This window comes from Thermobia domestica, chromosome 1 (genome assembly GCF_964235325.1).
Source record: "Thermobia domestica chromosome 1, izTheDome1.hap1.1, whole genome shotgun sequence".
In the NCBI taxonomy this organism is placed as follows: domain Eukaryota; kingdom Metazoa; phylum Arthropoda; class Insecta; order Zygentoma; family Lepismatidae; genus Thermobia; species Thermobia domestica.
Genome location: NC_137454.1, coordinates 91,365,445 through 91,437,533, shown reverse-complemented (window position 1 = coordinate 91,437,533; position 72,089 = coordinate 91,365,445). Strand labels below are relative to the sequence as shown.

The 72,089-nt window shown below is 35.3% G+C and overlaps 1 protein-coding gene across 1 annotated transcript; it reads left to right on the top strand.

Moving 5' to 3' along the window:
• Positions 1 to 27,818: 27,818 nt before the first annotated feature.
• On the top strand, positions 27,819 to 67,745 carry LOC145687265 (glutamate receptor-like). Its single transcript, XM_081760740.1, has 2 exons — positions 27,819 to 27,886; positions 64,766 to 67,745. Exon 2 carries the CDS (start codon positions 64,924 to 64,926, stop codon positions 66,862 to 66,864), a length of 1,941 nt encoding a protein of 646 aa, XP_081616866.1. The 5' UTR covers positions 27,819 to 27,886; positions 64,766 to 64,923; the 3' UTR covers positions 66,865 to 67,745.
• The last annotated feature ends 4,344 nt before the right edge of the window (positions 67,746 to 72,089 follow it).

Genomic DNA, 72,089 nt, shown 5'->3' with positions numbered 1-72,089 from the left:
CTCAAGTCATTATAAAGTACATTTGTGCAGAGTTTCACGTCTCTGTCTCATTGGAAAGTACCTAATCAACTTGATGAGTGAGTGAGTGAAACGATTTTTTCCCTGGCTAAGGACAGTTTTTTGCACATAACAATTTTTCATAGCACATTCCTGAGGTTTCGGACTTTTCCCATACTCAAGTTATTTTAGAGTACCTTTATGCAAAGCTTCACGTCTGTATCTCATTGGGAAGTACCTAATCAATTTGACGAGTGAGTCAGTGAGTCAGTGAGCATGAAAAGTGCATATTTTAGGGGTCCAGTAAACGAATATGGTTGAAGGTAGGAATATGAGATTTAGCATATGAGTACATCTCTCGAGTAAATTCTTAATTTCATGTTTCTACCCTTAGTAGAATCGTTCTTACAAAGCTTTGAAATCGGCTATTTAACCCAAAACTCTTGTTCGTGTATAATATGCTTACGGCAGTGCAGGCCAGTTTTCATTTTCTTCGCGAAACTTGGCTGTCATGCACTGTCGTTGCATGTTGATGAAAGAATATTGCCTTTATTAATTTCGAAACCGAAGACGCTACGTTTTCACATAAACAAGAAAACATACATACAGGGTGGTAAAAGAAGTAGAGGAGAGATATATAGAGAGCAAAACTTTTTCACATTGATGTCTTTGACATTAACCTAAATCTGAGCCCATCCGAGAAAACAGAGGTTTGATTTGATTTGATTTATTGACATATAACACAACAGGCACAGGCCTAATTACAGTGTTACATAGTATATCGCTATACAGATTATATAGGTTAATAAAGCTATTGGTCATAATTACATTTGTCTTACAAAATTAATAGACTTCTTAAAACTACTTACATCCATTGCCAGTACATCCAGGTTGAAATTTTCTTTAACTAACGTGTTGTAGGTTGCACTAACTCTCCATATAGGAGATCTGCTTAAAATGTTTGTTCTCGCTGTCATACAAAAAAATGTATTTTTCGAAGCAGTGCGCAATTTAATAGATGGTACTTGGATACATATTTTTTCGTTAAGATCAGGACAGTCTATTTTGCCATGAAAGAGTTTGTGTAAAAACAATAAATCAATATTTCTTCTCCTGAGTTCTAAAGTTTCAAAATTAAAATTTTCAACAAGGTTAATGTAGCTTTCAAATTTTGGATAGAATTTTGTTTTCTTAAGGGTAAGAAGCCTTAGAAACTTATTTTGAGTACGCTCAATCAAGAATGAGTATTTCTGTATATTGGGGTTCCATATATTACTACAATATTCTAATTTTGACCTGACGTATGCATAATACAGCACAATTAAAGTTTGATTATTTTGAAAATCTTTACTTACTCGATAAATATATCCAAGATTTTTGTAGGCTTCTTTGCAAATAGTTTCAATATGTTGAATAAAGGTTAATTTTGAGTCAAAAATAACTCCCAAATCCCTTATAAAATCAAGCTTTTTTAGTTTTTCCCCTAATATTGAATAATTATATTGAATATATTTTTCTTTTCTAGTGAATGTTAAATAACTGCATTTACGAACATTTAACTTAAATTTATTGTTTTTACACCAAATTTCAAGATTTTGTAAGTCACTCTGAAGTTCTAAACAGTCCTGAATTGTTTCAATTCTGTTGAATATTTTAAGGTCATCAGCAAAGAGTAGATTTTTAGAAAACTGAAAGCACTCAGGAAGATCATTTACCGCCAAAATGAAAAGTAGAGGTCCCAGATTCGAGCCTTGAGGGACTCCAGATGTTGCATGAAAGATTTGAGATTTGTGATTACGATACAATACAGTTTGCTTACGATTTTGAAGGTAGGAAGCAAAATATTGCAGAGTTGATTTCGAGAAGTTAAAGGATGCCAGTTTGTTTAAGAGAATGTCATGGTCAATGACGTCAAATGCTTTAGAAAAATCAGTATATATGACATCTACTTGTCCTTGCTTGTCAAGTTCCTTCGAAATGTAGTCTGCTATTAGTGCTAGATTTGATACAGTAGATCTGCCCTTCAGAAATCCATGCTGACTGACAGATAATGCAGGTTTAACATGATCCATTATTCGCTTATGCAGAATATATTCATACACCTTGGCAAACGCAGATAAGATAGAAATTGGTCGGAACTGTTCGATGTTGCTAGCTGAGTTTGTTTTGGGTATTGGACACACAACTGACTCCTTCCATTTTTCAGGAAAGGTACATGTTTTTATAGATAAATTAAATATAATATTCAGAGGTTGTAAGAATATATCTGAACAGCCTTTCACAATGTACGTTGGGATCATATCTGGGCCACTTGCTGTTTTCGATTTCAACTTCCTTACTGCTTCTTCTATTTCTTTTTCAGATATGAGAGGTAGTGAAAATATATCAAGAAGAGCACTGGAACGATCATTTAGAGACATGCTCGATACGTCATAGTCCGCTCTTGAGGAGCCATAGACTGAACTAAAATGTTGCCCGAATGCTTTAGCTATGTCCCTATCATCAGTAAGGTCGTGACCATTGTACTGTATGCGATCAGAAGACAAGTGACGCGATTTATTTTTAATGAAGGACCATAATAGTTTCGGATCATTCTTCAATTTATCTTCTGTGCTGCTTAAAAACTCTTTATAAGCAGCAGTTATTTCTGCTTTAATTTCTCTACGCAGTTGACGAAATTGCTCTTCATGGTACTTAGTGTTACCTACACTGAGACGACTTTTTTTACGATGATAAGTTTTACGTTTAATTTTATTAATAATATTCGAGGTAAACCATGTAGGGTAGATTTTATTAGTTGCTCTTTTACGGGGAATGCAATCATCAAATATTTGATACAATACTTCATAAAATAGATCGACAGCGTGATTGACATCCTTAATATTCTGCAACATCCCCCAATCCACAGCTAATAGGTTTCGGTAAAGTTTTTCAAAATCTGCTTTCCTAAAATTATAACCTAATGTGTTAGGCACTGTTTTAAGTTTGGTTGAATACAATGCTGTAAACTGAATAAGAAGGGAAGGATGATGTTTATCTTCTATTACCAGTGGATCGCATTCTCTTTGAACTGTTACTTTTGAGAGATTTGTGAGAACAAGATGACGTCATTAAATCGAAATTTGAGCTAGTTATTTGTCGTAAATTCAGATCCCCTATACAAAGAATTGTGCAACCCACAGGACAATTTGATTCTACAAATTCAAAAAACTGTTCATATATATGAAGTGGTGAATCAGGCTCTATGTAAACAGTACAAATATACACGGTAATTGGGTCCAAAACCAGTTTGACAATTACACTTTCAAAGTTAGTTTCCCAGCTATTTACTTTTTGAGTATTATATTTTTTAAGCGCAGCAAACAATACTCCCCCACCCTTAGTCTTTTTTTGTAGTTCAATATTTCTGTCTTGTCTCCAGACCACATACCTATCATCAAAGAATTCTGAGTCAGAATAATTTGTCGTTAAAGAAGTTTCTACCAAGCTAATAAAGTCATAAGAGTTAGATAAAACAGCATTATGAAAACAACTGGCTTTAGTACGCAGGCCATTGACATTTTGAAAGCACAAAGAAAATGTTTGGTTTTGATGTTTTGATTTTGATGGGTCACTGATTCTACCAAAAGAATAGTTACTTACTGGAAATGTTGGTTTCTGTTGTCTCTGATGGCAATTTTCCCGGCCATTTATTTTGGCGCTTGAGCTGCACCCCTAGTGCGAGGGTCCTGTTGTTTCCCTGCCCCGCCTAACACTGCCTTCCTTTTGTCCCCGAGGGGTCATCCACCTTCCGTGTTTTCCGCCTTTGGATTTCTCTTGAAAGCTGTTTTCAGTATTGCTAACCACACGCACTTTTTCTCTATCCACACTCTCGCCTTTATCTTCATTACTGGTACACACCACAGAATTATTAGAAACACTAGCACTAGCACCAAATTCACTTCTCTTGTTATTTTCATCACTGCTACGACTTTCACGGAAAATTTTAAACACTGTGTTACTTGTTGTGTCAGCACGATAGATATCCCCTTCAATCTTCAGTTTATTAAACACTAACACTGCGTACCTTCCTTCCTTCCTTGCCTCTTGTAGTTTTTCAGACAATAATCGTCTTTCAGCAAGCACTTTTTCTGAAAACTGCTCATGAATATACACACGGGATCCCTGCAACTTGGGTTTCGCTTCCAAAATTTCTGCTTTCTTTTTGTACCGTAGAAATTTCACAACTATATCCGACTGGTTACGGCCCCTACCTAAGAGATGTGCACGTTCTATGTCATCATGTTCTATGTTAATCCCCAACTTTTTTTCTATAATATCTTTCACAGCCGCCTCACAGTCTTTCCATGATGGTCGCAAGCCTTCACTTTTGACCTGCACATTTCGGAAGATAAGATTGTTTCTCTTGCTCTGATTTTCGTTATAGTCACACTTCATTTCAAGTTCATCAATTTTCTGTCGCAAATCACTGTTCTCGTCCTGCAAGTGGGCCACTTTTGCTTCTAGATCTTTCACTTCCTTTGAAAGGTCATCAAACTTCGACTGTAATTTGTCAATTTTTGCATCAATTAATCCAATCTTGTTCACGTTCGGTTCCATGCTGTTTAACTTTTGAAGGATGTCTTCTATTTTTTGTTCAAGAGCTTTGCTCACTGGCCCTGGATTTGTTTCAATGTTACCTATCAACAGCGCTATCAGCACAATTGCTAGGCAGATCGCCTTCCCACTTCTATATTTCTCCGTTGTTACAAGTTCTTCCTTCGAAACTTTCATTCCGAATGCTGCACTGAACCTGCCTATAGCAGCACGCCACTGCTGAATTGTAATGCCCATTGGGATGGAAACACTGATCACTCAGAGCTAATCCAAGACACGTCTGTTCTCTTCGACGGTCGCTGATACAAACCGAAGGTCCTAACTTACTTTATAAATACAGGGACGCATTGCAATGTTGGCATTGGAGACATTGGCTATTTTAGAGGATGCATGCAATTACAACAAACAATAGACTACGCTTTACGTCAGATTCCCTCATTCCGGTAGGAATGGGAATGAAAGTAAATATACAGATTCGGCAAAGGTTACACAAAAAAATAATTGAACCAACAGATGATAATACATTCTTGTCTCTTCATCCCATACCATCCTAATCTTTCAAAAGTAGAACGCCTACGAGTGCGGTGTGAAACGTTCTCAGCCTGACCCAGAGATGGCACTCCAATTACCATAATTTTATTGTTCTTGCCTGGGTGCGCTTTTGCGTTGTTCGTATAACAAGTTAACTTGTTTTCTCAAATAGTTTGTGTGCAGGCATTGTTGTAGTTACACGTCTTGCGTGTTAGTTGTGAAAATGGGTAAACTTGAATACCATGCAGTAATGGAATTTTTCGTTTTGGATGAATTAAAGCCTATGGAAATTCATCCGAAGTTGACAAAAATTTACGGATACTCTGCTCCTTCTATGTTAACCGTTAAAAAGTGGGAAGCTGAATGTGAAGGTCATCGTTGATCCCTCGAAGATGATCCACGTGAAGGAAGGCCGAAAACCACAACCACACCGGAAACAATAGAAGTGCATGATATTGTGTTGGACGATAGGCGAGTGTAGGTGAGTGAGATAGCTGAGTGTGTTGGGTTATGGGAGGAATGGGCGCGAAGCATCTTGCACAAAGAACTAGGGATGCGAAATCTCTGCGCAAGATGGGTGTCGCATTTGATGACTGCCGACCAAAAGCAAATGCGAAAATGATTTTCGCAGCAATCTTTGGAGCGATTCAAAAGAGATCCGACCGACTTTGTGCTGCGATTTCTGGCAGTTGAAGAGACATGGGTTCATCACTACACGCCAGAAAAGAAACAACATTCCAATCACTAGTGCAGTCTCGATGATAGCGAAAACGATTGTATTGGCCTAAAAGGACATGGCCAGTGTGTTTTGGGATGCGAAAGGGATTCTATTATTTGATTACCTTGCAAAAAGGAAAACAATTACAGGCGAATATTACTCCAACCTTCTTGACCAGCTGGATGCCAAAATTCGCGAAGAGAGGCCGGGCTCGAAGAAGAAAATCATCTTTCACAAAGACAACGCAACTGTACATAAGGATGTGTTGGCGATTATAAAACAGACGGATTTGGGGAACTATTCGGTCGGCCATTCCCCATATTCTCGTGATTTGGCACAATTGGACTTCTGTCTGTTCCCAAATTTAAAGAAATTTCTTGCTGTGGAGCGCAGCAGATCGAATAGAGAAGGGAGATTATGGCGAAAAATTAAATCATTTTTGAACTAAAATTCGCAGTCTTTCATTGTCAGGCCGAGAACTTTTCACCCCGCCCTCGTATATAGTAACTTAACGTTTTATTTCAATTCGCAGAGGAGGATTTACAGGAACTAAATCAAGAAAAAAAACTACTTTCAATCCCGTATATTTCGCACATTTATTTTCAAATTTTGTTTCTTTCAAAAAACAGAAACTTCACCATATTTGAAGTGAAGCACAATTGCAAATCTTACTTTTTCTTACCTTCTACCATGGACTCCTCTACCATACCATATTAACTTATGACAACCTACTTGAAAGGATAACATATTTTGCAGATAATCTCGTCGATGTGTAGTTTAATTTAAAACAACAGCTCTCAGACTTCGAATTACTATTTCAGAAAATTTGCATACATGGCTTTTGAGCACCTCCAAAGAACACACATATACTTTACAAAGAATTGGTTATTACTTGAGTTCATGTTTCCAGCGAACACAGCAGTATTTAAAAAATGCAAATAAAATTAGGAACTTCAGGCGACCTATTTTTAGGATAACTAATTAAAAATAATGGCTTACACCCTTATCTTATAGTGCACATAAACATTTTACCACGAACATATGTATATTTTAGCTAACAAAGATTCTAAATTCAATTGGAAACACCAACACCACGACCAGTTCTTCAAATAACGTTTAAAGCTAACCAAGAAAGTTCTGTCGCTTTTTCATCGCTCGCCTTTGAACATCGATATGTGACGTACGGAGTACCTGGAAGATCAAAAATAGTCCTCATCGGCATCGACGACATTCTCCAACGTCCTAGAAGGTCATGAATTAAATCGCGGTAGAGCTTGGTGGGCCGTGAAGCAAAGAAGGTATCAGGTGCATTTTGCACCTTTACAAGGGATTTTAACTGGTGTCCTCTAAGGTGATTATCCAAGGAATTGACCAGGTGATAATCGAACGGTGCAATACCCAGTGTGTATAGTGGATACAGTAGTGTTTCCTATCCAACACATAGAATGGTGTCCAGGGTCATTCTAGCCAAATGGTTCTGAGCTTTGTCCTGTAATAGGTGATACTTTTACGATACAGAAGTGCTGGCTCCAGAGTTTTGAGCTTTCCTTCAACACGGTTCAACTGTGATAGTACACATTTGCAATGATGCTATGACCAGCTGCAAGCAGTACCCGGTGCGCGATATCGCTAGCAGTCCACCATAGGCACAAGAGGACTTTCTTCTGGTGCCGTGCTGCTTTCGGCTGTTTCGAAATCGGTTCACGAGATGTTAACAAATGATATCGAAGCCGTGGAGCTTCGTACAGGATCTACTTCTCTTCACATGTCAACATTCTACCCAGAAATGGCTCTTTCCGCAGACGAGACAGCAAAGAAACACAGCTGTCTGCTCGCGTTGCCTTCTGGCCCGGAGTCATGTATGAACCATCAACTCAACTTGTAGTGCTTCCGAAGTTGATGGAGGTTCTGCCGAATGGTTTCTCCACTCACACTAAATTCTAGTCTCAGTTCCTCACATGTCTGGCCACCACTGTACGCCTCGATTGGTGCGTGGTGCGTCTTCGAGTTTTTTTTTTTTGCCACTTTTCTTAAACTTGTTAAACCACCGCTGCACTGTCTGCCTAATCATGACACCCTCACCAAAATCTTGTAACCCGTTTGACCTCTGTTTGAACTCGTAGAGCATACACGCCCTTATGACGCTCTGTGGTCACTCTGTCCTTACGCAAGTTTTAGGTGTAACTGAACTGCCACAACCAGATAGTTTGTTGAATATATCCAGACCTACGGACCTTCACCTCATCTCCAATCGTATTCAACGCACTGTGGGAGAGCCAATTGAACACAGACCTCCACAAAAGCGACAGAACCTTCTTGGCAACTTTATAAAATGACACATATCAGGTGTCCATCTCTTCAATATATAAATGATAGATTGAAAAAAAGTGGGTATTCGGACGAATGCAACACAAATATTAAAGCAGAGTATTAAGGAAGAGTGAGGGATGAGCCTTTATTCGCTAGAAGAAACTATTACCCTTATTTAGCTTCTACGAAAATCACGTTACTTAATATTAAACCGGAATTTTTAATAAGTGCTCATAATGAGTCAATTTCGCTGAGTACACAGTCTAATGGAGGGAGCGTTCCTCATATGCACTGATAAAATACAATTAGACACTCATTAAAATAAAATGTTTCTTATTAGAATAGCTTACGAGAGACAAAATTAAAATTTCCAAACTTCTGTATTTTAGATTAAACAGAATGATTTTTTGTAGATATGTTTTACAGTACATACTTATATTATGAATGGTCTGACTGAAAATGAGTTTTGTTATACAGAACAAAAATTATAATTCACTATTTCTTTGTGCATATGGAATTGTCGGTACTATCCAACGTTACTTTCCTTCAGTGTTCTAATTGTAAACTTTCACTAGAGACTTGAAATTTATATAAAGAGAATGTTGCGTCTATAATTACTGAAGGAACGTTATGGATTTTAATCCACTTTGTTTCTGTTGTTGTTAAACGCTTCCCATTTGTACTTACTTTGCTATTGTTTTAAAATAAAATCTGAAGTCTCGCAGTAGAAAAAACTGTCACACTAGTTCAATTTATATTGAATCTCAGTTTTTAAGATTTCATATTAAATGAAAGCTGTAACCTGGATATTTCCACTTTATTATAAAGGACCTGACAGTCATGAATGTAGGAGCTTTAGATCATGGCTGACTGAGTAATAGTGACAAATATTCGTATAAACTCAATGTTATATTTCATATCGTTACGATCATAATACCGGTTAAAAGTTCATTGAAAATACGTTTTATTAACGATGTTATTATAGCTCAAATTGTCCAATGTAAATTCATTCTTGCTATGTTCTTTCCTTTTACCTGCATAAGTTATTTCGTAAACTGCTTGTAGTATAAACGGTAATTTTATCACACGATCAGTTCTTATAACAGTAGGCGTGACTCTTTACTTTGAACTTTGGAAAAGTAAAGTACTTATTAATAAATTGGACTGTTATGCTGGACTATCAATAGTATTGATTTTGTCCATAAATAATCGAAAATGTTGATGAAAACTGGAACTAATATAAGGAAAATATGAGGAAAACAAGATATATATATATATATATATATATATAACTCTATGGCCTATGAAACCCGGAAGTTCAGTGCCGCGTTCACAAAAGCTCTCCACTGACTTCTATCCTTAGCTAATTGGATCCAGTTTCTACTTTGTATTCCTATCTCTGCGAGATCCATCTTAATATTATCCTCCCATCTGCGCCTAGGTCTTCCTAATGGTCGTTTTCCTATAGGTCTACCAGTCAAGACTTTGAAAGCGTTTCTACTTTCTTCCATCCTAGCTACATGACCTGCCCACCTAAGCCTCCTAGACTTGACGACCCTAACAATGTTGGGTAAACCGTATAAACTATGTAGTTCCTCGTTATGAAGTTTCCGCCATTCCCCATTCCCGTTCCCCTTGGGTCCGAATATTCTTCTCAGGATCCTGTTCTCAAATACTTTCAGTCTATGTTCTTTCCTCAGAGTAAGCGACCATGTTTCGCAACCATACAGAACAACAGGCATAATTATCGTTTTATATATTTTAAGCTTCAAATTCCTCGCTTCTATATATATAAAGTATGTGTGTGTGTATGTGTGTGTGTATGTGTGTGTATGTATGAACTTTAGAGATAGACTATGCTAAGTCACTTTTTGGTCGAAATTAAGTTAACAATACTTTTTTAATATACTATGTTCTTTCTAGTGGTGTAATAATGTTAAGTCTAAAAGCATCCTATTACTTTGTAACTACTTAGTATAGTTTGGAAAACAGTACTTTAGGTCTTACTTAAGGAACAGCTTTTTCGCTTCTCCTGTAAAATTAGGAAATTATGACTTGGTTTAGTTTATCACTGAGGTCCAGATACAATAAAATCATGACCATAATTATAATCAACCATTATCAACCCACTGCTGGATGAAGATCCTTCCAAGTCGTCACTACAACTATCTACCTTGACCAATTCTTTTTCAGGTTACTCCCCAGTTGTCCTTGATTTCGTCAAACCTTCTTATACAAGGATGTTTTCTAGGCTGTTTTTATCTCGTGGTATCCTGTCTAGAATTGTTTTTGTTCATCGATCATAATTTCTTGCAATATGTCCAGCACATTTTCTAGTCCATGTTAAAAATCATTTCATTAATACCAGTCATTAGTAGCCAAATAATTCATTTCTACTGTATATATTTGGCCTACAAATAGTTCATATCCACTACTTTTGGAGCACAGACACGCTAGCATTTGATCTTCGAATTTGACAACACTGACTCAATGATTTAAATAAACACAATGTGAGGACTCCATTTAGTCTAGTGGCTAGCACACTTGACTTCGGTTCGGGTGGTCCCGAATTCGATTTCCGGTGGGAGTACAGTTGAACGACCGAAGTGCTTCTGATTCCATTATAATCATTATCTCCACATCTCCTTTAGACGCCGTAGCATAATCGTGTGACATTAAACTAAAACAAACCAAACCAAAAGTCAACACAATGTGTATTACTAACTGTAAGTCCTTGAATAACTGCATACAGGTGGTGTATGGATCGAGTTTGCGGTGGTCGGTGGTCAAACTAAAACAAGTGAAATGTAACTAGGGTGTAATTAGAACTTTTAATTAACCATGGTTTTGTGTACATCAGGATTAGGAGGTGCATTAACTTGGAACGCCACCATCCCAAAATTCATTCTTTTATATTTCATCGTTTTGCACCGATTTTGCACCGTTTTGCACCTTAATTCAAACATTTTGTACCCTCACCATTACTGAGAAATTCGAAATTCAAAATGGTGTTCCAAGTTAATGGTATTTCAGCCACTAACTCATTTCTAAGATTTAACAGTACCATCATGATCTCATAGTTTTGCACCGTTTTGCACCCTCTTTCAAAAATGTTGTACCGTTACACAAACCGCGAAAATAACAATTGAAAAATCAAAATTCAAACTTTGTCACAAAACCGAAATTTAAGTTATAACCTGCCATAAGGTAGAGTACGTTTTGCACCCTCAGAAAATACCAATATTTCATTTTGTACGCTCGCAGTTACCAAGAAATTTAAGATTCAAAATTTCGAATTACTATTAACTTGGAACGCCACCAACTCGTTTCGAAGAATTAACAATATCAGTGTCATCTACGAGTTTTGCACCCTCACAAAATGTCGATATTTCATTTTGTACCCTCACAGTTAATGAGAAATTCCGAATTCAAGATGCCGAATTACCATTAACTTGGAACGCCACTATTTCGTACTGAAGAATTAAGAACACCAGCGTCTTCGACGGTTTTTGTACCCTCCGAAGATGTCTATATTTGATTTTGAACCCTCCCAGTAAATGAGAAAATTAAAATTCAAAATGTCGAATTACCATTAACTTGGAAAGCCACGAATTTGTATTGAAGAATAAAGAACAACAATGCCTTCTACGAGTTTTTCACCCACAGAAAATGTCGATATGTAGTTTTGTACCTAACAATTAATGAGAAATTCCGAATTCAAAATGCCGAATTACCATTAACTTGGAATGGCACCAATTCGTATTAAAGAATTAAGAACAACAGCGTCCTCTACGAGTTTTTCACCCTCAGAAAATGTCGATATTTCATTTTGTACCCCGATAGTTAATGAGAAATTCCGTATTCAAAATGCCGAATTACCATTATTTTGGAACGCCACTAATTTGTACTGAAGGATTAAAAACACCAGCGTCTTCTACAAGTTTTGCACCCTTAGAAAATTCGATAATTTATTTTGTACTCTCACAGTTATTGAGAAATTCAAAATTCAAAATGCCGAATTACTATTAACTTGGAACGCCACCAACTCATTTTGAAGAATTAAGAACACCAGCTTATTCTACGAGTTTTGCACATCGAAATAACTTCCAGCAAACAATCGGGTGTAAAAATGAGGGGGAACGCAAGTGGACGCCGTTACCCCGCTTCCAAAAACTATCTATGGCGTTAAAAGTTAATGACAATATCTATGGCATTCTCTACTTCCTAAAAAAATACAATTGACAAAGATAGGCACAGGGAACAGCGAGACATCATGTGTCCTCTTCCTTTTCAGATCCACTTTTACCTATGCTAATAATAAAATAATGTACTTTATCAGTATACTTAGTCATATTTTAACGTAATTAATTGAACTATCTTGTAACATAATATCTACGTATTAGTACAGTTTAATTAATTATTCATTACTAAACTATCCTTTTGCTAAAATATGTTGTTTTACTGTAGACAAAATGTGATTTGTGACATGTTGAATTTGAGTTCCTCGTTAAGTGACAAGACACAAAACGAATTATCGGCATTTTCTGACGGAGCAGCACTCATAGGAAACGCTTATCTTATTTCTTCAAAATGAGTTCGTGCTGTTTCAAGTTAATGATAATTAGGCACTTTAAATTGAAAATTTCTCATTAACTGTAAGAATATAAAATGAAATATCGACAGTTTCAGAGAATATAAAACTCGTAGAAGACGTAGAAGTGTTCTTAGTTCTGCAATACGAATTGGTGGCATTCCAAATTAATGATTATTCGGCATTTTGAACTTTAAATTTCTCATTATCCACATTTTCTGAAAATGCTAAAACGGTAGAAGACTCTAATATTGTTATTTCTTCGAAATGTGTTGTTGGCTTTCCAGGTTACTGTTATTTCGGCATTTTGAGTTTGGAATTTCTCATTAACTGTGAGGTTACAAAATGAAATATCGACATTTTCTGTGCGTCCAAAACTTGTAGAAAACGCTGGTATTCTTGGTTCTTCAATACGAATTGGTGGCGTTCCAAGCTAATGGAAATACGGCATTTTGAATTAGGAATTTCTCATTAACAGTGAGGGTACATAATGAAATATCGACATTTTCGGAGGGTGCAAAACACGTAGAAGACGCTGGTGTCCTTAATTCTTCAGTACAAAATAGTGGCGTTCCAAGTTAATAGTAATTCGGCATTTGGAATTAGGAATTTATCATTAGCAGTGAGGGTACAAAATGAAATAGTGACATTTTCTGAGGGTGCAAAACTCGTAGAAGACGCTGGTGTTCTTAATTCTTCAGTATAAAATAGTGGCGTTCCAAGTTAATGGTAATTCGGAATTTCTCATTAACGGCGAGGGTACAAAATGAAATATCGACATTTTCGGAGGGTGCAAAACTCGTAGAAGACGCTGGTGGTGTTCCAAGTTAATGGTAATTCCGCATTTTGAATTAGGAATTTCTCATTGACGGCGAGGGTACAAAATAAAATATCTACATTTTCTGAAGGTGCAAAACTCGTAGAGGACGCTGTTGTTCTTAATTCTTTAATACGAATTGGTGGCATTCCAAGTCAATGGTAATTCGGCATTTTGAATTCGGAATTTGAAGATGGTCACACTACAGGTGATCTAATTGGCCAAATTTGAAATGACTCTTCCACGTTTATTTGAATGTTACAAAAGTTTTGTTGATATTAAAAACTCACTAAGTTCTGAGCTACATAAAATTCGAATATGATAGTGTTGTCAACGGCTCGAGCGGCTTGGCTCACGGCTAAGTCACTACCGAGCCGAACCGAGAATTAAGCCGAGCCAACAGATCCCAAAACCGAGCCGGTCCCAGCCGATGTCTCACATGAGCTGAGCCGAGCCGAGAAAAGAGAGCTGATGGCTCACCTGAGCCGAGCCGAACTGAGCCGGTGGCTCGTCGCAACTGAGCCGGTTCGAGCTGATGACTCAATTCCGCCGAATCAAACCGAGCCCATGGCTCACGTGAGCCGGACCGACCCAAGCCGTGGCTAACCTGAGTCGAGCCGATGGGTCGCCTGAGTTGAGCCGATGGCTTATCGCAACCGAGATGGCTCCAACCGAGCCGAAGAGGTTGACATGACTATGAAGATGTCACACTACAGGTGTTCGAATAGGCCAAACTTTGAAATGACCCCTTGATGTTTATCTAAATTGTAGAAAATCTTTCACTGGTGATAGAAGAAAGTACAAAATTTAGACAAAATTGTAAGCTTGTTAAAAGCTTTAATTTAAAGATGTTGTACTACAAATAATCCATGTGGCTAAAATTTTAAAATGTCCCTAATTCGTTCTTTTAAATATTATAAAATTATTTTTGTTGGACAACAACGTACACGCATCGGACAAAATTATGAGTTAATTAAAATTAGGATTTGAATTTTGTCTCACTACAGGGCATCGAATTACCCGAATCTTGAAATGACCCTCCGTCGTTTATTTGAATGGTACAAAGTTCTTCGTGGTAAAAGAAATATACTTAGTTCTCAGTTAGTCAAAATTCGAATAAAAAGATATAGCACTACAGGTGATCGAACTGGCCTTTATTTGTAATTGCCCTCCATTGTTAAATTGAATGGTACAAAATTTTTTCATTGGGTTACAAAAATGAACAAAAGCTAGACTAAATTTTGAATAATTCAAATTAGAATTTGAACTTTATCACTACAAGTGATACAAGTGGAAAAATTTTGAAACGGAACTACAGACAAAAATTGGACAAAATTCTGAGTTAGTTAAAATTCGAATTCGAAGATGTCGCACTACAGGTGATCGAAGTGCCCCAAATTTTGAAATGGCCCTCCCTCGTTTATTTTAATGGTACAAAATTTTTTCTTGGGTGGACAAAAATGGACAAAAATTGGACAAAATTCTGAGCTAGTTAAAATTGGAATTTGAAGATGTCGCACTACAGGTGATCGAAGTGCCCCAAATTTTGAAATGGCCCTCCCACGTTTATTTTAATGGTACAAAATTTTTTCTTGGGTGGACAAAAATGGACAAAAGTTGGACAAAATTCTGAGCTAGTTAAAATTGGAATTTGAAGATGTCGCACAACAGGTGATTGAAGTGCCCCAAAATTTTGAAATGTCCTTCCCTCGTTTATTTTAATAGTACAAATTTTTTTCTTGGGTATACAAAAATGGACAAACATTGGACGAAATTCTGAGCTAGTTAAAATTGGAATTTGAAGATTTCGCACTACAGGTGATCGAAGTGCCCCAAATTTTGAAATGGCCCTCCCTCGTTTATTTTAATGGTACAAAAATTTTTTCTTGTGTGGACAAAAATGCACAAAAATTGGACAAAATTCTGAGCTAGTTAATATTCGAATTTGAAGATGTCGCATTAGAACTAAATGGACCCCTCGCATGTTCTTGTTCAATAATAAATTCGTAGTGCTGTTATAAGCTGCGTTTTGAATAAATGAATGTTTATGAATGATAAAGAGTAATCCCTCATTGTTAGAGAAAAATAATTACATCATATTTTATTAGCACACCTTGTAAATCACAGTGTTCAGACTTAAGTGTCCGTTGACGTAAGTGTTCCATAAAACATTCCTGTGGCGTGTTCAGAGATGAAGTTTAAAATATAAATAATACTTAAGGTGGATCACCACCCGGAAGTCACTACATATTTAAGCTCATTCCCTTAACTACTGCGCAATGAAATGTTACATATTATAAATATTGTACTGTAAGATAAAGTTATGTTTCAGCTACAACACAAGACACTGATTAATTTGGTTGTGTTTTCTGATATTGAAAAAAGGAAAAAATAGAAGAAATTATTTGATTCGTTTTACAATGAGTACACAAGATGGCACTTGCTGATAGATCTTACTAGAAGTGCTCAATTTTAAGAGATGTTTATTTGAATGTGTAAAGTACTTTAAAAATAACGATCTTAATACGAAATAGATATATTGTTTGACCGTTTTTCGTGTTTGTCTCACATTTTATTTAAATATTAATTTATATTTAAGGAAATAGATTTTGAGGGGAAACTAGCGCAGAACGCCATAATGCGTTGTTGCCGAATTTTTACGTGTAATTCCTGGATTCTAGCGTTGCAGTTCAAGAAGCGGAACGTAGCTGTGAATTGCAGTAAGGGTCGAAAACTAATTTCTCCAGTAAGTATCCACGCAGAATTCCATGATTACTTCCTTTATTACCTGGCATCAGTAAACACTCGACACTATCTGGCAACGCCGCATTAACAACCAGTGTTTAGCATAGCACCGAGAACACCTAGTGATCCACTTTAACTGGAGTACGGAGAAAAGAATTATTATTATTATTATTATTATTATTATTATTATTATTATTGATATATGATGTGTGTTCAAGAAGTATGGATCCTTATTTTTTCCCGCGTAAACCGATGAAGTGCGGGAGACTTTCTTCAGTGTAGATGTAGAGGGGACACTCATGCGCAGTCGTGATTTTTTTCTTGCCCACAGAAAGCATCATTCGCTGACAGTCGACCGACAAGTGAAGACGCGTAGTGAGAGGTCGTCAAATTTCAGTTTTTTTGTAAAATGGTAGAAAAACTTGAGCTGCGATATTGCATCAAATTTTGCCAATAGCTTGGCAAATATACAAGAGCAATCGGATCGGTACATTCAATTTTGAACGACAATTTGGGCATTAGGAAATTATCCGCGAAATTTGATTCAGGCTTTCATCGCCGAACACATTCCTGTGTGTTGTCCGGCTCCCTACTCACCCAACATGGCTCCATGTAAATTTTTGTTATTTTCCAAGCTGAAAATGCCTCTGAAAAGGACTCAATTTGAGTCAAGAGAAGACATCATGCGAAATGCGATAGCACGGTTGCTCACCAATCCAAAAACTGCATTCTAGAAAAATTTCCAACAACGTCTGCAGCACTTGAAAAAGTGTGTCCATTACCCAAGAGATTACATTGAAGGGGATTAGTGTTCCGAATTTCCTAATCAATAAATGCATTTTTGGCAACCAAAGATTCGATACTTTTTGAACACTCCTCATATATATGATTTGTATGCGTCTTTGTGATGAGGAACAACCGATATTGACTCACTTAAAGAGGTAAATCCCTTTCTTTGCAGTTAATCCATCAGCTATTTTAGTCTCTTCTTTTGTTTTTATTTATCGATTGCGTATCGATCCGTTGTAGCTAAACGTTTGTGTTTTTGTTGTTGTTGTTGTTGATGATGATGATGATGACTAAGTCAGCGAAAAATCAAGAAGGTGACTGTCATTCACTGTAGTATAGTCCCCTGCGTGGTGACTACTAAATCCCAGCAGGGGAAGCTAAATCAGGTACTCCTTCTGGAAGACTGTTTTTTTGCCGGACTAGATAATGATTTATTCTTATATGGCATTCTATGTTATATGAGTCTCCAATTGGTGGCGAAAATGAGGGAAGGTTATTGGATAGGAATAAAGGAATAGGAGTTAGGTTATCCAAAATAATTATGTAACATGTTCACAAAGTAAGAGACATATTTTAAGAATATTGTACTAGACTTGGCACTAATTAGTTATTCAAGGTTCACCATGGGATATAATGAATTATTTATTGATTATTAAATATGATTGTACAAGTGTAGGTATTAATGTCAAGATCACACGAATCATGAAGAGATAAGGAATTTTCATTAATTTGGAATGGCATTATACACACTGTAAAAAATTCGTTATCCGGACAGCGGTATATTGTTCAAATATACGGTATCTGTAAGTTTACTATGCAAATCTCTACCGAGCATACGTTACCCATATACTACATAGGTACTGTGTTTTTTCCCGCTTAGATGTTAGACCATTTTGCTACAGGATGTCTGACATTTAACAGCCTTCAGCATATTACATACATATACGTATGTGACATACTTCAGCTACATGTTACATACGTCCATCTTCATGTGAGATTCTTACTGCCTGTATACAGTTCTTTCTTTGATACGGAAAGAGCATATAGATGGAACATTTATATGGAAAGCATTATAAAATCATACGCTCTCTGCACGATGTTAGCTATAATCATATTAAGCCCAGAAACTACAGAATTTAAGTATGTAACTTACGTTTTCAGGTACGCCACATAAGGTTTTATTGTCTCTCTGGATCTCGGTGAAACAGAATTTATATTTTCATAAACTTTATTTTGGAATGAATAAAAAAATCTGTGATTCTATGGTTCTTCGATTTGATTTCCTATGGTATAGTCTGTACAGTCCACAGCAAAAAAAAACTGCAACATAAGCATGTAAGTTTATTGTGAAACTTCGACTAACAGCGCAGAGAATCAACATAACGTCTGAGTGGCAAGAATCACGCCTGGAGAAACCTCGGCGACCTTCCATGCACACTTTTTTTGGAGCAAAATACTTCGTCGTTTCAGAATAAACTTACATGCTCATGTTGCAAGGTTTTGTCTGCGGACTGTACATCTAGTTCCGCACCATTTAAATTTTAACATCAAATATATTGCTATTACCGTATAACAATTAAAATTAAAATAGCCAATAGCATCGCTAGATATGTGTGATCTAGAATGACTTTTGGTGTTCCAGATTTGAAATATGATAAAAACAGAAAAAAAGTACACTTACAGTCCAATAGGTGATTGTCTTTACTTAAAATCATAAACTATTATATAGACTTTACAGTAGTGAAGAATGAAAGAATTTCCGGAAGCCTACTAAGGTGATCTCCATAAGGCTCTGCGTGTATTCTGCTGCATAAGAGGTTTTTATTGTCTATTTGTTGAAATATTCGTCTTCTCATATAGTACTCAATACTTTCCTCATAGTTGATAGAGGAAAGTGCCCTAAACCGGACCCCTCCCCCTAAAGTGGACCCCCCGGTCTCCTGCCTATACGTTCTTCTGAACTCTAGCAGGACAAAGTCTAAATAGTAGCTTAGACTTCTACCACTCTCTAACAGAGCGCATACGTCTCCCGCTTCACTTGTTGCTTATCAGTCCGTCATTACGTGTTTTGGCAGTGGAAAAAGTTTTTACGTTGTGCTACACTTTTTATAATTTCTCCTGGATAGTAGTAGGTAAGCCTTTCGACCTATATATATTCTTAAATGGTAATGTTTTGGGCTAATGTTTATCACTAAATCGCTTCGTTTAGATGTTTGGTTAAAAATCTATTGAATGAACAAACTGTAGGTTATAGTCGCTCAAACCGGACCCCCTTCAGTTGCCTAAACTGGACCCCTAATTTTTCATGTTTAAAGTCTGGCTGAAGTTGTACACACTCTTAGAACTATTCTCTTTGAATTACATTGTAGATTCAAAGAAGATAATGGGATGGGGAAGGTTGATCAAAGGAAGTGGAGTCCGTCTAAAATGACTAAGGCCATTGACGCAGTTAGGAAAAAGATGGGTTGGAAGAAGGCCAGTAAACAATTTAATGTTCCGAAAAGAACACTTATGCGGTTGTCTAACATGAAGTACGGGACTCCTGAGGAAGCATCAGTTACAAAACAAAGCATCAGATCCTCTGTCATTAGCTACAGTTGAGGATTCTCATGGTTCCACATCTACTAAGACAAGACCGTTTGACATCACTCCCATTCCGAGGATCAGAAAAAAGAACTTCGAATAGGGGACGAAAGGCCTGGAATTCTACGGTAATCACATCTACGCCTTATAAAGCCCAATTGATGGAAGCTAAAAGAGCTAAAGAAGCGAAGGAAGCTGAACAGCAAGAAAGGAATCGTGCTCAAGGACGCAAAACCAATCGTCGCCGGGAAAATCGTTCAGCAGTGGTGTCTAGAAAAGGGAAACAATTTCTGAGAAAGCGCCTTAATTTTGAGAAAAATGTGAAAGAGTCAAGCACATAGGATAAAAACGGCGTTTCCTCAGGAATATCTGAATTGGAGTTTTCCCCGGAAGTTTCCCCATCCAAAGATGATGCCGCCTGGTGTATGTTTTGTGACAGGAAATTTTCCGACGATTCTAGAGGAGAACTATGGGAGATGTGCGTTCTGTTTGCTGTGGGCCCATGTGGATTGTGCTGGGGCTGAAAACGACGTGTACATCTGCGATTTTTGTCGCTAAAAGATTTAATTCATTTTCATATTTTCTGTGTCTTCATATACACAGATACATGTATGCTGCATATTTTTATTAAAACTAAATCATGTGTTTGTTTTATTGCACTTATGCTTTAAAACTAGATTATGTTTGCTGAGATTTAGTACATTTTTCTAACTTTGTTTAGTATTATTTCGATAACTTTTGTAAGGGGTCCGGTTTTAGCAACTATTTTTCAAATCACCAAAGTGTAAGGTTTTCGAAAACATTTTTTAAAATAACAATTGCTAATGATTTTTTCTGAAAGTAGAATGTAAATGGTGCATAACATTCTAAAGTAAATATTTCATGCTTTTAAAATAGTTTATTTAAGTAATTTATATTTTAAAAAAATTAAAAACAAAATCGGGGTCCGGTTTTGGGTACTTTCCTCCCTATCTATTTCAATATACCTTCAACATGAGCGGGATGCTTATCAGTATATCAAAAATCATAAATACCCGTGAATATGATGTGTCACTAATTGTTTGGACTGTAAGATGTGAATGTATTTCGTAATGGCATAACGTGTCACTTAGTTCACACTAACTAAAATGTATTTGTTAAATGATTTGCTGTTACAAATTAATAGACCTGCCAGATCTAGAAAGATTGAGGCACGTGTGGATATGTCTGAGGTCTTGCTGTTACTACGTTCTTTACCAAAATATGTACCCACCCACTTTTGGATAAGAATGAAAAATTTGAAAAACGTGCTCTCTAAAAGCATTTAGAATACTCAACAAATATTTGGTAACATATGTAACTTTATGATTAATGTGTTTTTCTGTTAAACAAAACACTTTTTCTCAACATAATTTCATACTAAGACATTAGAGAAATAGGAAATAATTACAGCATTGTAATTGCCGAAATTATCGTAATAAATTAAATTAATCACAAAAAATAATCGGTCTTAATTGGTGTAAGAGGAGGGAAATGGTATTGGTTCGCATTGAAGTTTATTTATAGCTAAGTAAATCAACAAACTGAAAGAAATGATGATATGCATTCTCAATGCGTATTAAATTCACTTAATTATGGTAAAATGTTAGATGTGCAACGCGTATGACCCTGCAATAAATAAAGTATTTGGTGAAGTGGCTAATTGTGGAGAACTTGTAATATTGAATTGAAATGAGTGATTAAAGAAATCTACATACTTTGACAAATTCCAAATGATAATGACTTACAAGGTACATGCGCGAAGTATCCCCTCGGATTCATGTAAAATTGATTCAAATGCGGCCCAGTATGTATTGCGCTAATTTTAGCGGTCATAACAGTAATTTGCATATTTATGGGCCTTCATATATCCGGAATTCAATTATACACTACTATAACACTCGGAGACAAAATTCCTTTTAGTTTCTTTAGATGTAACTGGGCGTGTGTATTGGAAAATGAAAAAAATGGATCAACTACATCTTCTCTGACACATGTAACACATATCTGGCAGCCATTTTGGATCCACCATATTGAATTCAGCTCTCGGTTTTTCAAATGGGGATAGGTACAAGTGATACATCAAATTCATGTACATTTTTTCTCGGAAATTCACTGATGTAGTGAATTTTACCTTGGCTTGTACCGTTTGGAAGGTATTGCATGTTATGTCCCTCCAGACACTTGTCAATAGATATTGCAGAATAATACCAGTTACGCTTTCATTTCTGATGTTGAAAAATTAAAACAACTTCTAACTGGGAAAGTACTGGGTATAAACCAAATCTTTACAACATTGGTGTCATAATCTTATTACATTTCTGTGACTGGTTGTGTTTACTTCCATGTTACACTATAACAAAGAAGTATTGTATTATGATCAAAATGACTAATGAAAATCCAGAGACGACAGATTTGGGTAAAGACCTACTATTTCCGTATTGACGTCTGTGTGTCTGTGTGTATGTACGTTCAGAGAATATTTCGTCAAGGATAAATCAAGTAAAATATTACATATACACACACGGACACAACTACGTTCGTTATCGCTCGGGGCAAAAACTCGCCTTAGAGCTCCCCTGACCAACCAAAAATAAACGTTCGCTCAAATACTGGCCTCACTTAGCGCCTTCTCAATCCGGCGTCCAGGGCACAAGCTCCGTTTCCCCCTAGTTACGTCACTGCACACGCAGCCCTGTACAACTTTCTATTTGGTTCAATATTCGTGAAATGCCTGATATTTAGCGTGCAATACCTTGTAAACGCTACGGTAAAACTCACTACACCAATGAATTTCCCAGAACATTGTACATGAATTTGATGTAGGCCTATCACTTGCACCTATTTCCATCTAAAAAATCAAAAGTTGAAACCAATGTGGTGGTCCAAGATGGTGGCTGGGGTGAGGAACATATGTTAGAGAAGCAATACTTGATCTAATTAGTTTCGCATATACCTACATTCATATCCAGTTACATCTGAAGTAACTAAATGCAATTTTGTGTCCGAGCATTATAGTAGTGTATGGTTGAGTTCCGGATAAATGAAGGCCTATAAATATGCAAACTACCGGTATGGCTTGCTAAAATACGCATTGGGCAGTAGAAAACTTTGGACTTAAATCAATTTTACCCGAATTTCCAGGGGACATTTCTCAGATGTATCGTGTTAGAATATTCGTTTTTTGTTGTCACATTCTTAATGTTAATATCGTGAAATATTTCTTTCCTAGTGTACTATCCTATGATTGAAATACCCGAAAGACAATAAGATCAAATAGAAAACATAACAACGACCGACCTTCAATAGTGAAATATTTTGAAAAGTGTAAAAAATGCAGAACTAAATAATGACGTATAACAGCATGTGTGCCAGATTTAACGACAGTTTCCATCATTTCGGATATAAAAGAATTTGTTTCAACTAGCAGAGGTACCATTCGCTTTAACACCTGACTGGATGATGCTCTAACGTCATGATCTCAGCATAATACGAAGGTATAGTCAACAACTCTATAATCGATCATTGGTATATAGAATTAATAATTAAACAAAACCAAACATTTAACGAAAATATAGTTCTATCATATCTTTTAATGGTTGTTATATAATTGAAATATTCATCATAATCGATAACACGTATAATATGTTTTCAAATGCATCTGGCGGTCTTGTTGATTTAAACTTGTTATATGTGAAAATAAATAAAAATATAAGAAATGATACGACTGGAATAGAAACCCAAATGATCTAGTCGAAAGGTAAGTTGCATCTGCGATGGAGATGGAACTCCGAAGTTTATCGTTGAAACTATAGTCGGCTGTGTAATATCTACCGCTCGTGCTCTTCCAAGAGAAAATCTTACTCTTTCAAGGGGAAATCGGACCTTCCATGTAACAGATCACCAATCATATCACTCCATCATCTGTTAGGAAAGACCTTTCCTATACTATTGCGTATAATTACTCTCCATATTGAGTAATTCATCCACTGCGAGTGTACTTTATGATATTTCCAATCCATTCCTTGGAAAGGTTCTTTACCTTCCACTTCATAAAGATAAGGCGGTTGTTTAACAGTGGTCACTTCAAGACAATAGTTGTGCAGGTTGTTTAACTTGTCAGCAAATAAACTTGAGCCACTTAAAATTTCCTTCTAGATATTTTTTTACGTATTCATGTTTAACGGTTACTTCCTTACAAAAGGATTGTAAGACTTCACTTGTATTTTATTCCGCTTCTTATCATGTGTTCTTATTACAATGAAATTTAATACCTTTGCTCTTCCAAATTCATAGAGTACGTCATAAATAACATTTTCATTATGGGTAAAAAGTATGAACTTAGTGTTATAATTCCATGTCCTAGAAATAATTAAAGTTCTAATAACAACTCGCAGTTTATCCGTTCTACATATTGTGACAAATACATGTGATGCTGTTTTTTTTTTTTTTTTTTTTTTTTTTTTGATTATTGAAAATTGATTAGAACTATTCTTGAGGAAACGTATTAGTTTTTCACCAATTATGATCTGTAGAAGAATGCAAGCCACAAAAGTTTTCGGTAACGTGATTATATTTTTTCCTTCCAAACATGGTAGAAGTACTGTACTTTTGTGTCAGTTTGAAAATGGTCACAATGAGATGAGAATGTATCCAGCACAAAATTTGTGGATAATCGCTCTTCAGATCTGTAGAAATTATAATATGCAAAATTTAGATCAGAATTTAATAGCAGTATTAATATCAAAAGCAGTGTTTTAACAAAGAATTGTTTATTGTCTTCAAACATCTTACAACTTGTAACCAGTTAGTAAATTAGATATTCTACTTGCAACCTTCTGCTGGTGTCAATATTATGAGATCATCTTTCTCATTATAGATTGTATTTTGTCAAACTTGTATTGTGCTCTTCTTCGCTTATTTACCCTCTCGGATAGCCTATTGCGAAAATACCACCCTAAGAAGAGAGGAGAAAAGTAAACCTCTTAATTTAAATGCCTAATCATAAGTGAAATGGTCGAATTTAATACAGTAGAAAGAAACGCAATTTTGTTAATAACTCTCTACATGAAATAATACTGAAACAGAGCAGTAGTTTGATACTTATATTTATGTTGGAGGGATTGAGGCAGTAAATGCTTAAGTATGAAAAACACCATTAATTGCTTTAGAATTGAGAAGGTTGTAGTACATGAAAACAGTTTTTTTCCTACAAGAGTTAGATGGATTTTATTAATTATAGGCTATATGTTATGAATATCATGCATGTTCTCTCTTATCGATAAAATCTCTAATCACGATAAGTTGTGTTTATGTGGCTTTGTTGGATCTCCTTTGGTAATTGAATCATTCACTATAGAATATAGAAATATCGCACACAAAAGGAAGCAATACGTATCAGTGTATTTATGTGTAGAAGTTGTATGGACGCTCCAAGTGAAAACTCTGTAGGTACTTAACGTAAGTAATGGATTTACAAGCTTACTCTTACTTTTTTTTTCAGTTTAAGCAACTCTCCCTTTACTTTAATAGTAACTAATATTAGAGCAGTTTCATTTTGTGATATACTAACATTAGCGCAGTCACATTTTATGAAATACCGTGAAGAAATAGATAATTGGCTCGTCTGCGTGCTTGATAATATACAAGATCAAAAATTGTGTTTATTTGTTATATAAGCGGTTATAAACATGGAACTATTCGGCAAGCGGAGGGAATTACTTCGCGCAAGGTTACTGAATGGTTGCGTTGTGGGTGAGTAACGAAAATTTGCATTGTCCACATGACTGCTAGTATACAAAGACGTTGTGCTGGATGTCAATTAACAGTGATAGAATTTGTAAACCAATACGTTGATAATAAGGAAAATCTTTTAAAGCTTTGTAAAAATCATGGATTAAAAAATATGAAAACAAATTGAAAAAAGAATGATAAGGAAGTAACAGCGAAGAAACGTGGAGAAAGTTATAACTTTTCAATGCTACGGTAAGTCACATGGAAAAAAGAAGCAACTATACTGTAACTACTAAATACTGGGATAACTTGTGTTCTAGAATCTAACCTAACCTTTCTCCCGCCTCGCGAAGTAACGAAAGCAAACAGGAAGTCAGTAAACAAAGTAAAAATTGATACATTTTAAATTTTAATAGCATTTATTACGTTTTCGGTGGAAAACCAGACAAACCACCAACTTCGGAATAAATTCCGATTCTTTAAACGGACGGTCTTCTACCACATCACCAGTAAGTTCTATTTCCGACTGTAAGCTTTCCTGTCGGACTGCTTTAGAACCTTTTTTGTAGTGTTAGTACGAAATGAAATAAACCTTTAATAACTACGAATTCCGTGTCCCCACCGATATATAGGGCTAGAAAAATAAGGTAGACCGCGGGGGGCTGATAATGCATACTTGTGCTGTCGTATTTTTATTTTTCAAGAGCATAAGGATTAAAATGAAGTATTACAGTCAACTTCACAGAGTGAAATGATTAATCTTGTCCAATGCAGAACTTTAGTTGTGTCTCGGTATTGTTAAAATTAAATTTGGAAAGTGACATGTAATGGATATCTTGATATCGTGCCCTTTGCACTTTACAATTACATTCCCGAATGGTGCAATATTTGGCAGTTCTTTACTTTGACCATTTCATTCAATGAATCGTTCAATGAACTGATTTGTAATGAACACAGAAAACAACGTACCCTGCAAGACTCTAACCCGCCTGTATTTGCTAACGCTCGCTCGGCAATACTATATGAATTAAATATTAAACTTTGGTACAGAAAGGAACCAACCTTGCTAGTATCCTATATATATATATAATATAGTTTGTTAATAAGTAAGTTCTCAAAACCGGAACCGAAAGATCAAGTCACTCAATCTAAGAATCGGTAAAAATGAACGAAACGGCATAGTAAAGACTTATCCAATATTTAATAAGGGAGCCTGCGTAACACTCGCGATTGATAAAAAATAATGGAAAGGATGTCCATGTCGAAATAAGGTGTATAAATCACAAGATCATTTTTTCATAACATCCCAGTTGTAATGCTACTGTCGGGGACAGCGTGATATATTCTACTTTTGGATCAGAAGCACCATAAATAATGTTGGACTGATTAAATCGTGTAAGTTTTGAAACTTTGTTTAATTTTGCTAATAATTGTTCGGCGTAAGCATAATATCCAAGTTAAATTTTACTTTCCATAATTTCTTGATCTTTTAGTTTGTATAAAACAATACTTTGATCTTCATAAAATGTGGTATGTTAGACGGACTTATATGTTATTTAGTCCAACACGTCGATTCGTATTTGTTAAAGGGATTCCATTTTTGAAATTATTAATTAACCCCTTAACATAAAAGCTCGAGTATATTCGAGCTTTAAATTTTTACAAAAAAATAAAACTTCGAGTATTTTCGGGCATCATCACTGTTGAACTGAACAAAGTTTAAAAGCTCGGAACTGATTTTTTGCCCACGTTTCTGACGAGTATACTCAAGTCTTCATTAAAGTAAGGTTTTAGAGCTACGTATATCATTGTCACCTTCCTTAAAAGTAACTTCATTTTTACTATTAGATTCCTACCTCAGAGATTGTTAGAATTTAACAATAAAAAATTAGATGAAAATTGGAATGCTCTTTCAGAAATAATCGGTATACTAAGGGGTTTGAAATGAGTTGGACTATTTTTCGGACAAACTCGTATAACCTCTTAGCCACGAACGAGCTCAACATAGAAATCATGTTTAATCGTTGGACGAACATCGAAACCTGAATAGAATCCGATCTAATCCACTAATTCATACTTTTTGGGCACCCTAACCATCTTACAAAGACCCGTTCTTCCTTACGTTTAACCACTTTTTTAATTTAAAAAGTCTTCTCGGAATTTACAATTACTTTTGTTTCTGGCTCATAAAGTACTTATTTAAATTGATTACCATTCTCGTCTTTTTAAATTTATACGTTACAAGTTTTAATTTAATACACTTATCAACAAGAAGTATTTTACGGGACTAGTTCGATAAATAACCTCTTTCAAATTCATTTTTATATTCAATAATACGAACATAATCCACTGCTTAAAATTTACATGTAGATCTCTTTTCACTTAGGTTCTTCCCATACAATACTTGATTCATATTGGAATATTTAACTTTTGCAGGCGCCAATTTAATAGGGACAAGGTACGTATGATTTTAATTACTTATAATTTGATCTAAAAATCAATTTAACGACACATATTTTCTGCTATTACTTTCGATATATTGAATAAGATATATTGAATATTTTACTCTCAATTGTCGGAATCACTCTTTCTGCTAATGTACGCTTAATTTCTGAACGATCACCGTAGTGATTAATGATACACTCTTGAAATACATTTCTCACATGAATGTTACAAAATTCAGTTGTTAAATCCGTTCTAAAGTTAATCAGTGGTGGTAATGACAATTGATCTAAAGCTGTAGTAGTTATGACCTTAACCATTTTCGATTTTTTTCGTAATGGAAAACAATACAAGTAGCGCGAAAATGTGTCAATTGCACATAAAATATATCGATATCCATCATTATATTTTGGAAGATTTTTGCGTGCCTGCCAAGTCTAACTGTAGCGTTTCATTGGGAGCACTAATATTGTTTCCGTGAAAATGTTTCTCGAATGGGACCATACCATGTATACGCATCTTATAATGTCAACCATTAATTTTCTTTCAAGATAATTTTGTTCTACGTTACAATATTCTAATGTCTGACAAGAAGCATAGTCTGAATACTTAGAATATATTTTCGATATGGCAAATACATTTCGATATGGCGAATATATTTTTGTTATGGCAAATACATTTTATACTCTTTACGAAACCACAATACGTGAGCTGCCACTGCTGATGATGGATCGCTGAAACATGCCCGCTACTGGAGTATATTTTTGTATTTTAGTACTAATTTATTTCGAGATATTCGATGCTACTGCTGGTGGCCTGGGTGAACGTGTGGTAATGAACTCACGAGAAACACTAATGTCATCCAATAATAATTTAAAACTTTGAAGACTTGTTTTCAATATTTCCGTGTAAGTACCACTTGATTTAACTAACTAACTCTATGGCCTATGAAACCCGGAGGTTCAATGCCGCATTCACAAAAGCTCCCACTGACTTCTATCCTTAGCCAGCTGGATCCATTTTCTACTTTGTATTTCTATTTCCGCGAGATCCGTCTTAATGTTGTGCTCCCATCTGCCCCTAGATCTTTCTAAAGTCGTTTTCCTATTGGTCCTCCAGTTAAGACTATGAAACTGTTCCTACTTTCTTCCATCCTGGCTACATAAAATGCCCACCTAAGCCTCGTAGACTTGATGACCCTAACAATGTTTGGTAAACCGTAGGTATAAATTATGTAGTTCCTCGTTATGAAGTTTCCGCCATTCCCCATTCCCGTTCCTCTTGGGTCCGAATATTCATCTTAGGATCTTGTTCTCAAATACTTTCAGTTCACGTTCTTCCCTCAGACTAAGCGACCATGTATCGCAACCATACAAACAACAGGCATGATTATCATTTTAAATATTTTAAGCTTTAAATTTCTCGACACAATTCGCGACGACAAGAGATTTTGAAATGAATAATAATGCGAATTCCCTGCTTTTAGTCGGCTTTAAATTTCGTGAATATTGTTTTCGTCTATTAATATTTATCCTAGATACTTGAAAGTATCCACTTTATCATAAGTATTATTTGATATTTTAACGCATCCATTATTTGCCGTATTACGATCTGGACTAACGTCCATGTCTTTAGTGCACTTCATTCACCAAGTCAATAATTTTGGATCCCATAATTGGATTTCCAAGGATAGTTACTGTTTCTGTTTGATCCCAAAAGTTTTTCAGAGAATTAACGAGTTGTTTAAATAATAATTCTGTTTTCCTTCTTAGCGTTTCTGGGTACTGATTTACTACGTCCGGTACAAGTGATACAATAATATTATTACTACTACCATCCTCAATGCTAGCTGGAATCTTATGGCTTGCATCAGTTACAAAGATTGGTACAGCAATAGGTTTTCGCAAAGTTGGCGTTGATTTATATTGCAAATGTTGATGGAGTGTCTGTTGATACACGTTTCATTATTGTTCAGTACTAGTAAGATTTGTATGATTTAAAATATCATTTATACAACTCATTAGTCATTATGTAGGATTGTATTTGTAGCATTTTCGGGTTTTTATCATGTACCATTTTCAGAAACTAATATATTTTTACGTAATTCAGTCATGTTATCTCACAAGTGCTGTTAAAGTCAAAGCACCAACGAGTGGCCCAAGAATTGACGGTTATAAAGCAATACCTTATTTCAAGAAAGAGTTTATTTTACTCCAACGTGGTAAGTTTTGAAAAAGAACACTCTAGTTCTTCTCATGTGTACTAAATCTTTGTTTCTGACAAGGGACACCCACGAACTTGAACAGGAGAAACCGGATAAAATGTTCTACAGTAACTAATTTCAGTGGTGATAGTCATTTCCATGCAAAATTAAGAAGTCAAGCAGTGGCGGCGACAGCTCATGGAGTATGGGCTAATTTTCGAGAGAAGGAATGAGAAGAAACGGGAGTAGAAAATGGATCGATCTGGGCCATAATAGAACAACATAGGACAACATCAATCAATTCAGGAGCCCCTGGGAAAATGAGCATCGTACACCGTGAGCCCACGGTCTTTTACGACCTCCATTTTAGGGGTGAATTTATTCCCTTTTATGAGCACTTTTTAAGGGGTGTATTCGTTCTCTTTTACGAGCATATTTTAGGGGGTGAACTCGTTCCCTTTTATGAGCATATTTTCCAACCCCTACGAACACATAACAGAACATCAGACTACGTAACACAACGAACATACAGCAGAGCAGATTGAACACGTACCCTTTTATGAACACTTTTTCAGGGGTGAACTCGTTCTCTTTTATGAGCATATTTTTCAACCCCTATTTTAACATAGGAGATAACACATACGATTACGAACACATAGAAGAGCTGATAACACATAGCACTATTTTAACATAGCAGAACATAAGACTACGTAACATAGCAAGGGTGTACTCGTTCCCTTTTATGAGCATATTTTTTCAACACTTATTTTAACATAGCAGAAATTACACTGAGACTATGAACACACAGCAGAGCATAAGACTACGTAACACATAACAACCTCCATTTTAGGGGTGGACTCGTGTTTCAACCCCTTAGCATCAGACTACAGAGCACATCAGACAGAGACAAGGGTGAACTCGTTTTTAAGAACACACAGCAGATACATAAGACTCGTTCCACCCTTATTTAGAGTATGGTATATTATGGTCTTTTACGACCTCCATTTTAAGGGGTGAACTCGTTCCCTTTTATGAGCACTTTTTCAACCCTTATTTTAACATAGCAGAAATTACGAACACATAGAAGAGCAGATAACACATAAGACTACGTAACACACAGAAGATCAGATAACAGATAAGAATATGTAACATAGAAGGGGTGTATTCGTTCTCTTTTATGAGCATATTTTTCAACCTCTATTTTAACATAGGAGATAACACATAAGATTACGAACAGATAGAAGAGCACATAAAACTACGTAACATAGCAAGGGTGTACTCGTTTCCTTTTACGACCTTCATTTTAAGGGGTGAACTCGTTCCCTTTTATGAGCATATTTTCAACCCTTATTTTAACATAGCAGAACATAAGAATACGTAACATAGCAAGGGTGTATTCATTCCCTTTTATGAGCATATTTTCCAACCCTTACGAACACATAGCAGAAATTACACTGAGACTATGAACACACAGCAGAACAGATAATACATAGCACAGCTAATAAAAGAACATGGCTTATTTTTCAACCCCTATTTTAACATAGCAGAAATTACACTGAGACTATGAACACATAGCAGAGCAGATAATAAACACAACAACCTCCATTTTAGGGGTGTATTCATTCCCTTTTATGATTACTCTTCCAACCCTATTTTACGGCAATGAATACCTATGTAACATAGCGATTCGATACGCTCTTTGAACCGATTTGGGTGAAACTCAGTATATAGGGATTTTCGGAAATGCTGATTACAAATATCATACTTATTTTTACCTGGGTCCTATAGTTTATGTGGCATACGCCCTTTGTATGACAATTTTAACCGATTTGGATGAAACTCGGCATATGGGGGTTTTCGACCATGCTGAGTACGAATATCATACTTATTTTTACCTGGGTATTATAGTTTATGTGGGATACGCCCTTTGTATGACACTTAAAACCTAATAACTCAAAAACGAAGCCACACATTGAAGTGCTGTTTCCACATTTAGTAATTGGTCATCAACTACTACAAGTTCCAAAATAATGATCATCGAGGTCAAAGGTCAAAATACTTAAAACCTAATAACTCGAAAATGGATCCACATATTGAGATGCTGTTTCCAAATCTATTAATTGGTCATCAGGTACTACAAGTTCCAAAATAATGACCATCGAGGTCAAAGGTCAAAATACTTAAAACCTAATAACTCAAAAATGGATCCACATACTGAGGTGCTGTTTCCAGATTTAGCAAGAGGTCAACAACTACTACAAGTTCCAAAATTAGTCGCCATCGAGGTCAAAGGTCAAAATACTTAAAACCTAATATCTCGAAAACGGAGCCACATACTCAGGTGCTGTTTCCACATTGAGTAATAGGTCATCAGATACCACAAGTTCCAAAATAATGACCATCGAGGTCAAAGGTCAACATACTTAAAACCAAATAACTCTTAAATGGATCCACATACTGAGGTGCTGTTTCCAGATTTAGCAAGAGGTCATCAACTACTACAAGTTCCAAAATTAGTCGCCATCGAGGTCAAAGGTCAAAATACTTAAAACCTAATATCTCGAAAACGGAGCCACATACTCAGGTGCTGTTTCCAAATTGAGTAATAGGTCATCAGATACCACAAGTTCCAAAATAATGACCATCGAGGTCAAAGGTCAACATACTTAAAACCAAATAACTCTTAAATGGATCCACATATTGAGGTGCTGTTTCCAAATCTAGTAACTGGTCATCAACTACTACAAGTTCCAAAATAATGATCATCGAGGTCAAAGGTCAACATACTTGAAACTTAATAACACGAAAACTGAGCCACATATTGAGATGCTGTTTCCACATTTAGTAATAGTTCATCAATCACTGCAAGTTCCAAAATAATGACCATCGAGAGCTTGTAAACGGAGCAACGGATAAATTTTGTACAAAGCAGAAAAAGTGAAGGAGGAATAAATTTGAGTGGCCTATTGAATTTTGTACCAACGAGAAATGTCATTTTTTCTAGACCATGTTCTAATATTTAAACAAACGAAGGGGTGAATTTGAGTGACCTATTCAATTTTGCATCAACGAGAAATAATTGCGTATTTTAAACAAACAATCGGATAAATTTAACCGGCTCAGAAGTTCAATACTATTTTGTACTCTTGAGTGAGCTTTCCAATTTTGTAGCAAGAAGGACCATTTCTTTTTAAAACTAACTCAGAATTTCATTTCATTTTTGTAATACTCAAATTTGGATGAAGTGTTTAGTTTTGTACGAACCAGAAAAAATTGAAGAAGGCCCGTTTTGACTAGTTCAATATTTCTGTACAATTTTGTACTACCCAAATAATCACAAGAAAATCAAAGAAGGGTCATTTTAACTAGGTCAGCATTTTATACCTTTTTGTGCTATTCAAATAATAGAGGCAACAAGTTTTAGTGGTCTATTTTATTTTTGTACCAATCAGAATAAAAGCAAAGATATGCCATTCTCAGACTTTTATACCATTTTGTACTACTCCAATAAACGAAGGAATACCAACCAGAAAAAAAGAAGTGAAGATCAGGTGGATTATTTTCTTTTGTACCAACTGGAAAAGAGAAGAAGAGCTATTTTAACTAGCTCATTATGTACTGTTTAAACAAACGAAAATTGAGCATTATGTAACTTTTGAATTACTGAAATGTTCTATTTTTGTATCAATTAGAAAAAAACGAAGAAGGGTCATTTTAACAAGTTCATAATTTCTGTAACGAAAGAATAATTTCGATGTTCTACTTTTTATACCAACGAGAAAAAATGAACTAGCTGAATATACGAAATAATAAATTTAAGTGACCTATTCAATTTTGTACTACTCAAATAAACAATGGAGTATTTAGTTTTGCACCATTTTGGAGTATTCAAATAAACAAAGGAATTATAACTTGTGTCAACTCTAAAATTAATTAAACGAAGTAATGCATTTGAAAAACCGAAGTTGAGTATTTTATACCATTTTGTATTATTTCAACAAACAAAGGAATAAGCAAAAACAAAGGATCATTTTATATCATTTTAAACTAGTCTAATAAACGAAGGCATAAATATGAGTGAGCTATTTAATTTTGTAGCTGAGTATTTTAACGAAAGAACAAAATTGTACTAACCAGAAAAAACCGAAGAAGGCCCATTTTAACTAACTGAGAATTTCTGTACCTTTTTGTAAATTTGAGTGGCCTGTTTTTTTTGTACTAACCAGAAAAATCGAAGGAGGTCCAATTTAGCTAACTCAGAATTTTATACCATTTTGTACTACTCAAATAAACGAAAGAAAAAACGAAAAAAGACCAATTTAACTAGCAGCTCAGAATTTATATACGTTTTGTTTAGGTGTCCTATTTTTTGTACCAGCGTGAAATACCTTTTTAACCAGCTCAGTAGTATTCAAATAAACAAAGAAAACCGAAGAAGGATCATTTTAACTAGCTCAGAATTTCTATACTTTTGTGCCATTCAAACAAATGAAAAAACTAAATTTGAATGGAGTATTATTTTTTGTGCCAAGCAGAAAAAGGAAAGAATTTGTACTGACCAGAAAAGGCGAAGAAGGATCATTTTATACCTGTATGTGCTATTAAATAAACGAAGGAATAAATTTGAGTGATCTATTCAATTTTTATACCAATCAGAAGAAAAGCAAAGAAGAGCCATTTTAACTAGCTGAGTATTTTTGTGATACACAAATCAACAAATGAATAAATTTGAGTGACCTATTCAATTTGGTATCAATAAGAAATACCATTTTAAATAACTCAGCATCTTATACCTTTTTGTGCTATTTAAATAAACGAAGAAAGCGAAGGAGGTTCAATGTAGCTAACTCAGAATTTTATACCATTTTGTACTAATCAAATAAACGAAGGAATAAATTTTTATGACCTATTCAGTTTTGAAAAGAAGCAGGAAAAGAAAAGAATTAACATCTTGTACTAATCAAATAACCATATTAACTAACTCAAAGAAACGAAAGAATAAATTTTGAGTGGCTTAAGCAAAGAAGGTCAATTTGTACCTTTTGTGCTATTAAAACTGAGTGATCTATTCAATTTTATACCAAGTAGAAAAAATTTTGTTTGCAATTAAAAAAAACGGAGAAGGTCTATTTTATGTACATTTTGTACTACTCAAATAAACAAAGAAATACCATATTCTGGTACTCAAACAAACGACGGAATAAGCTCAGAATTTCTATACCTTTTTGTGTATTCAAATAAACGAAGGAATAAATTTGTGTGACCTATTCACTTTTATACCAACCATGAAGGTCCATTATAACAAGCTCGGTATGTTTATATCATTTTTGTAACAATCAGAAGAAAACAGCTCAGAATTTTATACCTTTGTAGTGTTACATTTTGTATATTTTTGTGTCATCCAGAGGACAATTTAAATTGACTCTCCCTGACAATTCAGTTGCCATAGTCCAATGTTAGTTATCTATTAAATTCTTAATATTACAGTACTACAAATTGATCCAGTTAACAGTTCAAGTTCTTCTATTCTTACACAATCAAATGCATATGCTACAGAGGGCTCAGTGTTCATTTACAGAATTAAATAATTGTTTATCTTTCTCTAAAAACATTTCTACTATTTTGTTGATATAATAATCACACTCTGTAATGTACTCATACACCAGGTTAATTTTTTTCTCCAAAGTATAATTGTTGTTAATATTACAACCTTTAAAATGCTTCTTTATATAAAGTTTATAGATTTTCTCTCTCATTTCACATTTAATTAAGATCGTCCACACCTTTTGCAATAATTCGTAATCATACTGCAGCAAACAGTTGTAATCTTTTTCGTTCTCATTATGTTTAGAACATGCTTCACATAATAATACTGAATTTGGTGTATACTCATTAAATAATTGTATAACACATGTATGATTAATACTTTCACTAGTACACTCGCACTCATTAGCTTCCAGTTCAAAACAGGTAATGTTTGAAACACTGTCATCATCCCTTTCCGGGAGTATTTCATCATTATATCTATTATAGCGTCTAAAATAATACACTTCTTCTATTTCTTGTGTTGGATATATGATTCTCACTTTATCACGTAATTCATCTGGCAAATCGGGGTCAGACGGGTGAATTAACAGTATAGGTTTTTCGTTTTCACGCTGAATTTCTTTTTCTCTAGGTGAAACATAAACATTCTCCATGCTCTTCAGGAAAAAAAATCAAATAAATATTTTTATATACATACAATAAAAGCATTCTATGCATTCTCCGAGTTTAATAATATGTTTCAAGCAATATAAAACATCATGATGTATGTTCTATTATTTTCCAAATATACTCTATAAACTTATATTCCATTATAATAAAATACATAAATGCAAAAATATATATTTGAAGTTTCATATAATTTACCTTAGACGAGGAAAAAAGTTTTGAAAAATAATTGAATCGTTGAGCAATACGCAGTACCTTAGGACTCTCATTATACTAGCAATACAAACGTTAGGTAACGCATTCGTAACGTTGTTTAAATATCTGCAGCACTCTTTATAGATGGTATGAAACATGGAACTTTGAAAACTTCTCTTACTTTGATATAAACTCTTCTTCTGCTGTGATTCAAAATTTTCAAGTATGCTGTTTCTTCTTTTTTCTTTAGTACGCAAATTGCTATATAGTCTGTTCTACACAATTATGACTCAACTCTGGTTTGTTAAATCTCACGTTCAATATTTTATGAGCCTTTCTTATTGACGGAAGAGTCAATTTAAATTGTTCTCTGGATGACACAAAAATATACAAAATGTAACACCACAAAGGTATAAAATTCTGAGCTGTTTTCTTCTGATTGTTACAAAAATAATATAAACATACCGAGCTTGTTATAATGGACCTTCATGGTTGGTATAAAAGTGAATAGGTCACACAAATTTATTCCTTCGTTTATTTGAATAACACAAAAAGGTATAGAAATTCTGAGCTTATTCCGTCGTTTGTTTGAGTACCAGAATATGGTATTTCTTTGTTTATTTGAGTAGTACAAAATGTACATAAAATAGACCTTCTCCGTTTTTTAATTGCAAACAAAATTTTTTCTACTTGGTATAAAATTGAATAGATCACTCAGTTTTAATAGCACAAAAGGTACAAATTGACCTTCTTTGCTTAAGCCATTCAAAATTTATTCTTTCGTTTCTTTGAGTTAGTTAATATGGTTATTTGATTAGTACAAAATGTTAATTCTTTTCTTTTCCTGCTTCTTTTCAAAACTGAATAGGTCATAAAAATTTATTCCTTCGTTTATTTAATTAGTACAAAATGGTATAAAATTCTGAGTTAGCTACATTGAACCTCCTTCGCTTTCTTCGTTTATTTAAATAGCACAAAAAGGTATAAGATGCTGAGTTATTTAAAATGGTATTTCTTATTGATACCAAATTGAATAGGTCACTCAAATTTATTCTTTTGTTGATTTGTGTATCACAAAAATACTCAGCTAGTTAAAATGGCTTTTCTTTGCTTTTCTTCTGATATAAAATTCAATAGATCACTCAAATTTATTCCTTCGTTTATTTAAATAGCACATAAAGGTATAAAATGATCCTTCTTCACCTTTTCTGGTCAGTACAAATTCTTTCCTTTTTCTGCTTGGCACAAAAAATAATACTCCATTCAAATTTAGTTTTTTCATTTGTTTGAATGGCACAAAAGTATAGAAATTCTGAGCTAGTTAAAATGATCCTTCTTCGGTTTTTTTTGTTTATTTGAATACTACTAAGATGGTTAAAAAGGTATTTCACGCTGGTACAAAAAATAGGACACCTAAACAAAACGTATATAAATTCTGAGCTGCTAGTTAAATTGGTCTTTTTTCGTTTTTTTCTTTCGTTTATTTGAGTAATACAAAATGGTATAAAATTCTGAGTTAGCTAAATTGGACCTCCTTCGATTTTTCTGGTTAGTACAAAAAAAACAGGCCACTCAAATTTACAAAAAGGTACAGAAATTCTCAGTTAGTTAAAATGGGCCTTCTTCGGTTTTTTCTGGTTAGTACAATTTTGTTCTTTCGTTAAAATACTCAGCTACAAAATTAAATAGCTCACTCATATTTATGCCTTCGTTTATTAGACTAGTTTAAAATGATATAAAATGATCCTTTGTTTTTGCTTATTCCTTTGTTTGTTGAAATAATACAAAATGGTATAAAATACTCAACTTCGGTTTTTCAAATGCATTACTTCGTTTAATTAATTTTAGAGTTGACACAAGTTATAATTCCTTTGTTTATTTGAATACTCCAAAATGGTGCAAAACTAAATACTCCATTGTTTATTTGAGTAGTACAAAATTGAATAGGTCACTTAAATTTATTATTTCGTATATTCAGCTAGTTCATTTTTTCTCGTTGGTATAAAAAGTAGAACATCGAAATTATTCTTTCGTTACAGAAATTATGAACTTGTTAAAATGACCCTTCTTCGTTTTTTTCTAATTGATACAAAAATAGAACATTTCAGTAATTCAAAAGTTACATAATGCTCAATTTTCGTTTGTTTAAACAGTACATAATGAGCTAGTTAAAATAGCTCTTCTTCTCTTTTCCAGTTGGTACAAAAGAAAATAATCCACCTGATCTTCACTTCTTTTTTTCTGGTTGGTATTCCTTCGTTTATTGGAGTAGTACAAAATGGTATAAAAGTCTGAGAATGGCATATCTTTGCTTTTATTCTGATTGGTACAAAAATAAAATAGACCACTGAAATTTGTTGCCTCTATTATTTGAATAGCACAAAAAGGTATAAAATGCTGATCTAGTTAAAATGACACTCTTTTGATTTTTTTGTGATTATTTGGGTAGTACAAAATTGTACAGAAATATTGAACTAGTCAAAACGGACCTTCTTCAATTTTTTTCTGGTTCGTACAAAACTAAACACTTCATCCAAATTTGAGTATTACAAAAATGAAATGAAATTCTGAGTTAGTTTTAAAAAGAAATGGTCCTTCTTGCTACAAAATTGGAAAGCTCACTCAAGAGTACAAAATAGTATTGAACTTCTGAGCCGGTTAAATTTATCCGATTGTTTGTTTAAAATACGCAATTATTACTCGTTGATGCAAAATTGAATAGGTCACTCAAATTCACCCCTTCGTTTGTTTAAATATTAAAACATGGTCTAGAAAAAATGGCATTTCTCGTTGGTACAAAATTCAATAGGCCACTCAAATTTATTCCTCCTTCACTTTTTCTGCTTTGTACAAAATTTATCCGTTGCTCCGTTTACAAGCTCTCGATGGTCATTATTTTGGAACTTGCAGTGATTGATGAACTATTACTAAATGTAGAAACAGCATCTCAATATGTGGCTCAGTTTTCGTGTTATTAAGTTTCAAGTATGTTGACCTTTGACCTCGATGATCATTATTTTGGAACTTGTAGTAGTTGATGACCAGTTACTAGATTTTGGAAACAGCACCTCGATATGTGGCTCAGTTTTCGTGTTATTAAGTTTCAAGTATGTTGACCTTTGACCTAGATGATCATTATTTTGGAACTTGTGGTATCTGATGACCTATTACTCAATGTGGAAACAGCACTTGAGTATGTGGCTCCGTTTTCGAGATATTAGGTTTTAAGTATTTTGACCTTTGACCTCGATGGCGATTAATTTTGGAACTTGTAGTAGTTGATGACCTCTTGCTAAATCTGGAAACAGCACCTCAGTATGTGGATCCATTTAAGAGTTATTTGGTTTTAAGTATGTTGACCTTTGACCTCGATGGTCATTATTTTGGAACTTGTGGTATCTGATGACCTATTACTCAATGTGGAAACAGCATCTGAGTATGTGGCTCCGTTTTCGAGATATTAGGTTTTAAGTATTTTGACCTTTGACCTCGATGGCGACTAATTTTGGAACTTGTAGTAGTTGATGACCTTTTGCTAAATCTGGAAACAGCACCTCAGTATGTGGATCCATTTTCGAGTTATTAGGTTTTAAGTATTTTGACCTTTGACCTCGATGGTCATTATTTTGGAACTTGTAGTACCTGATGACCAATTACTAGATTTGGAAACAGCATCACAATATGTGGATCCATTTTCGAGTTATTAGGTTTTAAGTATTTTGACCTTTGACCTCGGTGATCATTATTTTGGAACTTGTAGTAGTTGATGACCAATTTCTAAATGTGGAAACAGCACTTCAATGTGTGGCTTCGTTTTTGAGTTATTAGGTTTTAAGTGTCATACAAAGGGCGTATCCCACATAAACTACAATACCCAGGTAAAAATAAGTATGATATTCGTAATCAGCATGTCCGAAAACCTCCATATACCGAGTTTCACCCAAATCGGCTAAAATTGTCCTAGAAAGGGCGTATGCCACATAAACTATAGGACCCAGGTAAAAATAAGTATGATTTTCGTACTCAGCATGGTCGAAAACCCCCATATGCCGAGTTTCATCCAAATCGGTTAAAATTGTCATAAAAGGGCGTATGCCACATAAACTGTAGGACCCAGGTAAAAATAAGTATGATATTTGTAATCAGCATGTCCGAAAACCCCTATATACTGAGTTTCACCCAAATCGGTTCAAAGAGCGTATCGAATCGCTATGTTACATAGGTATTCATTGTCGTAAAATAGGGTTGGAAGAGTAATCATAAAAGGGAATGAATACACCCCTAAAATGGAGGTTGTTGTGTTTATTATCTGCTCTGCTATGTGTTCATAGTCTCAGTGTAATTCCTGCTATGTTAAAATAGGGGTTGAAAAATAAGCCATATTCTTTTATTAGCTTTGCTATGTATTATCTGTTCTGCTGTGTGTTCATAGTCTCAGTGTAATTTCTGCTATGTGTTCGTAAGGGTTGGAAAATATGCTCATAAAAAGGAATGAATACACCCTTGCTATGTTACGTATTCTTATGTTCTGCTATGTTAAAATAGGGGTTGAAAAATATGCTCATGAAAGGAAACGAGTTCACCCCCTAAAATGGAGGTCGTAAAAGGAAACGAGTACACCCTTGCTATGTTACGTAGTTTTATGTGCTCTTCTATCTGTTCGTAATCGTATGTGTTATCTCCTATGTTAAAATAGGGGTTGAAAAGTATGCTCATAAAAGAGAACGAATATACCCCTTCTATGTTTCATATTCTTATCTGTTATCTGATCTTCTGTGTGTTACGTAGTCTTATGTGTTATCTGCTCTTCTATGTGTTCGTAATTTCTGCTATGTTAAAATAAGGGTTGAAAAAGTGCTCATAAAAGGGAACGAGTTCACCCCTTAAAATGGAGGTCGTAGAAGGAAACGAGTACACCCTTGGTATGTTACGTAGTTTTATGTGCTCTTCTATGTGTTCGTAATTTCTGCTATGTTAAAATAAGGGTTGAAAAGGTGCTCATAAAAGGGAACGAGTTCACCCCTTAAAATGGAGGTCATAAAAGGAAACGAGTACACCCTTGCTATGTTACGTAGTTTTATGTGCTCTTCTATCTGTTCGTAATCTTATGTGTTATCTCCTATGTTAAAATAGAGGTTGAAAAATATGCTCATAAAAGAGAACGAATACACCCCTTCCATGTTACATATTCTTATCTGTTATCTGATCTTCTATGTGTTACGTAGTCTTATGTGTTATCTGCTCTTCTATGTGTTCGTAATTTCTGCTATGTTAAAATAAGGGTTGAAAAGTGCTCATAAAAGGGAAAGAGTTCACCCCTTAAAATGTAGGTCGTAAAAGACCATAATATACCATACTCTAAATAAGGGTGGAACGAGTCTTATGTATCTGCTGTGTGTTCGTAAAAACGAGTTCACCCTTGTCTCTGTCTGATGTGCTATGTAGTCTGATGCTAAGGGGTTGAAAAACGAGTCCACCCCTAAAATGGAGGTTGTTATGTGTTACGTAGTCTTATGCTCTGCTGTGTGTTCATAGTCTCAGTGTAATTTCTGCTATGTTAAAATAAGGGTTGAAAAAATATGCTCATAAAAGGGAACGAGTACACCCTTGCTATGTTACGTAGTCTTATGTTCTGCTATGTTAAAATAGTGCTATGTGTTATCAGCTCTTCTATGTGTTCGTAATCGAATGTGTTATCTCCTATGTTAAAATAGGGGTTGAAAAATATGCTCATAAAAGAGAACGAGTTCACCCCTGAAAAAGTGTTCATAAAAGGGTACGAGTTCAATCTGCTCTGCTGTATGTTCGTTATGTTACGTAGTCTGATGTTCTGTTATGTGTTCGTAGGGGTTGGAAAATATGCTCATAAAAGGGAACGAGTTCACCCCCTAAAATATGCTCGTAAAAGAGAACGAATACACCCCCTAAAAAGTGCTCATAAAAGGGAATAAATTCACCCCTAAAATGGAGGTCGTAAAAGACCGTGGGCTCACGGTGTACGATGCTCATTTTCCCAGGGGCTCCTGAATTGATTGATGTTGTCCTATGTTGTTCTATTATGGCCCAGATCGATCCATTTTCTACTACTAACTAGGGATGGCCAAAAATTTTCGGATCCGGATATCCCGGATCCAGTGAGATCCGGATCCGGATCTTGCCGGATCCGGACCTAGATCCGGATCTCGGATCCGAATCTCAGATCCGGATCTCGGATCCGGATCCGAAATTCGGATCTCGGATCTGGGTCCGGATCTCGGATCTCGGATCTGGGTCCGGATCTCGGATCTGGATCCGAAATTCGGATCTCGGATCTGGATCCGGAACTCGGATCTCGGATCTGGATCCGGATCTCGGATCTGGATCCGAAACTCGGATCTCGGATCTGGATCCGGATCTCGGATCTGGATCCGAAACTCGGATCTCGGATCTGGATCCGAAATTCGAATCTCGGATCTGGGTCCGGATCTCGGATCTGGATCCGAATCTCAGATATTGATTCGTATCCAAACCTACATCTGTAATTGTGATGATAAAATTGAATATCTAAAATTCGTCAAAACTTTTTTCGGATTCACTAATATAGTAGGATGCTGTGCTTTTAAATGTTTCCATAACACGTTTGTGCTACCTTTGTTCTTTATGTTATTTTAACCTTGCAATATTTACTTTCTTATATAAACTTTCTTATTTTCTCATATACAAATGAAATATCTTTTAGATAAGACCCTTCTAATCGCAGGATTACTGGACAAAACAAACTCTTTATTAATAGTAGTTTCTGACTCACTAGAGTCCAACCATCAACAAATCTTTCACTTCGAAGGTACAACAAAAAATATAGACTGGTTGGCGTGGAACAACTGTAGATCTTTAAACATACACACGAGAATTTCAGGAGAGCGATATGGTTGTGTAGTATTATTAGTATTAATAAAAGTGTTCGTTGTACGACTTTATTACCTGACTTATGGCTTGCCCTTCTGAGGTCAGGAGTTTGTTGAAGGAGTAAATATAAAAGAGAATTCTGTTATTTCTTCTTCACTTCAGGTTTCTTTAATCATACATTGCAGGACGTAACCAAAACATATCCATGCGTCGTATCATTGAAACGTTTTGTGTTTTGTATATTAGTGTTCAAAAATATTTAACATATTCGCATTTGTTCATGTGATCTCAGGTTCAATTCTCGGTGGAACATACATGAGATAATTGAAAGCTGAAACAATATGAAAATAGTATTTAAAAGTCAGGAAATTAATATTAAAGCTTTAGCTATCTATCGGGACTGTAAGGCTTTAGTTAAATTAACCCACACGTTTCGTGAAGATATATTAAGTCGTTATTGTTTATTTACTATAAGCTACCAGATACATCCTCAGAGGCCACTTTACACTGTAATAATCAACAGATGAAAACATTGGGAAAGGAATGGAAGGAAGGTCTCCAGAGCTTTAGATCAAGGTACTAACCTAGCATTTGCCCAATATAACTGAGGAACAACCCTGGAAAATCCTCAGTCAGGATAGCTGGTCTCCGAATTCGAACTCAGTATAATCCAATTGCGAAGCAAGAATCCTAACAAGTAGCCTGAGCTCACTCCGTATTATTATTATTATTTAATTAACGTAATGTTCTAAAATTAGTGCAAATTAAACCCTACTTTCTTTATTGCTGATGATATAGTTAATAAGCCTACATGAGATATCAGTCTCCCATTACATAGGCCTTGCTCAAGAAAGAATACCAGAACTGGAATTCAGGAAGCGGGGGTGAAGAGATTAATGAGGATGAGGAAACTATATGCGGTGCAAAAACTGAGAAATTATGACTTCATCACAGATATATTCACTTACATACGTCAATTAATATTTCTCTGATACAGGGCACTCTACTTTCTATAGTGGCAGGAAAATGGCCCGCTTTTGTAAACGAACACATTAAGCACGTGCATATAGGCACAATATCCGTGCAAAGAAACATAGGTAAAACTAGAAAAAAAATAGGGAAAGCGAGGGGAAAGTGATAAAACGCCATTCAGCTTTAAAAAAAAAATGAAAATAACTTGGAGCTACGAAAGACGCGAGGCGAATTTTATTGAAATGATTGTTTTTCCTTAGTGATTAGTTGTGCTAACTATGAACATGAATTAAAAAGAAATCAAGTAGCTAGCTCTGAGTTTCGCAAACTGGTTGAAAAGAAAATATTGGATAAAATTTAATAATAAAGAATGCATTTATGATAATTAAAACAAATTAAATTCTTGGCACGACAGTCCTTTGGTTCCTACCATCGGGCTTACGTTCATTTGAAGTGGGATTTAAATGCAAGACATTTACAGTAAAAGGATCCACAGCCTAATGCCGCAGACCACTCGACTATGGCTGTCGGGTTTTCTCGGCTAATCTGTAGCACATTTACAGTAACTGATTATTTTAAAAGTTGCTCCTAAATACTGACAATCTAAGTTTTATGTATCAAATATTTCCTGCGATAATACCATACACTCTCCGACTTCTATAGAAGTAAAGCTATAGTTACCCACATTATCTAATACAGAAATAAGTTCTGATTCTCTAATAGCTGCTGATGGTGATAGTCAAGGTTCACCGAAGCATGATCCCAAACCCAAACTGAGATATTGATGTCACTGGAACGCCTGAAAAGTCATTGTGGGTAAGTGAAATGCCCACTTGTCAGGATGAAGGGCGATGGTGATGTGAAATGCAGGGCTGTCAGAGGTACTACTTATAATAATTGGATTTGTAATATTCTATGTTGCCGTAAACCCTCTTCAAGAAGATAACTGTTAACTTTAGCTTTGAAAATGTTACATAAAGAGTTTTATTGCTATCATTAGGTTGCATATAAATCTCTTTATTCCGGAATTATCGGATTTATTTTACCGCTTAACTTTCACATCTCTCCTGATTTACGAATATTTAAATCACGATTATCCCCTTAAGGTCAATTAGTGATATTTTAACTTATTTCGAACCAACTATGTATATAGCTAGTCTTGTTATATGGGAATAATTGAGACTAGAAGCAGTCTACAGGCTACGTTCAAAAGAATCTTGTCCGACCTCCTGATAAACCACGTCTTTCAGCAAGACGAATTGTGGCAATCCGATACTAACATGAGGAAATCTTCCGGTCCAAGTAAAAGCTTCCATAAGATTCAGCACCCTAATCAGTGGTATGTGCCTTGCTAATTTTTCTCCAATGTGAAAGTACCTAACTTTATTGTTAAAAATGAAAAGGTTTTTATTTCAAACAAGTTGTCATTACAGTTTTCATATTTGAACACAACACTCATGAAAAGTCATGTTAAAGCGCGACTTACTCCTGAAAAAGAATATTTATCTGTTTTTAATTTCTCGTGTTCCTCAAACTACATGCGGAATTAGTGCAAGTGACTTCCGCTCGCATTACCTAGGTACACACGCAATGGCGTATTTAGGGGAGAGGCTTCCGGGCTTAAGCCTCCCCCCCCCCGAAATCTTACTTTCCATAGTAAACTATATGAAATATCTTGCAGAATTTTCACATTTTCAGGCAAAGCCTCCCCCCGAAATTTAGCAAAGCCTCCCCCCGAAACAAAATCGTAAATACGCCACTGTACAAACGGCTACGATCTTGGTACTAGCACATGTTTCGGTTTCCAGATCCGAAATATTTATATTTCAGCCTGATTCTATGTATGAATCCGAAATTTCAAATCTAGATAAGAGGCACCAAAATTCATAGTTTATTCTCGGTGTTCATATTGTGATTTACAAAATAATTATTAAATCTAATTGTAGGGTATACATTTGATATTTTGAGCAGACTGAGAAAGATAAATATACGTAAAAAGTAGTCAATACTTGTCTTAACTGTTTATGTTTTCTTAACTGTCAATGAAATAGGTGCATTGAGGAATTTTAAATATTCATCTCGGTCCTGCAACCGAGTGGAACTAGATTCGACATTCGAACTCTCATCCGGATCATTTTTTTTCTTAAGTAAGCCAAACATTTGATCTTTAGAGTAGAATGAAAGAAACAAATAGACTTGTCAATATTCGTCTTAATTTTCTGTTCTCTTCTTCACTGTCAGGACTTCGTGAAATTACTTTCGGCGAATTTTAGATATTCAAGTTTATCATAATTTGGATGGGATGTGGGTTTGGATAAGAATCAAGATCCGAGATCCGAATCCAGATCCGAGATTCGAGATCCGGATCCAGATTCGAGATCCGGATCCAGATTCGAGATCCGGATCCAGATCCGAAATCCGAGATCCGGATCCAGATCCGAAATCCGAGATCCGGACCCAGATCCGAGATCCGGATCCAGATCCGAAATCCGAGATCCGGATCCAGATCCGAAATCCGAGATCCGGATCCAGATCCGAAATCCGAGATCCGGACCCAGATCCGAGATCCGGATCCAAATCCGAAATCCGAGATCCGGATCCAGATCCGAGATCCGGATCCAAAAGATCCGGACCCAATCAGATCCGGATCTTCGGATCCGGCCAGATCCGGATCCGGCCATCCCTACTACTAACGGGAAAATTGAAATGCTAAATGCAGTAAATATGATTAACGATTTACTCTACAATACGTAGAAGCTCATGTAAGTGCCTTACGTTGATGAATTGTTTTCCGATCTGCATTCTCGCACCTCACGAAAGAACAGAGTGTGCTGTAGTGTTGTTTTACATTTAACATCTTCAAAGCAACTAAACCTGAATGGTAAATCATGTGTTTTTAATACAAATGTATGCTTGTATAATTTCTTATAGAAATATATTAGTTCTCAGATCATCATGCCTTTATTGTGTGATATCAAACAGTAAATAACGATGATATTCAAGTGCTACGTCTTGAAATACTTAAACCAATTGCTTATTTTGTCAAGCATAAATTGTTCTTCCAAATATTCAATTTATAATTTGTTACCTGGGTGTTTAAACAGATAAATCTAATGTGGATTTAAAACTTGTCTTTTGAATGCCTGAATTTTGGAAATACATTTTGTACAATCTCTTATGGTGGGCATATTTAATGAACAATTTTCCAACTTTCTCATTTGTTTCCCAGGTTAAGTCGTTGAATATTAACTGTGCATTTCTACTATATTAAAATAACTCATGTCTGGAATTTTTTGTACAAGCTATTTATTTTTATTTAGTTCCAAGTTTAGTAAAACTGCTGTAAAACACCATACAGTCTCTTGAAATGAGACACTAGAAATGACATTACGTACTTTTCTTAATCGCTTGACAAAAACATGTTGTACCCTACTTAAACGGCAGCGTAATGAAAACTTTTCAACGATCCTGTAACTTCAATCTCTTCCTTACAAATGATTCAATGCAAGAGAAGAATATAGAAGAAAAGTAGGAAATATCAATGTACATAGGAAAACTTTTGTCATGCTCACTTGCGAGTTTCTTCCGTTCCTTCACTTTTACCTCGGTGCGGAATGGAATAATTTGAGAAGCATTAGTCACCTTACCATCTGCATTCACGTTTTGTCTTTTAGAAGTCACCATCCTACACGCCTTTTTTCTCTTTCTTTAAGAAAAGCTACATAAGTCTGGTTTTCTATCTTTCATCGGTTTTTCAACCACACTTTCGTCTTCTTCCTCGTCACCAAAGCACAAAAACGGTAAAATTAATATTGTCAATAACTCTGTGATTAAACGTAATTCATAAATAATTAATATTTTTCTGACCAGAGTATCTACCAGAGTATTCTTTATTAAAATTCAATTAATTCATAACAATTTCCTTAACGTAATTTTGTCTTCCTCAGACGTTAATTGGCATATATATGTTCATATTAGTATAGGTAATAGAGACATCATAATATTCAATTATTGATATACATATACAATGATATTTTAATTGTTGCTTTTCATAAAACTTTAAATTTATAACATATAACAATAAGGTGTTGTTATAATTTACCGTTTCATTTTAATTTTTTAATTATAAATGTTTTTATTAATATATATATATATATATGAGTGTGTGTGTGTGTGTGTGAATAACTATTATTATCATATTTCTCTTCATTTTCTTCTTATTCCAAAATATCAATTAAATTTGTCGTTCCCACTTCATTCTATGTTTCATAATGTAGTTTTTCTTATCCGTTAATTTTAGTCTTCATTTTTTCTAACAACCTATCCCATAATTCATGAATTTGAAGTCAATTTGTCCAATTCATTAATCTTTATTTTTTCTCTTAATCCTTCTCGCTTCTTTCCATTTTTAATAATGTTTCATTCTCTTTTTCTAAAGCCTTCCTTTAAGATTTTTCCTGTTTCTCCAATATATATCATATTATTGTTATATGTTATAAATTTAAAATTATATGAAAAGTAACCATTAAAGTATCATTGTATACGTATATCAATAATTGAATAATAAAATGTTTCTATTACCTATATTAATATGAACATACGTATGCCAGTTAACGTCTGAGGAAGTTAACGTTACGTTATGGAAACTGTTACGAATTAATTCAATCTTAATAAAGAAGTACATACTCTGCTCAGAAAAAACATTAATTATTTAAGTAATAATTCCAGAGTCAACATTGAAGGAGTAAAACGTAATTCATTGAATTCTATATACATAATTGGTTTCTCCTTTATTGTTCTGTAATTCATAATCGTTATATTTATCGCTTAACAGATCACTTTCTTAATTTCCCAATGATGTGGAAATGCGTTTGTTAATTCTACAAAATCGATCCTGTTTATAAAGGAACTAGCTCATATTTCCTCTGCACATTAATAACACTATAATTTCTGTGTCACAGTATATGATTTTGTTAGGTTCATTAGGGGTCAGTAAGACGTCCAATCAAATGCGTACCCACAAAGGTATGAATGCTACAAGCACAATGTTCGAGAATACAAACGGCGTGTTATCATTTTCTGGATCTTTATTTGTATACACGACTCCAAAAGTGCGTTAGCATATGCTATTCTCCCTTTCCTGCAATAGTTGACAACCCAAAAAAGAGAGTAGTTAAGGTGGTTGAGAAAATTAGAAAGGCGTTGGTCCAAACCTGAATTTCGATACAAATTTATCAGTGTGGCAAATTGTAAATAAGAGAATAAAATAAATTTTTAAGAATGACAATTTTATATCGTGAGAGCAACGAATGACACAAAAAGTTACAAAATGATCTTACTTAAGCAGTTCAAACAAATTGAATGGGAAGATATAGATATCAGAGGAAAGAAGCTTCTCTGATTTTTCCAAATAAACCTCGTAAAACAAGAAAAATGTTATATAATGCAAATGTTTAATATAAAAGCCTAACAGTACAAAAAGAAACATCCACAATAAACGGAAAGAGGCACAAACACAGAATAAGGGATACCAGTAACGTAGCATACTTGCAGGCTTCCCATGCAAGATAGAGAGAAGGTACCTTAGTTCTAAACTCAATTGTTATAGTAATAATAATAATAATAATAATAATAATAATAATTATTATTATTATTATTATTATTATTATTATTATTATTATTATTATTATTATTATTATTATTATTATTATTATTATTATTATTATTAAAACTCGTTTCCTTCTCAAAATTCGTTGACTCTACCTACGAGCATCTCCACATATAGCGATCATAACTTTTCTTAATGAGCTGTTTCATAGGTCAGAAGGGATGGAAATCTCCCAACAACAAAAACTTTCGTATGACAAATTCTGTGTCAAAGTTCGAAGCACTCCCTTTTGACAGGTGCCTTTTTGTTTCTTATTTTTTCGGGAACAGAAAAATTCTGCCAGCTAAATTTTTACTGTGTATAATGTTCCAAATTTGCAAGTGGATTTATTTACATTACAGTTTGTGCTAATAAAGAAATTGTCGGTAGAAGATATTATGGTAGAAATAAAGAATTATTTCTTCTCCATCGAAAGTGTAAGGGGCTAACTATAACTCACGCCTTCCCCCGAATATTGATATCGAAAATTTTGGATGTTCATATATCGATGTCGATATATTTGTGATATCGAATGTTGATATATGTCAATATCGATATGGACGATTTCGATATATTGACGTATGTCACAGGCCAAGATACAAAAAATGATGCTTGAAATATACTGAAATCAACAATCAAAATTTAAATATGTTCTTCCATTTTCGCACCCAAGATTAAGAATGAAGGAAGTGAACGTGAACAAAAATTGTCAGCCAAAAATTTCTAATAAATAAATAAATAAATAATTTTACTTCCCCTTAACAGAAAGCTATTACTGTAATTTATCTTTTAGTTCCGTTTCTGATTGTCATCACAAATCAGCGACAGGACACATACTTTACATAGTATAGCAGGGGCCGCAGTGGCTCAGTGGTAGAGCGTTCACCTCTGGTGCATGGTGTCCTTGGTTCGATCCCAGCACGCTCGAACTGACCTTTATGGTGGACAAACACAGCGCGCGTGTGTTTCCTCGACGTTCTCTCGTTCCCTCACACTTTCTTCATTCCCCATCTCATTCATTTCTCATCATCGCCATCTCCTTTAGCCTTACCGGCATACACGTGGGAAATAAGACTCACAGATTTCATATAGCAATATACTATATAAATGTTCACAACTAAGTAAATCGTAAGGTTAAATTCCTGTGATATTAAAGTGGAATGCTCTGCAAAATAATCATAATTCATTACCCTTATTTCTATTAGTACCTTGCAACACACTCTGAGCTACAAGATTAATAGAACTAGAAATTAGAGATTTCATTCCATTTTTCTCTCAGACTAAGACTTCAGCATTTTGCTGAGATTGTCATTTATTTAAATATATGTTCCCATTCCAGGTCTAATTCATATCTACCGGGCTTCGAGGTAATTGTTACCGGAAAGTGTAAAGTTTATCGACTCTCTAATCGGGGCAGTTGGTTGAAAGAGATATCACATTTCATATTATTATTTCTTCGATACAGGAACACTTCTGGCTGACTCTATACATGGTAAATTACTGAACTTATACATTTACAATCATTGAAAAATAAATAATTATTTTTATAAATAACAAATCATTACAGTTTAGCAGAGTTTAGTAGTAGATGCGTAAAAATAGGAAGGAACTGAGAATATTGTTTATTTGTTGAGACGTGCAAACTGAATATGAATAATTGGTGTTTATGCACCCATACTCTTGCGTGGCAGAGTTTGAAGACATGAGGCTCGTTGATTACTGGTCCTGCTTTCTAGGAATCTGCATAGGCAAGCTGGAGTGAGTTTCATTTGAAACTTGACTCGCAAAATCTTCTCCAACTGAAGCCGAGTCCATTCAAAACGAAGCATATTCTGTGTGTAGTTTTAATTTTTTTGGAAATAAGACATAAGGACCTGAGGCATAAGAATACGAAGCATCATACAGGATTTTAATATCCACCGGAATAATAATAATAATAATAATAATAATAATAATAATAATAATAATAATAATAATAATAATAATATAGAGGACGCTTGAAATATACATTATGTTACTTTCAAAATGAATACCAGAATTAATGGTCAAATAAAATACTCGTATGCCCTCGTGACATTGGACACAGTACCTTTCGATATCCCCACAATGTTCACCACTGTTGCCAATGAAGCTCCAACCAGACGGGTACCAATGATCCTGCCTCTTTGGAAGTCTGTCAGGTCGCTCATTTCACCGCACCACTTTTACACCACGAAACTCACAGCTGAACTGGTTACTGCAGACAGAAGAGGAAGTTCCACATGTCAAATTGGAAACAATAAACGATTGGCAGCCGCAACACGTGTTGTACAGTGGAGGGCCAAACATACGTGTAATGTATGAAGTGTTTTTAGATTTTTTGTCCAACCCCTGTATATAACAATTATATAAATATGTGTATCACAATTACATGAATTACCATTGATATAGTAAAAGAAATAACAATATGCTATCTGCTAGTTACAGTGTATTTTTAAGTGTACCTCGTTTTGCTTGAAAACTACATAAGTTACTCTCAAGCATGACTTTTGGTTCAACATGATGTGATATATAGATTCTAATATGTCCGCATGTTTGGATTGTATTATATGTAAAAGAAAAATAATAATGAAAATTTACAGATATGCATAATTTTGAGACACTTTCGATTAACATCACTTTGTAGTGTAATCCTTTTAGTGTCGTAGTGAACGATGATGAATCTGTACTTCTGTATCAGTTAGTTATTAATAGGCAGTACGGTTATTGTACACTCCGCATCAAAAAAATTGCGACAGCAAACGCCCTGCAGTTAGGCCACCTAATATACCTAATATACACCTTCTTATCACATAACCCTGTCAGGTAAAGAGGCGCTCTCTCTCCTCCTTTCTTCTCTCCCATACTAAAATTAACTAACAACATGAGCGCAATTGTAATTTCAAACTACACATGTATTAGTTTCGATAAAATGAAATAACAAAACCGAGACGAAACAAGATTCATAAGTTGATGGAGGCAGAAACTGAAACACACACAATGAAAAATTGCTAATGTGTGTCCTTTACACAGAGATTAAGAAATAAGGCAGAGAGAGAGAGAGAAGAGAAGAAGAAAAAGAAAAGAGATAACGGATAAAAATGTGGAATTAAAACGTAGTCAGAAAAGAACCTAACGTTATAAAGTTTCGTTTCCAGAAATCCAAGAGCAATATAAAAATAACGTTTTTTTACATATATTTTTTGAGAACTAATCGAAAATATAGAGGATGCCTTAAACATTCATTATGTCACTTTCATAACGCATAGCATACTCAATTTCAAGTAGAACTGTAGATCTCCGAGACACATCTAGAATAATGTCGAAAGTTTAACATGCATGCTTTGTTTCCCCGTGGTTCGGTTGCAAATTCGGTAATGTTCATTTTACGTACTGATCCAAAATACATTCTCATATACCAAGTGCATTGCGTTGGTCATATCCTCCATTTCAGACTACTAATGCAAACTGAACAAGAAAACGAAACGAAAAGAAAAAAGAAAGGAAAAGAAAATTGAAGAGTGCTATTTCAGTGCTAAATTTCTATCAGAAATGCCCTATATTAAAAGTCCGAACTGTATTGTAATGAAAAGTTACAAATGTTCGAAGGGAAAAGTTTATGCTCCTCATAGATGTAGGATCTTTCAAATTTAAACGTGAATAAACCACAATGAATTATAGAATGGAAACAAATTTTGTGTCGAACTAGTATAAATAAAATTTTGTTTTCAAATAACCAAAGAGGTTAACATTTTCTAGTCTTTTCCGAAGATTTATCTCTTCCGAACATCCAGTATTGATTTCATCTTTTCCTGATATAACGTAATTTGCACAGATAGAATGAACACGCTAAGAGTGCCAAGGGTACTTCGTGTCAGTCGATGATGTTGGTTAGGTTATACACCACCACTGGGTCGAGGATTCAAATTCGTGGTGACCCGGTAATTCGACTGAGACTCGATAACCATGACGATAAAAATGAGATTTTACTTATTCCCTTGTGTTTAAACAGTATTTCTGTCAGAGATGACTAAGACCGGAAATGTTATCCCCAGAGCACGAAAAATACGACTCCGAAGTTCTGTTATTTAGATTCTCCAGACAAGGTATTTCGGGCTCTTGCTCCGTTTTAACTTTGGAACATGAAGTGCATGTGTGTGTATGAGGGAGAGAGGGGGGGAGTAAAAGATGCAAGGACGTAATAGGTGACACGTCAAGAAAGAGAAAGAGGGGGACGAATATAAATATGACACCCACTTATTATTGCAGTGTATGATGTAGCACGCACACACTGTTTACTCAAAGTATTATCAGTAATACCTTGTAAGTTCTCCATCAGAAGATGTATTTCTATTTGCAGCCATTATTTTATGCAGAAAAATCATACTACCCTAAGAGGAATCGAAGCAAGGTTTTCCATTTGGAAGTCTAGCAAGTTAATACTACACCACCGATTGCTTTAGCCAAATTTTGTTTAACAAATGATGTAGTGTAGTCCTTTCTGACAACGATAATATGAAAAGTGTATACTGCAGATCAATGATGTCTTTGGCATGTCCTGGTAATTCCCTTGCCCTTTCCCAAGTAACATTCGTAAATCGTTTCTATTCTGATACAGGTGTTTGCTTCCACATTCTCATGTATTGCATGTCCAGTACGATAAGTCGATTCTTCACAATCACTTTGTAAAAAATAACTTTGGCCTGAACAGGATTTGAACCTCTGTTACATAGATGTATTATTCATAAGGTCACTACGTTACACCAACACTATCAAGCCACGTGAAATTACAAACCAAATATTACTTACTTTAGCTCTGATCTTTGGCACGAACCAAAGTGCACAACGAAATTCAATTATTCTACGGCCTAGATAGAGATTAGTGCTTACTTATAAAAGATAAACACAGAATCGAGTAAAAATAGAGATATAAAACATATTTTGTAGTAATTTCAACGTGCAAGTTTAAAAGTACCCTAATAATAATAATAATAATAACCTATATTATAAAAGAAAAGTAACTATGTTTGTGGCTCCAAATCTCTTGAACTACCCGGCCGATCTCTACCAAATTTCCAACATTGATAAGGTTTGAAATTTAACGGTAGAACTTAGGGCTAGGAGGAGGGGAGGAGGGTTCGTATATAAAAATGAATAAAACGTAATAACTCTTGAACCAACAGACCGATTTCTCTCAAACTTTCAACATAAATAAGGTTCGTATCTGAGATGATTTTTGTGATTTCAGTTTGACGGTGCAACGTAGGGGCTGGAGAGAGGGAGATATATCTTTAAAAAATGAAAATGAAAGTGACTGTCTTTGTGACATCACCACTCTTGAACCACCCGACCGATCTCGATTAAATTTTCAACATAGATGAGGTACGGGCCTAAGATGTTATTTATCTATTTACTTTGACGTTATATCTTAGGATTGAGGGAGGGAGGAGACAGAAAGAATAAACAAAATTGATAACTCATGAAACAAATTATCAATCTCGATCAAATTTTTAACATAATTGGGTCTGGGCCTGGGAGTATTTTTAGGATTTCACTTTCATGGGAGAATTTGAACAGGGGAATGGGAGAGAGATATATATAAAAATAAATAAAACTTAATGATTCTTGAACCACCAAACCAATTCAATCACCACCAAATCAAATTTTCAACCTAGATGAAATTCGAACCTGAGATGGTTTCTCTCATATCACTTTCACTGTGTGACTTAAGAGATGGAAAGGTGGAACGAAAGAAGACCGGTATTAATGGCGAATCTATAATTTTTGAGCCGCTGAGGTTAACAGTAACACATCTGATGCTATTTAAATCCAAGTTCAGTCCCTCAACTTGGAGAAGGGGGAGACACAAAAATGATCGAAATAACCAATATCTGTGTCAAATTTATAATTTTCTGGCTCGCTGAAATGAACAACGACACTGCAGATGCCGTACCACACAACATATAGTGTGGTATGTTAGCGTAAGTATCCTGCATTTCCGGTTACCAGCATGAAAGTTCACCATTTTGTTACATGTCCAATCAAGGTTGAAAAATTACCGGGAGACAGTTCGTAGGATCATTATGGTCGACACTGGACGCCATATTGGAAAATGGCTAACTTCTACCAACTTAATCTAAATATTGACATGAAAACTTTAGAAAATACTTTTCTTCTTCTCCAGTCTGTTGCCAAACAGAATAAGAAACAGTTAATAGCAAAAAAATTCCGATTTTAGTCACTTAACCCTTTGGGGAGCGATGGAACAGATCTGTACCATAGTGTTGACCTTTGAAATTTGCCTTATAAGTCTCTAGTTAAGCTTTTCACACCGGGTTTTGCGCATTTATTCAAGCGTGGAAGTATCAAATAACGTGTTTCATGGGCATGTAACTGTACTATTACAATTTCCCTATTGTGTATCAGAAGTGTGAAAATCGCGTCCAAATTGAAAAAAATAGAGTTTTTTCAGGAAAAATTTTCCTTTTTCGGGATTCCCCCCTCAGGGACACGATAGGGACATGTGAATGGTACAATTTGAAAGCTGACGTAATTTGACGCAAAATCGTTTGCGAATTATGATCCTCGGATAAATAGGGACTTGTCAGGGATTTTTTGTTTTTCCCTTAAAGTAGTACGGGTTACGCTTTTCACGTGGGGAAATTTTCTTTACCGCCCTTGGTTTTCAAGATATAAGATTGATATTTTTCACAGATATTACATACACAATGTAGTATGTTTTAGGCGATTTTGAGATCCAAGCGTTAACATAGGGGGGAGAGGGACCCAAACTTGGAAAAGAGTGTTTTTTAGACAAAATTTCCCTTTGGAGGTAATTTTCCGTTCACAGGCACATGGTACCCACATGCGAGTGGTACCACTCGAAAGGTTAATTCATTCCAAAGACAACAAGGTACGATTCACGTTCCTACGAAGAATAGTCTTTATGCTGAAGCTCATTGAAAAACAATTGACTGACAATGTATTATTGGGGGAAAATGGTAAATCGGCTAGAGCATCTACACTAATTTTGGGGGGACCAATCTTCATACCTCATTCTATTCACTATAAAGCAAAGCTTTTTGGTATCACTTGCATGTTCGTGTCATGTACCACTTGCATGTTCGAGGGGCGATATTGGTGCCATTTTTTTTTTTTTTGTAATTTCCGTTTTTCCCACTTTGTGTGAGAATTTCCCGCCTTAGGTACAAAATAAGGAAATTTGACTAGTACAATTGAAACGCAGCTTCATTACAAAAAACGAGGTATGAACCATGATCCTACGATAAATAGTCTCGTTGCAATAGCTGCTTGACTGAAACTCTAAAATTTACCTAAAAGGGCAAGGTCCCATAAGGGTTAACTGCATGAATGGCCTCCCCGGTCACCCGACCTCACTGCGAGCTTTTATTGTAGAGGTGTTGTATATGAAATACAAACTAATACTGTTTATCATTCTACAACTTTAATACGTTTGCTACAATGTTACATATCTACATAACTCACATACACTTTCACATTAAAAAAAAAAAGTTCAGCTGCTGTGTTCATAGTGATATCACTGTGAGCATTGTCCTTCACATTCGCAAAGCAACGTACAGACGAGGCCGTTCTTAATACAAGTACATTTCCCAGTACAGCACAGTTTGCAACGGCATGTCGCTAGTTGTCGACTGTTATCAGACATACTCCTCAACGTAGTCCACACAGATTGGTAACCTAGTCCTTCATCTGTTTCTGTTCATGGTTCAACATCATGCACATCCTTTTCGAGGCACTGTCACCGGATCTTGCACTGAAGAGTTGCTCTTCTTTATGGAGATTCAATGCGTCTTCGGTTGGAGGTATTCTGTCTATTGTGCGAATTTTCTTGCTGAATAGAATACGTCTGGTTTCGTTGACTTCCTCGCAAGTACTTGATCTGTCGTACATGAGCGTCACAAATCGCTGGATTATCATGCGAGATTGGTACCTTACAACATCGTGAGAATGAACGACTGCCAGTTCCCGAAAAGCTGTGTCCACTTCTCTAAGCGCCATCCACATATTCCATGCACTTGTCTTGCCAAGCCAAGGAAGGCTGACACTATGTCACAGCCCGTAAAACTGTAAAAAAACGGCAGCAAATCTATCGTTCTAGAAGGTAAGTTCGTGCACATGGCAGGGGCGGATCCAGGACAAACTTCTGGGGGGCGGTGGGTTGTCATACTGCTACTTTCAAGGGCTCCAAACTTTGGGATGGGTTTTATTTATATATATAAAATAAGAAAGTCTTGTCTTCTAGGGGGAGATCGCCCCTCCCCCTGGATACGCCCCTGGCACATGGTGTGTATGGGAATGAAATGTCGCATTTTTGCAGAACCAAAATCAATCCATAGTTTCTCCCGAGTGGGTGACAGATACAGAAACGCAAAGAGAGCGATAACAACATCGGAGTCAACTGTACGGACTGTAATATTTTTGTGTCCCTTCTCGGCGGCATGACGGACGTGCAGGATTCTTCCATCAGCTTCTATGTGGGATGAGGGAGAAATATCAGTTATATTTAAGTCTGAGGAACAGGATAAGACTTGATTTCCTCTTGTGCAGAATGTATCTCTTTCTGAAATATCAGCAGCAGTTATTGTTTCGGCGAGGTAATGAAATAGCCTTTCTTGTTGTCATCGTTTGCAAGGAACTTCATGGAAACTTTTTGAAAGCGGTCGCGTTGGCTTGACAACAAAGCGGTCGCCCTGCCCACGCTTCTGACGCGTCTGTGTTTTCAAGCTCTTTTCAATGTAGTGGTCAAAGACCACGTCTAAGCGTTTAGTGTCTCGAAGTGTGAAAGAAACCCAGTTATTCACAACTGCTGCATATTCTGCAAATGTTCGCTGCTCCTGGTTGCAGTTGGTGTACCAACATCGCTTCATCGACGACAAGACAAGAGGAATGGGGGATAATAGTACTTGTACACCCATCAAATTTTTCAAAACAAATTTCAAAATATCTGATTTACTGGTAGGAAGTCTGAGATCTCCAAATTCAGATATTGATTGAGGATAAATTGTGTTCTCATGAGAAAAGAATTCTCTGATATCGTCCTTCCTTTCCTGACATGCTGTGAACATCTTGCAGAACAGGTTAGAATCTTTGTGTGCACTAGCAAGTTTCATGTTATCTTTGCAACAAACTTTCAACGAGCTACAGTTGAAAAGCTGCATATTAACTTTCTTTATAACATCGTGTATGGACTGCTTGCATGTCATTAGACGGTTATAAACGAAGTCCTCATGCATTTTGGTTCCTGTGGTAGCTGCGATGCGGACAGACTGGCACGAATCTTCTGGCGCTATACGTCTGGTGAACCCAACTGTAGACATATGCTCTTCTTCAAAAGGATTACCAGTATCACGAAGTACATCAGTTAGGTTCTTCACATGTGTCCTGTACTTGCTTTGGAATGCATCCGTGTCCTCGCGGTGTGATCTCGATACGTGCAACTCAGCAGAGTAGCTGTTTTCATACTCAGCCAGTAATTGAGCGATTTCGGGACAACTAACTATTTTCTTCAAAAGAGTAAATGGGTTATCGGAAGCTCCCCATAGAGAACCACTTTCTTTTATCAGTTTGTTATTCTGTTCGTGAAGCTGGTCGTCTGACATACGTGAAAAATGCCGGTAAGATTTCCATACTTGTGAAATGTCCCTTAGAGAATTCCTTAAATACATCACGATGACGAACAGGAAGTTACTTCAGATTATGAAGAAAGACTGGTAATCATCGCCCGTAGTGTACATGGTCCAAAGCTAAGTACCAAGGAAACATAGATTGCAGTACTTCTACATAAAGCATAAAATTACCATCACGCATACATTTCACAAACAGTAACAACAGTGCTCCTAGCTCCATAACTGTAATCCAGTATTGGAATTGTGCCGAGTGCTGCCTGTGCTGGGATATCCACATTGCTATATTACTAGCTTCGGAAGCTTCATGATTGGAAGACTCGTAGGCCTCGTACAGTATGGTGTGTAGCGCAGCAATTGTGACTTCATGGGCGTGCCTGACACGTTTCACGTGAGATGCTGTAAGGAGCGCATCAGCTCAACCGGGCGTTGTTACTCCAGCTTGAACAAGTACATCAGTCCATCCGCTACCAGTTAACCATGTGCCTATGACAGATTCGAACGACATTTCGATGTGTACCACCTACATTAATATAACCTTATCCTCACCTTACCACTCTGGGTATTTCCATTGTATTTGCTTAGCAATGGCGTACACAGCCTGATCAGCAGTAATGACAGGGGCTTGCAAAGGATTTAATTTATTAGTAGTCCGTGTAATTATGTCCATACAATGTCGTACTGTAGCAGGTGAATTTATGTTTCGGGACAAGAGAGGTAACACTGCTGAAAGGCTCTTCACATAAGCAGCTTCTGTTAAGTTTTTCTTGAATTGTAAGCTGACCATGACAAGCCGTTTGCAGTATTGTTAGTTTGAAAGAGCCATTCTTCAATGGCTGTCAGTGTCTATACCTTAACAAACGGTAGCTACTGCGATGTCACTTCGACATACAGGAGTTGGAGTAAGTTCCAAATAAGACGATGGAAGCAATGTAGACACTTTGTTCGTAAAGTCTTCTTGACACAGCTTGATGGAAGCTTTTTTCATAGTTGGTTGGGTGGGGTGTTGAATTATTGAAATTCCCGTCCCGTCCCGTCCCATATTGTGATGACATATTAGAAGAAGGGTTATGGTCAATGTTGTCAATTGCTGTTGTGGTGAAGAGATTTTCTTGAAGAGTAGGTGGGTAAACAACGCCATCTCCTTCAGAAAACATTGCAAATCTTGTTGGTTAATGTCACTTCTATTTCTTGGATACGGTTGTACGACACAGACAAACCCAAATTATGTAATGTATCAACTAACTTCCTCTGTCCTGTGTGTGCGTGCACCAGCAATCCAACGTACAGAGGTAGTGGAGTATCCCTCTCGATGGAGTGTTTTTTTTTAATTTAGAAGAGCTTGATCGCGGCCGTTGCACTACGTTGAACCTTATTATACCTGTGATGTTCTTGGCACACTTAGAAATGTTTACTTCACCGGCAGTTGCTCGGGAATCATCCATCCCTCCTCCTTTCAAAAGCATTCTCATGAACATTACAACAGTTTTAAGAACGTTCTCTGAGGAAGTGAAATCACCATCTAGCGAACCATTAAATTTCGTATATTCCTTCAGTAAGTCTTTCCGCAGTATTTTGGCAGCTAGAGATAGACATATGCCATCACTGAAAGAGTTGGCCTCACAAGCTGTACTCATCGCATTTCTGACGTCAACTTCAAATGACAAGATTATATCCCTCCCAATCTCATCCTCCCGAAGACCTGGAATTAGAGCTACTAGCTGCTCTTTAAGTCTTGTAAAGTGTATATAAAAATCATTGTATCCAATAACAGCACTGTGACAACGCTAGATGGGAAGAAGGGGGCAAGCTCCCTCTGGTGGCATCGTGATCCAGGCTCGTAGCCATCGCAAAAATGTATGACGGGTGGTAGAAGTTAGGGGGCCCGATCCAACCATATTAACTGTAATATCTATTCTTGCAAGCCTCCCGTGAAAACTCTAGGGGGCAGTAGAAATTTAAGGGGTGGCCCCCCATGACCCCGTGGATACGGACCTGCCGTGAGCCCCCTTCCCAGAGATGCTGACTTGATATTTAGATCAAGCAACAATAGTCGTATTTTTAGTGTACACAAAATAACTGTACCGCCCCCCAGAATACTTGTGCCCTTTCACTAGCCCCCTCAAGAAATTAAAGCTATTGCTGTTATTGTCTAGCAGTTCCCAGTCTTCTATAGTCGTTTTGCCTGCGAATTTGAGCCCAAAGACGGTGTAAATCGGACAAAATTTGGGGAACTTTTGAAAAGTAGGCCATTTTTCAAGATGGCGCCCAGAGTCACACGAAACATATTGAGAAGCAGTCTTCCGGCTATTTTCTCATTTACATGTCGCGTTAAACACTCTGACCAAATTTCGTGCTGGTAACCGGAAATGCACGATCCATACAAATTATTCCACTTACGGACCCCACTAATAGGGTGGAGAGGGGATACGTGAAACAACGGAAATGACTCATATCAAAGAGGGCTTTAGTAATATTAAACAGTGACCGAGTAACGGAACATATTACTATTTTTTCTCAATTTAACCCAACAAAGCGGGTAATTGATGCTAATAATAATAATAATAATAATAATAATAATATACTATACTGTGAATGTGAACATTTATTATTATTATTATTATTATTATTATTATTAATTGTTATTATTATTATTTGCGTACTTTTGAACTTGCACGGTGAAATTACTGCAAAATATGTTTTATTTCTCTACCTTTTCCTCGATTGTATGTATTTCCTTTGCTAGTGGGCACTATTTTCTCTATAGGCCGTCGAATAAATGAATTTCGTTGGGCATTTTGGTTCGTGCCAAAGATCAGGGCTAAAATAAGAATATTTGGCTTCTAATTTCACGTGGCTTGATAATGTAGGGGTAACGTAATGGCCTTATGAATTATACATCTATGTAACAGAGGTTCAAATCCTGTTCAGGCCAAAGTTATTTTTTTCCAAAGTGATTGTGAAGAATCGACTTATCATACTGGACATGCAATACATGAGAATGTGGAAGCAAACACCTGTATCAGAATAGAAACGATTTACGAATGTTAGTTGGGAAAGGGCAAGGGAATTACCAGGATATGACAAAGACTTCATTGATCTGCAGTATAAACTTTTCATATTATCGTTGTCAGAAAGGACTACACTACAACATTTGTTAAACAAAATTTGGCTAAAGCAATCGGTGGTGTAGTATTAACTTGCTAGACTTCCAAATGGAAAACCTTGCTTCGATTCCTCTTAGGGTAGTATAATTTTTCCGCATAAAATAATGGCTGCAAATGGAAATACATCTTCTGATGGAGAACTTACAAGGTATCACTGACAATACTTCGAGTAAACAGTGTGTGCGTTCTACGTCATACACTGCAATAATAAGTATGTTTCATATTTATATTCGTCCCGCCTCTGTCTCTTTCTTGACGTGTCACCTATTACGTCCTTGCATCTTTTACTCCCCCCTCTCTCCCTCATACACACACATGCACTTCATGTTCCAAAGTTAAAACGGAGCAAGAGCCCGAAATACCTTGTCTGGAGAATCTAAATAACAGAACTTCGGAGTCGTATTTTTCGTGCTCTGGGGATAACATCTCCGGTCTTGGTCATCTCTGAGAGAAATACTGTTTAAACACAAATGAATAAGTAAAATCTCATTTTTATCGTCATGGTTATCGAGTCTCAGTCGAATTACCAGGTCACCACGAATTTGAGTCCTCGACCCAGTGGTGGTCTATAACCTAACGAACATCATCCGACTGACACGATGATCCGTTTGACCTCTTAACGTGTTCATTCTATCTGTGCAAATTACGTTATATCCGGAAAAGATGACATCAATATTGGATGTTCGGAAGAGATAAATCTTCGGAAAAAACTAGAAAATGTTAACCTCTTTGGTTATTTGAAAACAAAATTTTATTTATACTAGTTCGACACAAAATTTGTTTCCATCCTATAATTCAATGTGTTTTATTCACATTTAAATTTGAAACATGCTACATCTATGAAAAGCATAAACTTTTCCTTTCAAAATTTCAAACTTTTCATTATGGTACAGTTTGGACTTTTAATATGGGGTATTTCTGATGGAAGTTTAGCACTAAAATAGCACTCTTCATTTTTTTTTTTTTTTTTTGTTCAGTTTGCGTTTGTAGTCTTAATTGGAGGATATGATCAACGCTATGCACTTGGTATATGAGAATGTATTTTGGATCAGTACGTCCAATGAACACTACCGAATTTGCAATCGAACCATGCGGTAACAAAGTATATATGTTAAACTTTTGACATTATCCTAGACGTGTCTCGGAGATCTACACTTCTACTTGAAATTGAGTATGCTATCCATTATGAAAGTGACATAATGAATGTTTAAAGCATCCTCTATATATTCGAATAGTTCTGAAAAATATGTAAAAACAAACGTTATTTCTACATTATTATTGGATTTCTGGAAACGGAACTTTATAATGTTAGGTTCTTTTCTAAAAACGTTTTAATTCCACATTTTTATGTTATCCCTTTTTCTTCTTCTCTCCTCTTCTCTCTCTCTCTCTCTCTCTCTCTCTCTCTCTCTCTGTGCGTCATTCCTGAATCTCTGTGCAATAGACATCCTATGGTTTCAATGTTCCATTGTGTGTGTTTCATTTTCTCCCTACATTATCCTACGAATCTCGTTTTGTCTGCGTTTTCTTATTTTAATTTATCGAAACTAATACATGTGTAGTTTGAAATTAGAATTGCGCTCATCTTGTTCGCTAATTTTATTATGAGAGAGAAGAAAGGAAGAGAGAGAGGCCTAGCTGCATGGTGGTAGCTGTCGCAATTTTTTTAATGCTGAGTGTACAACACTGAATTTTAGGTTACAAAGATATACTTTTCTGTACTTTTTCGTAACCTTTGCATGAGGATTTACATTCTCCCCTTTGAACATTTACCTGCTTCATAAGATCTATCTATTCTTACATGTTTCATGACTTTGTGTTTCTTCCATTGCAACATATTACAATTTTGTTCTAATGTATAATTCTCATTTGTTATCATGAAAGTGAATGCACAGTATATAGTTTGTATATTTTCTTTTTTCTTTTACAGTCGTCTATCCTCAATCTTTACAATATCAGAGATGACCATGACGCTGAGATATTTTTTGGAACAATGCTATCATGGCTACCAAAGCTGGTTCTTCAAAGTTGACAGTTACAGGAGTCCGTAACCAATTATTAATTCTGTAGCTAATTAAAGATTATATCATGTTTCAAAACAAGATACAATTATCTCTAAAAACACTTTTTTCAACCTTGATAGTACTATTAAACTATGATCATAATTTTGCATACTATAAGTTTCACAAACCTGAAAAGCAATTATATAAATCTTTCATGTTCGACACTATTTCATCCTTGCATTGTATTCAATTTCAAACTGACACAAGAATACATCTAATTTCATTACGTTTTGAAGACGAAAACATCATGAACATGCTGTCTAAAGCATTTGGAACATGTATTGTTCCGCAGACTAAAACTGAGAAAAAAGCATTGCATTTCTTTGAAACTAGTTTTAATCAATTTTCCGAAATACAAAGAAAAACATCACATGTTTTCGTAGTAGTACATGAACAGGAAACTCTGGATATTGTTGTAAGATATTTTAAAACTTCTACAACCAATAATTATAAATCCAAGTTTGTAGTTTTTGTTCACAACAAAAGTATCATATATGACATTCTGTATGAATTTGGAAGGGTAAGAATATTAAACTTTATCGTAATAGTGTTGCACGCTAACAAGAGAAATGAAATATGGGTGAAAACTTACAATCCATTTATAAACGAAGTAAGCACTCAACATATACCCTTGAAGAATATTTGGGAAGTGATTCTGTTTGGTTCACACTTATTTCCTGACAAGTTAAAGAATCTACACCAGTATCCTCTTGCCCTTTCAGTATATAAAGAGCCACCATATTTTTATGAAGGTGTTGATAAAGAACCTTTCCAAGGAATGGATTGGCAATACCACAAAACTCTTTCGCAGTGGATGAATTACACTATAGGAAATATAATAATGCGCGACATTCCTGGAAAACCTTTCCCTAATGGGTCATGGTCTGGTATGATTGGTGATTTAGTAGAACGAAGAGCTGATTTCGCCATTACTAGAGTTAGAATTGATCCTAAAAGGGCGAGTGCAGTAGATTTTACACAACCGACCATAGTATCGACAATGAATTTTGGAGTTCAATCTTCAACACGCATGCCACAATGGATAACTCTAGTGTCCGTTTTCGACTGGACAGTATGGATTTGTATTCCCTTCATATTTTTCTTCACGTTCACAGTGACTTTTATATATAAGAAATTGAAATTAACAACACCAACATATGCATTTGAAAATATTTTTTACTTACTGTCTATTACTTTAAATGTGTCAATCACACATCAGCCAACAACAGATATATTCAGAACAATATTTTCATTGTATGTTTGGTGTTTCTTAATTATTAACTCTATATACCAAGGATCAATTATAGAGTTCTTGACTGTACCATTGTATTACGCTGAGGTTAGAACCTTAGAGCAAGTTGCAGAGTCATCTTTAATAAAAGACTGCTACTATTCACATTGTTCGATGATAAGTAATTCATCCAGCAAAGTTTTGAAACGTATGGCACCTCTTCTACTTCAAAGGAACTCCTCAGAAGAATCTATGGAGATCGTCGCTAAAACTGGTACAAGAGCTGTGTTAGATCATTACTTTATTTTATATTTCTACACTTATTCTAAATATTATACACCTGAAGGTCGATCGTTATTGCATATTGTTGAGGAACCTGTCCTCACTTATATCGGTGGATATGCTGTTCCGAAAGGCTCAGTGTTCTTTGGAAAATTTAATAAGTTCACCTCTAGAATGTTTGAAGCTGGATTTGATAAGAAATGGGTCGATGATTATGTGTTCTATTCAAAACTGAAGAGCATGTTTCATATGGTTCGTACACAGGATATTACACTAGCACTTCATTTAGATCATATATTTCCAGTGTTTTATACTTTTTTGTTTGGTATAGTATTAAGTATTTTATGTTTTCTGTATGAGTTCATTGTTTTTAAGAAATTGAAAGGTATACGAAAAGAGGGGGCTAATCGACATTTTACAGTTTCTTTCAGAAGAAGCAATTCAAAATATTGATGGACGCCTTCTTTCCTTGTAATTCTGTTTTTCTTGCGTAAAGTTCTCTGCAAACGAGTCACTTTTTTCACAATATTCATAGTGCACTTAGAAGTACAAACTAGCATCAACATGTGGTATCCATATCGGCTGTTTAGCAAAAATTGCAGTGAGCCCCTTTTGTCCGTGTACCCTTCAGTTACGGTAGGGTAGACTCAGGAAATAGAACTGATTGTTTAAGATATATTTACAAGAAATTGAGAAAAACAAAAAATAATATTATTAGTTTGATATTAATTTATCATTACGCAAGGTGCGTTCAGGAAGTAACCTCCGATTGGTCACTGTGCGTGAAGTAGTGGGGGCATCCCTACCATCTTTGCACACGTGTGTGCGGTAGATCAGTCTTCATCCAGACGTGGTAGAGTGAAGTTTGTCTGACCACAAACTCTCAAAATGTGTACTGAGATAGAAAATCCCACCAAGTGCAAGGTTCAAGCTATTATATGTTTTCTTACTTCAAAACAATATTCGACAGCAATTATTCATCGGAAACTTTGTGCCATGAATGGACCGAGTATGTGACAAAGTTGCTCATGAATGAGTTCGTTCATAAAAGTGGAGGAACAAACATTCATAAAGAAGAGAGGAATGGCAGGCCATCTTTGGAAGTTTCCGATGAATTTCCAAAATTTCCAAGACTGTGTTATATGACGCAGTGACACAGAGATTAGGCTATAGGAAGTACTGTGAATATGAAGAAGTGGCTTGGATTTCAGCGCTTTGGTGATGATGAGAAGCTGAAAGATGCTGGCTGTCACAAGCTGGCTCAAGGGACAGGCTGAAGATTTTTATGCTGATGGAATTTCTAAGCTAGTACAAAGATATGAAAACTGCTTGAATGTTTATGGAAACTATGTTGAAAAATAGAGCAAATAAATAGTTTTTCAGATGTATACAATAAATTATTGTTGTTTGCATCGGTGTTTCTTCCTTTAACCAATCGGAGAATACTTTCCGAACAGCCGTCGTAATTTCAAGTTTGTAGGAACATGTTAATTTACATACAGCTTTATTATAATTCAGAAATAGGTATTTCTGACGTGGAGCGATTTCAATAAGTCAATTTGCGATCTTACTTGAGTACCGTAAGAGACAGCTTCACCATTTAATTATAATTCGTTAGGGTCGCGGCGGCTCAGTGGTAGAATGTTCACATATCGTTCATAGTGTCCCTTGTTAGATTCCAGCTCACGGTAAGTAAACTTTGTGATGGACTAACATCACCTGCCTAAGTTATCTCGGTTTACTCTCGTAATATCTACTTACTACATTCTACTGTTATCATGTATCTTATCATCACCGCCTCCCTTAACCTCAATGCATGAACATAGGACGTTAAACTAAAAACTGTAATTGGTCCAGTGACTTTTTAGCTCTCCTCTATTTACAAAATTATGATTTTAAAATATATTTTATAAAATCGAAATTTCCTATTTCTCATGAATTTAGATATATTAGATGTTATTTCTACATTATAACTTTAAACGTTTTGTTGTTCCTGCTAAGCGTTAACAGTTACATTTATTTGTTTAATACTGTTGGGTTTTTATCTGTCGTGTATATTTTTTGTATTGCTATGACTATAAAAAATGACGTTTTATTGTAATTTTTTTTATTTAAAACAGTTAACATAGTATAATAAGATGTTGGACATTTAATTTCTGTGATCACGCTTCTAAAATTTTAAGGATTTTTCAACATAATAAAATGACAATAAAACGTCCCGCGCTTTTGTCATGAAGGGTAAAGGATCCAGTTGCTTTGAGAATGAATAAAATGGTACAATGAATAAAGTGAGAGGAAAAGATTACCATTTCACATGTTGTTTGTCTACCACATAACCAGTCCTCTTGGCGTGAGCTGGAATCAAACCAAAGACTCCATGCACTACTAAGCAAGGTTATTCAATAAAATTCCAAACAAATAAAAGAACTATAGATGGCCTCTGAAGAAATTATTGCTTGGAAGTGCTCTAACTTAATCTTAATAAGGTGAAAATACTAAAAGATAAAAGTATTCATAATATAACATGACTTTTCCAAGCAAGTAATTATTTGATTTTAGGTTTTACTTGTATGTATTATTTACATTCATAATCATGCATTAGTAAGAGATGTTTATTTCAAATACTTTTCTTATTACAAACTTCTTGCTGTATGAGGATGAGAAAATAATGCCAACTCTTTCGAATGATACCACAAATCAAATTTCATAACCATATATGGTTTGAAGATTATTAAATGATGAAATAATAATGGTGTAGGTAAATATCATGAATTTGACATTACCATTGACCTGTCAAGCGAATCATATAATTTTATCTAATAATGTAAAGAATCAGGAAAGTAGGAAACAAATGAAACTTCTATGAACTAATCTTATAAAAATGAATCGTACATTTCGCCACATATACTGTATATATAACAACGAACACTCTAAGGATGTAATGCCCCACTAGTAGGTTATTTGCTGAGATATTTTGTTGTAAATTTCAATAAAGCTACAACATAATTTATAAGTACTGGTTTATTTTAATGATGTCAAAGGGTTATGAAAATAAATACATAAAATTAAAATTTGCGAGTTTAAGTAAATACTTTACATGATACAGGTTATATACCTCAAATAGTAATTCTTTCATCAAAAGAAATCATACGTAAATCAACAATAACGTAGTTTAAGCAGAAGAAAGTACTATATTTGAATTTCCAATAGATTCGAAATTGCTGAGATGTTAGCGAAAAGAAATTAATTCTGAAAATGGAGAAGAAAATTTAATATATTAACTAATCAAAAGTTGTAAGAAAGAAAACATACTCAATAAAACAGCTGTTTATAGCAAAGGTTTTTAAAAACTTACAATTTTTGAAGTAATATTTACAGTTCGATCAAGAAGAAAACTAATCGACACAAAACGAAAATTATCATTTTAGGAATTTAAGACTTTCACACGTCAGCATTTTTTTTACTACTTACGAAATCTTCAAAAATTGATCTTTATTTGTCTGTACTTATATGGATATACTGGATTAAATGAACAGAAAGAACATAGGACCTTGCCATGCGATGCAAAATTCACATTTAATTTTATTTTGGCAATAGTACATAAATAAACAGGAAGAGTTGCAGAATGCACTGAACCACCAATTCCTTTAACAATGAATTTTGATGTCTCAAGGCAAAAAAGTAGTGCCACAGTAGATGGTATTTACTTTAACCTTCAAACAACATGTATAGATACCTATTATTGCTCACGTAGTTTCTCAATCATTTGTTACACTGTTATTGATTTTGAGTTTAACGTCCCTTTCAGCAGGGAGGCTATATGAGACGGGACCTGCTGATTAACGAGGAATTTGAACCACATGAGCTCCCTTTGGGAATCGAACCCGAGTCTTCCACACCAAAGGCACATACGCTAACCGCTTAGCCACGAAGTAGCTTATTTGTTGCACTATTAATAAATTAAACATAAGTAAGGAAAATGTTACACGCAACAAATTGTAATATTTTCTCTTTCTCATTCTCACTACACGCTTATCAATTCCATTGTAGCCTCAGGAAATGACTTTTGATTAATTTTATATTATTTATTTGGTGCAAATGCTGTGGTTATGAATTTTGCCTATTAGAGATCAACTGTAGGTACACTTACTCATTCTTACTTCCTTTCAAAGATGGGCACATTGCAGAAATAAACTGAATTTATACTATTAAAATCTGTACTGTTCTTCTCGCTATCCTATGATATCTGAACCTGAGAGAAAATTAATGCAGAAAATGGTTCCTCATTTGGCAATAGTCCATAAGTTCATCAACATGACACGCCCAAGGAGATATTTGATAGTGTTGCTTATATAAGAATATGTTATTTTATTAGGAATAAAATTGTTCTTAGGTACTACTAACAAAGTTCATGTTTATTTTTGATGGGAAATCATTATTTCACTTGATGAAATAACTTATTATATATTGGAGATAACGTCGTTCTAAAAGTATCTCTATGTATTTCGAAAATAAATACGATAATTGCAACAATGTTTGAAGCAGGCTAAGATTTCAAATGGTACAAAGATTAAACATTTTGGTTAAAATTAAAAAAGGAGTATAAATCGAAAACATCCAATTCAGGTAATAAGATTTTAATCATCATTATATTGCGAACGGTGATAATGATTAGAAATAATGTAAGTAAAAGGCTAATAGTCACTGCAAGAAACAAACTTTATCTCTAGGAAATACTTTTGAAGAACATCGTCTTCATCGTCAGCCTAGGCACACTTCGAAAAGGATTTAAACCATAAAAAGGATTTTAAAAATGTACGAAGCATAAATCTTCTTGTCACTATAATTAGACATATGTCAATAATAATTCACTTGTCACTGTTCACTGTTGTTTACTGTTTTCTTCTTTTTTCATTATCTTCCAGACGGCGAAAATGAGTAGCAAAAACATTGCTCCAAATGGCATTTATGTCACCTTTATCTCAAATGAGTGCCGCTTTCTCCTTATGAATGTAATAAGCTTCTTTAATTTTCCGTTCAGTTACTGTTTTTGCCTTTTCGATCAAACATGAATTAACAATCTTATGGTTATTTTCTTTGAGATGTTATGCCAATCCAGATAACTGTTGTAAGCTACGAGATTTGGACGTGCGAATGTGCTCAGCGATTCTGGTATAATATTCCTTTTTGTTTGGCCTATATGTATATTTGGTCACATTGACATTTAACCCTATAGACATTTAACCCTTACTTTGTTGGGGATCAGTAAAAAATGATTTAAAATTTGTAATATGTTTTTTCTATAAATTTAGGAGGAACTTCGGAGACCTTGATGTTATATTTATGCAATGCCTTCTTAGTATTTGCCGAAATATGTGGAACTAGAGGTACACCAATCCATCTGTTTTCTTTGGCATTTCTTGTTGGCCGATGGTGGGTGCCGTCGATTTCCCGCTGAACCTGTTTGTACCACTTCAATAATAAAGACTTTTGATAGCCATTTTGTTGTCCAATTTTAATTAAATATTGAATTTTTTGGTTGAGGTCACCAGGAAGATCAGAAAGTAGAAGAGCTCTCCTGAAGAAGTTTTTCCAAATATTCAGTTTCTGAAGCCATGGATGAGATGTCTTAAAATGAATATGCTTGGTGCCAGCAGAAGGTTTACGATATACTGAAG

What these genes read in the sequence shown, in the direction of transcription:
- LOC145687265 (XM_081760740.1), top strand. Translation starts at nt 64,924, where the DNA reads ATGTTTCAAAACAAGATACAATTATCTCTAAAAACACTTTTTTCAACC.